The following is a 60,948-nucleotide window of genomic DNA, read 5'->3' as shown; positions in this document are numbered from 1 at the left end:
TGAGTAAGCAAGTTTGGGGTTGATCAACCCAAAGTTCACGGTTAACCCTGCTTTCTGGAATACACCCCAGGCTGGGAGACCAACTTGACCAGCTAAAACCAGCTATTTCCATCTTAAACCAGCTAAAACCAGCAGGGAACTTACGTGTTAAAAAAAAACACAGTCATTCACGCAAGAAGTTTTGTGACTCCTGATAGCATTTTAAAACAATGCACATTATGTCTAAAGTATGCAAATTTAGGTGAATTTTACCTCTGGAGTCTGATCATGCCTTAGTTTTTAAGAGAATTGTAAGATCTGTTGTTTGTTATAGTTTTTCTGACAGTTGTTGTGGTTTTATTTTATCCATACTTTTAAATTTGTTTACTTGATGTTCTGTATCTCTTAAAGAGTTATTTGGCAGTAGACCTTTTGATGTATTTATTACAATTAGCAAAACCATGGTTTTACTACAGTAACAGTTTTAATACAGTAACGTGCGCATCATCACAACACAAGTTATGGTTCAGCTCCTTACAACCAGAGATAACATGCATATAAACATGGTTTTACTACAGTAACCATGTTTTTTAACTGTATGGTAAAACCTTTTCAGAAAACATGTGTCAATGTTATAATTAGGAAGTATTTTGATGAGTTTCACAGTAATGTCCATCTGGCAAAAATTTACAGCTATAAGATAATACAATGTTTTTAGTTAACATTTTGTCTATATGTGCTTTTAAGCAGAGACAGTGAATGGGTTTTATAAAGGTGCGGACAAACAGCTGTGATGAGGCAGGTAATTAATCAATGAATGAATGTCCAGGTGACAACAATCAGAACAGACACAAACAGAACACGGATTACCCTGACACATCCATGTTGTTATTGTTTTTATTCTGTAATAACAGATATTATATCTAAATCAGGAATCTATTTGACTTTATTTTAATACAATTGTGGTGCGCACAAGCTTTGCTGGATTGTGTCATAAACAAAACGGTATTGGTTATTGTAAAAGGGGAAAAGTGACGTGGAAATGACGTCACTACATCAAATAATTCTGCATGTTCCAAGGCACTTCAGTGGGCCTTTAAAAATGTTTTTGTTAATATTGAAATGAACGTGAACAAAGACTAAAATGCTGTAGAAGTATTGTTAGTTTATGTTAACTGATGTAGTTTATGTTAACTGATGTAGTTAACTAATGTTAACAGATGGAACCATATTGTAAAGTGCTATCACAAAAAAAAAAAACAACATGCACATTAATTCAAAAGAAGAATATAAATGTTTTATTACAAAAAGTAAAAGTTTTTCATTCATGTGTAAAATAGCAATAAAGTCATTCATTAAATGTTTTTCTTTTTGTCTGTGTAGGCTATATAAGAATTTGGCGTATAAAATGTTTTGATGTTTCATTGACATTAATAATATTGATTACACTATGAAGCGTAGGTGTTCCCCCGTAAAACATTTAGGTGCATGACGGCCCCGAGCATAATTGCGCATTACATTTAAACTAATGGCTGCGTGTGTTTATGTGTTATTCATATTGATTCTTCAATGTTGGCAGCTGATTCTTTACTATCAAAAACTGCAAGAGGCTCGGGGAGATTATTATAGAATCTGCCGTCAAACCGTCCAATCACAGTCCTGGAATTTTTCTTAAAGAGCAAAAACCCAGCAAGGCCGGCGATAGCGATGATAACCAACACGACCCCTACAGCAATGCCAGTCGATCCATAAGACCTTTCATCTTTGTGATGATCTGCAATACAACATTAAAAAACATATTACTGATTAAAAACAGATAAAAAAACAAATAAATTAACCATATAAAACCATTTATACCCCCCACTTTAAAAATGACACATATTTAGCTGTCATGACAAAGTAGATACTTAATTCAGTTCATTTGCAACCTATTACAACAGTATGAAACAGAGTACATTTGATTTATAGTTAAATCAGCTGACGGGAGGTCTTTCTCTAAACATGATAAATGTGTTATCAGTAGAGATCTGTTGTTTTAGCACTGTTATCTCATGAACACTTTACATAGGTCATACCGCAATAAAATCTACTGTAGGGCCACATTTACACAACAACATTTTCTATGAAAAACAGGAAACTTTTTTCAAGCATAATAAAGCATTTGTAGTTGTTATTATTGATCTGTGTAAAGGCATATCGTTTTAATAACATTGTCATGTCTACTAGAAACACAAATGAAACATTTTACTACATCATTGTTGTATAAATGTGACTGACATTGAGTTCATCATACCTGGGACTGATAACTTCTGAGTTGTTGATGTAACTGGAAAATCAAAATAAATTTAGTGTTGTTTCAAGTAAATAAACTTCGACAGAAGATGATAAACATGTTAAATGTGTTAACAGTATAGATGTGTTGTTTCAGCACTGTTAACTCCTGAACACTTTTCACAGGTTATAATTAAACGCTGCAGATGTAGTTCATCATACCTGAGACTGATGGCTTCTCTGTTGGTGGTATAACTGTTAATAAAGACACATGTAGATATTAACATACAGTAAGGTGATGTGATATTAATGCAGATTATTTGTAAGACTTGTATTTGTAAAATTATTTGTTAGTTTATTTGTCAGACCTTTAGCAGTCTTGCAGATATAACCTCTGCGATTATCACAGCTGCTGGTGCTCCACATCCCAGTCTCTGACTGAACTTCGACACATTTTTCAGCATCACCCCGCATCTGCGGTTTCCAGTTTGTGTAATCCACAACCGTATTATCAATCCACATCCAATCACCTGTCACACACAAACATCACTTCAATATCTCTGTGATTTTAAATGTGTTGTATTGGTTTAGATGAAGGCTCGTTCTGACCCTTATGACTGCGGTGAAGTCCAATCCAGACTGACTTGACTTCATCCTGCAGGATCTCCAGGTTTTGTCGTATAAACTGTGATTCTATTGGATCCTCAATACTCAATAAAGATGCACCTGAAATGACAGATAACTCACTGTATCTGCTTTTAAAACCAATCGTTCAAACGTTAAACTAAAGTTCTGAATGTTAAAGATGAGAAACAACAAAACAACAACACAGTAACATTAAAACATTTGTCCATTTACTGCACTACACATTCAGATGTGCGGATACTACAGTGGTTCAGTCTGTAGGAACGCCAAAATGACTGAGAAATGTTAACAGCAGGATATTATAAAACTGTGTATTTCTGGTCAATTATTACCCTTCTGCAACCTATACCAACGGCGGAAATAAGTGCAGTTATAATAGCAAAATATCTGGGAGAGCATTGCTAGAATATAAATATATTGAATTGCAATATGTAGCGTTTAAGTATTAACACTAAATCAAAGCTAAACAACAGATTTCTAAATGAAAAGGTTTAATAACAGTACTGACTTAAAGTTACACTTGAAATGGTTACACTATAAATGGATGAAATGGTACTTAATACAAACAATTAATTGTTTCCAATGTATGTGGATATTACCTGATAGTATAGAGAACAGAGAAAGAAAGAAAGTTTAGAAGAAAGAGAATCACCATTAAGAACTGGAATCTTGGCCTAATGGCCTAAACCCAAGAACTCAGGTGAAGAAGAAAAGCAGAGGGCAGAAAGCAAAAGCCCAGATCTCATGAAAACTAAGACCTTTATTTTCTATCCCTTGATCATGTGACTAAACCTAACATGATACATTCAAACTGATCAATCAGAAGACCACACCTTTAACCCCCACTTGACTGGATAAACAGCTGTGATTATAGTCTGTGATCACTATAAGTAAAAACAGGAATGTAGATGGTACAAGATGGAAATTGTGGTTGTTACAAGTTGTAACAGTAATAAATACACAATACACAATTATAGACATAAAAAGCACATTATTAAACCTGTTTCTCTGAAGTTTTACGATAAAATAAAACAATTCACTCAGTTCACTCCACGACCATTTAAAGCATAAACAATGCACTGTCACTTTAATTGAGCGTGAGCAGCGCAGCAAAAATAGAGCCGATGCCGAAACTATCGCAGGACTGCTGCTTCAGCGACCCTCCTGCCACGCGAGCACACGCTGCTCACACGTGCAGTGTACATGCTTTAACTTCTTAACATGGGCGCCGAAAAAAACACGCGCCGTTTACGCGTAAATCAGGGTAATCAGCGTAACATCAATAGAAGAACTTTAGACTAAAGGCTAGCATATAGCATTAAAGCGGAAATCCACACTAAAACAACATTATGCTCAAACACTATATTTCATGACATATATGTAGTTGATTCTGCTGCCATCAAATGTACTAACTCCATATAAAAAAATTAAAGCATTTAACTGCTACAGTAACAGTGATTTGACGCGTCGTCAAATCACCGGACGAAAAATGCACGACTACATAATTCTGAACGTTCTAAATGGGGGCGGGTCTTGAGGCGAGATGATTGACAGTAGATGATAACGTTCTTTGATTGACAGCTGCACAGGATGAGCTAACGTTAGCTTGCAGCAGTTTCGCGCAGTGCATTCTGGTTAATTGAGTCCATTAAAAACCGTTTCGAAAATTCCGCTTCAACACACTATCAATCTTATAATCGAAATCGTGCAAATTTCTTTTTTTTTCTCATGTAAAATGCAAAATGGACATAAATTACCCGTGATAACAGCCTAAAATGTCTAGATTGGACTTCCCCTTTAAGTAACATATAGCATTGCTACCCAGACTCACAAAATTATGTATAGTCACGCAATTTTTTTATTATTTTCGTGATATTGTCACGAATTTCCGCGGTTTTTCATGATCGTATCACAAATTTCTGTTTATGTGTTATTGTCACGGATCGGTTACTCAACTTTTTTGTCCTATTTTTAAACCATTTTCGCTTTGGTTTTATGGAAGTTTTTTTTGGTCTTTTTTAAATTAATTAATTAAATTATAAAATAATTAATTAAATTATAAAATAATTAATTAAATTATAAAATAATTAATTAAATTATAAAATAATTAATTAAATTATAAAATAAAAAATAAAATCGCAAAATATGTCCCAAATTTGAAAATGAAATGCTAAAATAAAAATTAAAACATTATATTAAATTATTTCATTTTCATTTTTATCTTGATGAAGCATCATTCCGGCCAAATTTAAAAAATTAATTAAATTGATGATTTGACATTTCATTTTCAATATAATCTTGAGTCAAGACTGACAATATTAAAATAAAAAGGCAAGCTTGAAAAGGAATCTTTAAATAGATTTTTAAAAGGCTTTTTATTCATGCCCTAGCAATAATAGGGACAAAATTCAAATGTAAAGTTCAGTTTTAATTTCATGTTCTGTTTTTCTTTTTCATTTTCATTTTCGTTTTAATTTTTGTGTTCATTTTTATTTTCAACTTGTATGCAAATTCAATGTTAGTCAGTGGGTGGGGCTTACTTGCTTAAAAAAGGGTATTGGCTGAAGCAGTGTTCGGTGTTGCCGGCTCGGTGGCTGTGTTGCTTGCCGGCTTGGCGACCTTGTTGCTGCATCTGGCGACTTTTGGACTCATTTGGCCGGACTTGGCGATTGTTTGGATGAGTGTTTGCTTCACATCTGTACAGATAGTCTACTGTGTCGATTGTGCTGGCCGGCGAGTGCCGGGTGGCGCTGTCATGGTGGGGTGTGCCCTCTGTGCATGGGGCGGCATTTGGACTGTGCGAGCTGACGCGTGGATGAGATTCGAGTACATTGTTTGCATTTCAAGGGAGGAACAAACATTAAAAGAGGCTGGTCCGCTGTTATGTATATGCGTATTTTCACACATCTGATCCGATGAGGCGTCAGTTCAATGAATTGCAGACATACACAAACAGTCACTTACTTTTAAATGAACATTATCTGTGCTGTCTGTACCACCCCACAAGTATCACCCCAATGTGAGTCTTTCGGGGTCTACTCTGTACACTGCACTGGACACAACATAGGCTGCAGTTCTGACCATAGCTGAAGCGTAAAAGACGAGCCACGCACATAAATGCGGTGCGGTGATTTCACGGCATATAGAAATGCATATTATTTCATGTTGTTATTGCTAATATAATTTGTTGTTTTAATAATGTATAAGATTACTGCTTACTGGGTGGGTTGTTGTGCTGTAACACCCTACCGCGTGATTTTGTTGCTTCTTCACCGCGGTAAAACAAAATCCCGTACGGTCACAGCCAAGAAATCAGCGTTACAAATGAGGACCACTTACAAATATGCAGGGTTTAAAACTGGGCCGAAGCTGAACCTCGTCACAAAGGCTGAAGTCTGCTCCGGTGTGCCCGCTGCAAAGGTGGGTTACTGGTCGCTGTGTATGTCCATTCTCATGAAATGCATACAAATAACACGCAGTGTGATTATCGTGCTACACGGCAAATTTCAATTTTGAGAGCATATGATACACCAGTCCTTCCCGGATTTCGGCGCATGTATTGCACGATTATCACACCGCGTGATGTATGTGTATGCATATGAGAATGACTGACCCTTACGAAAATTAACCATGGTTTTACTACAGTTAAGACCAAAAAACCATGGTTACTGTAGTAAAACCATGGTTACCACAAAATAACCATGGCTTTGACAACCATGGTTTTCAAAAACCATAGTTAAACCATGGTTAGTGTAGTAAAACCATGGTTTTGCTCATAATCAATTGACCAAAAAACCATGGTTACTACACTTTTACCACAATAAAACCATGGTTAATTTTCGTAAGGGGACGCCACACCGGATCAGATGTGTAAACATATGCACATACATAACAGCGGACCAGCTTCTTTTAATGTTTGTTCCTCCTTTGAAATGTAAACAATCCACGCGTCAGCTCGTACAGTTTAAATGTTGCTCCATGCACAGAGGGTAGACGCACATTTCACCGTGAGAGCGCCACCCGGCACTCGTGGGCCAGTACAATCGACACAGTAGACTATCTGTACAGATGTGAAGCAAACACTCATCCAAACAATCGCCAAGTCCGGCCAAATGAGTCCAAAAGTCGCCAGACGCAGCAACAAGGTCGCCAAGCTGGCAAGCAACACAGCCACTGAGCTGGCAACACTGAACAACTGCTGCAGCCAATCCCCCTTTTTTAAGCAAGTAAGCCCCACCCACTGACTAACATTGAATTTGCATACAAGTTGAAAATAAAAATGAACACGAAAATTAAAACGAAAATGAAAAAGAAAAACAGAACATGAAATTAAAACTCAACTTTACATTTTAATTTTGTCCCTATTATTGCTTGGGCATGAATAAAAAGCCTTTTAAAAAATGTATTTAAAGATTTCTTTTCAAGCTTGCCTTTTTATTTTAATATTGTCAGTCTTGACTCAAGATTATATTGAAAATGAAATGTCAAATCATCAATTTAATTACATTTTTCAATTTGGCCGGAATGATGCTTCATCAAGTTAAAAATGAAAATGAAATAATTTATTATAATGTTTTAATTTTTATTTTAGCATTTCATTTTCAAATTTGGGACATATTTTGTGATTTTATTTTTTATTTTATAATTTAATTAATTATTTTATAATTTAATTAATTATTTTATAATTTAATTAATTATTTTATAATTTAATTAATTAATTTAAAAAAGACCAAAAAAACCTTCCATATGGTTTAGGGTTAGATTTGGTGTTTGCGTTAGGATGTCACTTTAAGTACTGGTTTATACTACTTTTTCTGCTTTTTTATATTTTCTAAATTTTAAAACATTGTCCGTTGGCGTTAGGGTTAGAGTTGGGTTTGGTAAGGATGTCATTTTATGTAAATCTAACCCTAAACCGAAGCGACAATAAAATTCGTGATCATGATCACAAAAAAACTCGGAAATTTGAGACAGTATCACAAAATAGAATAAAAAAATTACGTGACTATAGGTTCGTAATTTTGTGTGACTGGGCTGAGCATTAACTAGCATATAGCATTAACTGACATATTGTCAGGACTCTGCCTTGAAGTCTTGTTATATTTGTATTTTGTCATGGTGGCAGAGTTCTGGCAGTCCCTGGCCTTGTGGGGAGGTTCATGCCTTGTTTTTGTGTTTGGCATGTGCCTCCGGTGTCTTGTCCTGTGACCCCGCCCCCTCGTTCTCCTGCTTGTTAGTAATCATTGGTTTTCTCCCATCACCTGTTCCCGCTTGTTATCTTGTTTGCCTTCTTCTATTTAATGTCAGTGTATCTTTAGTTCTGTGCAGGTTCATTGTGTTCTGTATCTTGTTGACTATGTTCTAGTCAAGTCTGGCAATCTAGTAGAAGTTAAGTGTTTCATGTTTCATGTCGTGTACCCTCTCGTGGGTCTTTGTTTTGTTAGTGTTTAAAATAAAGTGTTTTCTGTTTTTCCCTGACATTGTTGCGTTTGGGTTCATCTGTCTAGCCTACCCTCACACATATACACAGCAAATTTAGCAGAGTTAAAATTACGGTGTTAATGGAAATATAAAGAGTTCGGAGTTAATTTAACACTGGATTGAGTTAAAACTATTTTATTTAACTCTATAAAAATAAAGAGTTGGTGTCAAAACAGAGTGTTACCACTTTTTAAAAAAAATTAACTCCTACAGTGTTTTGTTAGTGGAGTTTGTTAACTCCTAGGGTGTTAAATAGAGAAGTCCTCCCCCTTTTACAGCACACACGGAACCGTGTTTTTGGATGATGCCGTTCAAGCAGAAGGTCATCTCTTTCACTGTAAATGGTAAGCAAATGTTCAATAAATAAAATTTTGATCAATTACATTTGAGATTTGTGAGGTGATATATTTTATATTGCTGTTAGTATCAAGTTTAACATTCAAGAGTATCAAGAGTCATGTGTTATTGTCATTATATGAATGCAGCAGTTGAGTTTAGGTCTTCTCAGATGGAGCAATTCATACTCGTATAATGTTTTTTTGCTTTATATGCTGTTTAAGTTTAAAATATATATTTTTAAATCCATTAATGTGTGCAGGAGATTTGCTTTGGGAACTTTGGAGGAGCACAGAAATAGGCCTACATGAAAATTTCTTCAGACGAAGAGAAATTTTTTAACAAAGTGAGTATTTTTGTGCAAAACATAAATGTATAACCATGCCCGTAGCCAGGGTTTGAAAATTACAGAGGTCCAGGGTGGGGTGTTAAGAGTTAACAAATGCTATCCCATGTGAAAAAAGTGCACTTAAATAAAATACACTTTTTAAGTACACTTAGTAAATCTTTACTTTTAATAAGTATATTTGTAGCATAACTTTACATAACTTACAAATGTACTTGCTAGTATTTAAGTTGTTTAAGTACATTTAAGCATACTTTATTTTTACCTGGGATCTAAAATATTCTGTCTTAAAATACATCTTTTTATACTTTGGGTACACACTCTGTTTTGGAGGATGGACTGGGACTGCTGGATTATTTATTACTTCAGTTTCCATGTTGCCAGATATTAGTACAAAAAACAAGCAAAAATAATTGGCCTAAAAAAACAAAGTTCGTCCAACCTTGTATTTCAGAAATAAATCAGAGAAATTGCTAACACTACACCTTACAATCACTTTATAGATAATGTCAAAGTGTCACAATTAATTGCTAAAACACTACATCTAAAGAGGATTTTTAACAATAGGATCAGGCAACATTGCAAATTCTGTACCCGCGCCGTCACACCTTAAACCAATCTTCGTCATTTTACACTAAACTATACAGTAAACTGTCCAAACTTAATTATATATGCAGATTCTTTTTGAAAAACTAATTAGTCATTCAGAGAACTTCAAATTTTTTTTATATGAAAAAATTACAGAGGTCCGGACCTCTGTGACCTCATAGCTGGCTACGGCCATGTGTATAACTATTTTCAAAGTATTTTGTAATGTGTTCTGTATGTGAATTCTGTAATGCATTTTTTATGTTTTTTTTAATAATGAATGTTTCCCTTTTATTTTTGTTTTATTAACAGAAAAGTTCAATATCTAGTCTGAAGATCTGACAGAGTGTCACAGTTCTCTTAACTAAAAGATGACAAAGGCAGGGATTACAGAAACTTACAGGACTTTAATGACGATGGACAGCAAAACACGATGACAAGGGTACATACAGACGAGATCAGACAATGGACAGGCACATGAGGGCAAACTATAAAGGGTGAGTGTTAATGACAAGCAGCTGTAACTAATGATAATGATTAACAAACACAGGTGAGACTAATTAAAGGTAACAAACACAAGAAGCAATGATGAACATGAATTGAAACAAACTAAACAGAACTAAAACCCTGACAGTACGCCCCCTCCCGGTAGGCGCGACCTCGCGCCGTAGATGAAACAACAATATAGGCGAATGGGAGGGAGCAACAAACAAAAATGAAAGTGTCCAAAAAACTGTGATGAAAAGGTGAGGGAAGGTCTAGAGCAGGACCCAAAGACCAGACGAGACGAAGCCCCAGGGTGGAGACGCTGGCGGAGGGCGCCAGGGTGATGGAAGTCCTAGTCCCACCCTGGGGACAGACGACAGCGTGGACAACGGAGGGAGGATCCAGGGCAGGGCCACGCGAGCGGAGAACCCGGGGGAAGCCGAGGATCCGGAGGGACGGGGCGGAGCTGGTGGGTCTCCCGACCGAGACGCAGGAGGATTCCGGAGCCACGAGGCGGAGCCAGAGCTAGGGAGTCCCGTGGTGACGTCTTCGGGAAGGAGGAGCCCAGCGAGCCGGAAGGGTGGAGTGAGGGATACACAGGGGAACGAGGAAAACCCAGAGGTGAGGGCAGGACGACGACTGACCAGGGGCGGAACCAGAGGGGTGACCGAAGCCTGGTGACGTCGTAGTGGGGACGGGAGCTGACGGAGAGGAGGGAGGAGAGACCCGAAGTGAGGCCGCTGGTCCGACGAGCCGAGGCGACCTCTAGGTCTCAGGGAGCGGGGGAGGAGAACTGGAGAAACCCCCGAGACAGTGGGCAGAGAGGCACACCTCGGCTCCGACGAACCAGCGCCGGTGACGCGCTGAGGATGAGCTGAGGTGTGACGCTGTGTCCGCTGACGTAGCTTCGGATTGGCTGGTGTGGGAAATCCAAAAGGGAAACCGGACGGGACCGGCAGCGCTGACCAACAGCGACTTACGAGGGGCGGGCTGGACGGAACCAGTGGTGACGATGAGGGGTGGGAAATGTCCAAAGCACAATCCGAGCAGATGTAATAAACCCCAGGGACCGTTATTGGCTCACCCTCAGCGGCGGGGAGATGGACGTCCTCCCTGACGTCATTAGCAGCTCCCGCGGTGGCACCCCGGAAACTCTGGTCACGCAACCTGGTCAGGGGGAACATCCAGGGTTTCGGCGACGCTGGGCTCCGAGGGTAGCTCTGGCTCACAGGTCGCACTGCCGGGTTCTCCACCTGCGGTGGGCAGGAGTTCCGGGTAGGGTGAGTTCCGTCTGGTCTCTGGGGGTGGCGATGGTCCGTTGGACCGTCCGAAGCGCTCGGACGGTCTCCCTGCTCCAAACCGAGTGATGAGTTCAACGAAAAATCCATAAATAAACTAAAAACGAAACTGATTTTCCGGAAAACAAAAAACTCTAACTTGAAACACGGAGGGGAACACTAACACGCCACAAACGTTTGGTCTGATCTTCTGTCACAGTTCTCTTAACTTAAAGACGACAAAGGCAGGGATTACAGAAACTTACAGGACTTTAATGACGATGGACAGCAAAACACGATGACAAGGGTACATACAGACGAGATCAGACAATGGACAGGCACATGAGGGCAAACTATAAAGGGTGAGTGTTAATGACAAGCAGCTGTAACTAATGATAATGATTAACAAACACAGGTGAGACTAATTAAAGGTAACAAACACAAGAAGCAATGATGAACATGAATTGAAACAAACTAAACAGAACTAAAACCCTGACACAGAGGATCATATCACCTCCTTACAGCTACTGGTTCATCATATTCTGCTGTTATTATGTGAAGACCAACATGGATTTTGGATTGAAATGAAGTCAAACTTGTTTGTATGAACTGAAGGATCCCATAAACTGTGTTTAAAAATATCTGTACTTTTCTAATACATTGGGAATGTGCTTTTTAGTTGTCTCGGATGTTAATATATGTTAATTAATGAACACTTAAATGCATGATACATTGAGAACAATTTTTCTGTCATAAATAAATGTTGATCAGATGACATTTAAAAAAAAATCCTTAACAGTTTTATAATGATAATGATCGATTATACTGCTGTATTGTAACATTAAACTGTTTAAAAATAAAGTTTTTTGTCCCAAAAGTACCGTAATATGTTTCTGTCTTTACATTTACCATATTAACACCATAGTATTAAAAAATAACACTACATTGGAGTTAACAAATTACACCGAGGGAGTTAATTTTTAACAAACAAAAAATATTTAACATTTATCAGTGTAAATTTATAGTTGGATTTTTAACTCTGTATAGTGTCAATTGCTAACACTTTAAAAGAGTCAATGTGCCAACACTTTCAAAAGTGTTAAAATAACTCTATTGGGAGTGGACCCCATGAGACACTTTTAAAGTGTTGAAATTAAGTTATTCTGAGGTTCCAGATTTTGCTGTGTAGCGCTGACTCAGCAGTCACAACTTTCTTTTTAGTATTGTAACAACATAGTAATTAATTTAATGTGTAATTTAATATTGCGGGGCGGCCATCATGACTGTCCAGCAGTCTTTTGTATGCACAAGTTTTACACAAGGAGGAAACAAATGTGTTTAAGGCTTATGGTATTTCATTACATGTTCTGAACTCTTATTAATGATTTGTGTCTAGATAAATACAGTTTTATATTCTACAACACCTTTAATAATTTCATTTGGAGGAGGATGAAGCCTCTTACCCATTCTCATACATTCTACTGTGGCTTTAGCCCAGATGTCTCTCGTGGAGGTCATGAACGTATAGCAGTGTCCTCTAAATGGGATCCAACTTTTCGTCTGATCTGATTCGGGGCAGTTACCCGGCAGCTGAGGAGGATCTGTAGGGACAAAAACTGTAGACCGTGTGAGGGGTTAGTATATCAAATCTCTCTTAAAGTAAAACTGTCAATTAAAACTATGATAAACTGTCATAAACTTAAATATATCACTGCACAATAGTTATGACATAAGCTGCTTTAATATATGATTCAAATATTTCTAATTTAAATATAAATTGAGGCTCAATATTCAAAATATTTTAATCTAAAGATTTATGTTTAAATGTTTAAAACTTCTTCTGTAGACAAGAATATAGTTTGTCATTAAAGTATCTTTGATTTTAAAATCTTTCAAATGACCAAAAGAAGTTTATTTCTTTAAAGGACCGGATTATTATAAATTATTATTTGTAAAATACCTGCTGATCGTTTACAGAGGAAATAATATGTGTTGTTGCACGTTGCAGTTTTCCAGTCTCCATCCGTGTCAATATAAACACAAGCTAAATTGTTTTTGGGTTCTCCTGTAGCCCATTTACTGTATCTTAGAAGCCAGTTATCCACCCAGCGATAGCGTCCATCTGTCTGAAAAAGCACATTACCACACTCATATGTTAGTAAAATCATTTCTGCAGTGTGTATACAGTATATGATATTACATGAATGTGTTTATTGTGAAGAGAGATGAATTTATTACCAGGTTACTGTTGAGTCCGATCCACAAAGGTTCTTTGAGTTTGTCGACTTGTAGGCTGGTGTACGCCTGACTGATGGAGTCCAGTACACTCGCAAGATCAGCATCATCAGCTTTACACTGTCTTCTCGCTTCATCCCAGCTCATCTTCTCCAGCTGGACCTTATATGAATCATTGCCCAGACTGAAGTATTTCTGTGGTACTGCTGTGGTCACGGGAGCGGACAGCTGAGAGTCTAAAACACAATCAAAATACTTACAGATTATCTACAGTAATGACGCTTTTCCATTGCATAGTACCCCACGGTTTGGATCGGGTCAGCTCACCTCACTTTGGCTTGGTTAGCTTTTCCATTGAGTTTTGTAACACTTCGGAGTGGGGGGGATTATAGACGTGTCGTTATATTTGCGCTGCCTACTGCTGTGAAATCATACAAGTGAAAGCGTCGTTCTACACTCTCATTCATTTAACGCTATTTCTCAGTCCGCCAACAAATTAAAATTGGCCACCACAAATAGATGTTTACACATTGCATTTATCACTACTTCTGTATCACATGACAGTTTCTGTACAAACACTAATTTAAGTTGCATTTAAGCATATATGTGGACGTGCTCACCGCGAATGTGTCGCCACAACCGGCAATTCTGGAAAAGACTGGGATGGTGTTCCTGATTCTCAACCTGGATGTTTTTTGTCGCTAAAAGGGAGTTTGGGAACTTACAGCAAAGCACAGATGACAACAGGTTTACTTGAGACAGCCCAAGCTAGCATAAAGTTCAGGCTAATCTTTTATATTAGAGCGATGACGCTGGTAGTGAAGATTCTCTCAAACTAATCAGTGATCTACAGTGTTTTCATGTCACTTTTTGGTATCAGATTGGATCGCTTGGAACCCCAACCAAGGTGGTACTAAAAAAGTGTTGGGTACTACGTACTGCACCCAGTGGAAAAGCCCCCAAATGTAAGCTGACCTGACCCAGACCAAACCGTGGGGTACTATGCAATGGAATAGCGCCATAAGAGATCAACAAGTGACCCATATACTTATGTGTTTTCTTTAATCAATGTGATTGGATTGAGTTAAAGTTATAACATTTATGCAGTGATGTCTTTTCATCATCTAACCTGTGTTCCTCTTGCAGATGAAACCTCTCTCATCTTTACAGTCTTCAACTTTCCACTTACCAGTGGACTTCTCTGGGTGTTTTACCATCATAACACAGTCATAGTCCTACATGGAAAAGAGTTCAGATTATTTGTGACATGTGACCATAAGGGGGGTCATTGTTTACATCATCTGAAAGCTAAATAAATATGCTTTTTTGGAATATACCCGCTTGAATAAATAAACTTTGTTAGGATAGGATAATATTTGATGATAGGAGATACAACGATTTGAAATCTGGAATCCTTTAAAACTTTCCAGGTCAAGTCTTTAGCTGTCATGAACGAGGCGCCCGCCTCGTCCCCCGATCACCACCAGAGGGAGCCATCCCCCGAGTTTTAATGCTCATTTCGGACTACACTTCCCATGATTCCACATACCGGGACTGATTATGTTTCCACCTGCATCCAACATGAACTGCTTAAATCCTCCACTTGAACTTGAACTCACTGCGAAGTCTTGATTTGCCACGGCTATCATTTCTGAGTGTTATCCTGTTTGTTTATTTGTTTGTTGTTTGTTACTTTGATCTGTTTACTGATTATTACGATTGTTTGCTGCCTGTCCTGACTTCACTGCCTGTTATACGAATACGAGTTTGCCTGTCCCTTGCATTGTTATTGTTGGTTTTTAACCTGTTCTGTTTATATTGAGAGATAATAAAGACTGCAAATGGATCCTCCGCCTCACGGTACATCATTACAGACTTCGCCACAAAGTGATCCAGCGGCTGTCTCTCAACTTTCCACGGAGCTCTCTGCACAAGCTCAACAGTAAGCAGGCCATCAACAACAGCTGGCGCGACTCACCAATCTCACGGAGGAACTAGTCTCTGCTCTTCAGGGTTTGAGAGGTATTTCCCCCATGGCTGGTCCACCTTGAAAATTAGATGCTGCAGCTCAAGGGGTTTTCCATGAATAAAATTGAAATCCCACTACTGCCGTTCCAGCTTCGACTCCTCTCACTTCAGCCGGCATGACTGCCAATCCCCGCTTAGCTCTCCGGGACAAGTTCAATGGCGATCCCGGAAAATGTAAGGGTTTTCTGATACAATGCTCTCTCTTTGTAACACAACAACAATCTCTCTTTCCCAGCGATGCCAATCGGATAGCATTTGTTTGTTCGTTACTCACCGGTAAGGCTTTAGAATGGGCTACTGCGGTTTGGAAGGAAGATGGATCAGTATTTCCCTCATTTAACCATTTCCTTACTTAGTTTCGCAACGTATTTGAGCACGCCGCCGGAGGAGAGAGCGCAGAGGAGCGATTATTGAACATATCTCAGGAAAATCAATTGGCAGCTGACTACGCACTGGCTTTCCGTACTCTCGCGGCTCAAGCAGGTTGGGATGAGAAACCACTCAAGCTTATTTACCGCAAGGGACTAAACCGTGAGTTACAATCTGAGCTGGCTTGTCGCGATGAAGGAAGAAATTTATCTGAATTCATGGATCTGTCCATTCAAATTGACAATCTGCTAAGAACCCGTCGCACATCATTACACACCGCAACGACTGAAAGTACCGAACGCATGCAGCTTGGTTATACCCATCTCACCCCAGAAGAGAGAGAACGCCAACTTCACAGCCAACTCTGTTTGTACTGTGGTAAACCCGGACACCTTCTATCTACCTGTCCTACCATGGTGAGTGCCAACATCTTTACCTCTCGATCTCACAATACAGTTCAGATTTCAGTACAACGAATAATACAGGGGAGAACGATTGAGGCTCTGGCCCTTATTGACTCCGGTGCAGCTGGAAATTTCATGTCAGAGAAGTTCGCCAAGCTAAATGAGATTCCGTTAACTAAATGTCTCTCTCATTTGGCAGTGGAAGCGATAGACGACCGTCCCTTAGGGGAGGGGAGAATTAAATTCACCACCAATGATATCAGTTTACAGACAGGTTCAGACCATCAGGAACTAATCCGCTTCCACATCATCTCATCCCCTCATTCTGGGTTTACCCTGGCTTCAAATTCACAATCCCGTCATCTCTTGGAAGGATCATCAAATTATCCATTGGGATAGCTCTTGCTCTCTACACTGTCAACCCACTGAGGTACCACTCCAAATTAATTCCACCATTACTACTTCACAGCCCTCTGAAATACCTGGACTTCCTGAGGTATACCACGACCTAGCTGAAGCATTCAGTAAAGCTAAAGCCACCAGTTTACCACCACACCGCCCTAGCGACTGTACCATTGAACTTCTGCCTAACACTACACCACCTAAAGGTCGTATCTTTCCTTTGTCACAACCTGAATCCGAAGCCGTGGAGAAGTACATAGAAGAGGAGCTGGAAAAGGGATTTATTCGTCATTCTGTTTCACCTGCTTCATCTGGCTTCTTTTTCGTTAAAAATTACTGATTACTGTTAAGTTTCGTTATCCCTTACCTCTTGTACCATCTGCCCTAGAACAACTCAGGAAAGTGAAATACTTCACCAAGTTAGATCTAAGGAACGCCTACAACCTCTTTCGTATCAAAGAAGGGGATGAATGGAAGACCGCTTTCTCCACACAATCTGGACACTATGAATACTTAGTGATGCCCTTCGGCTATCTATCAAGTCCGTCTGTGTTCCAATCTTTCATAAATTATGTTTTCCGGGACATGCTAGATCGCTGGGTCATTGTGTACATCGACGATATCCTCATTCATTCGGAGACCATGGAAGAGAGCAGTCCACATGTTGAATGTAATATTACTAATCAAAAATACATTCACAGTAGGGAATTTACAACATATCTTCATGAAACATGATCTTTATTTAATATCCTAATGATTTTTGGCATGAAATAAACAATTGATAATTTTGACCCATACAATGCATTTTTGGCTATTTCTACAAATATACCTGTGCAAATGATGACTGGTTTTGTGGTCCATTTGTGAAATAATCAATATAGTTAATTCCACAGCGTTTCTAATGTAAATTGCTGACAAATGATGACTGTAAGAGTTAAATATCAGAACTATACTCAGGTTGTTTGGGAACGATAAAAAACACATGACAACCTACCTTATATTCTAATCTGTGGTAAAAAAATGGATGGTGCCGATGGATGAGATGTCTCTTCTGCCTCATCTGTCTCGTATGTCTCCTAACAAAGAATTCCTGTAAGAGAAAAAAAACTAAATTGCAAACACACATTTTGTACTATTAAACATTTAACTATTCATAGATACAGTTAAGATCAACATTAATAGTCCAATGTAGGATACATGTATTAAATCATTGAGAAATACTAGTAAGTGACAAAAAATGACAAAATGCTCATGAAGAACAGGAGTTAAAAAACAGGCACTTAGCAAGAGCATCAAGTCAGCTTAAAGGTGCATTGTGTAACTTTCAAAGGATCTCTTGACAGAAGTGCAATACTGTATAATCGTGTTTGTCCTTTGGTGGCTACGGTAGCTTTACGATGCATTGAGTTCATGAAATGGTAAAACCATAGATATGTATAAAGGCTAGATGTGTTACGGCGGACTCTCTAACGTCATCACCTGGCGGCCATCTTACCACAGGCAGCTCGCGCACTCGTAGCATTGAGTTTTGATGGTGCAGGTACTTTTAAATGACCATAACTTGCTCACTTTTCTACCAATTTTCAAATGGTTTGGTTTCTTACAAACGTTATTAACATGGCTATAGTTCTGGATGCTTTAACATGTTTTTTGTTAGTATAAGTTTGCAGTGTCATAGGTACATCTTTGACGTTTATAACAAACCAAACCGTTTGAAAATCAATAAAAAAAATTAAGCAAGTTATGGTCATTTAAAAGTACCTGCACCATTAAAACTCAATGCTACGAGTGAGCAAGCTGCCTGTGGTAAAGATGGCCACCAAATGAGAACGTTCCACTCAATTGTCCAGCAGCGCGGGTGAGACATCTAGTCTTTATACATATTTATGGGTAAAACATTAACAACTAAGATCAAAACCTCATAACAGAAGTTAAACTGAAACATGTTGCCATTGAGAAGAAAATATAATGAGATTCTTATATTAACTGCTGTGATCAAACACAAAGCTTTTAGTGTAAGATGACACAGAAAACTAACCGCTGAAACAAATACACAACAAACAAAAGAAAAGAGAAGCTTTGATGATTGTACTACATTATTATTATTTGCAAAAAACTCATGCACACTTACGTCTATGTCAATAATGTCTTCCTGAAACAGAGAAGATCAGAATTGTAGAAACACATTTGTAGTATTCAACATTTAAATATTCATAAATCCAGTTCAAATCCAAATGAATAATCCTCTTATAAAAATTGAACACATGTCTTAGATTAATCATTAGAAATAATCAGAACCAAAAGTGTTTATTTTAAATGACAAAAATAAAATCTGAATGAAGTCTCTTCTGAAGAAGATATGGATGCACTGAGTTTAAACAAGGACAAAATTACTAGTCTAGAAAGTTCATAAGCTGGTTTAACAACAATCATCTTGTTTAAGATGGGCATCCACTACTATATTTCTGAGGTCCTGACTTATTTTGTTGTATTTTGTGATGATAAATGTTCTTGTTATAAAGAAAGTAAAAGTGGTGTCTCTCAATCTGAGAGATGAATTGCACCAATAATCTTTCAGTATTCTCAATTCTTGTCGCATCGTTTGCAGTGGAGACACGGTTTAAGTGTGAGTTAATCAAAATTGTACCAAATGGGGGTCTTTTAAATGATACATACACGTTATGTACATATGCTGCTATATACATATACACCACCGGTGTGAAACATTTTGAAACACTTACTCGTTCTTTATTAAAGAATAATAATAAACTCATACAAATTATGGCATAACACAAACTGTGGGAACCATGTTGTGACTAACATCAATCAAAATAAATCAAAACTGTTATATTTTATCTTCTGAAGTGCAGTCTCATTTGCCTAGAAATTGCAAAACCATACTTGTGTCATTTTATCAAGAAGCCTCTTGAAGTTTCACCTTAGGATGAATTTTAAAGGATATCAAATGAGTTCACATTTAATATGGGCTTTTATTGGCTGCTTTTCCTTAAATACTCAGTCTAAGTAAACAATTTCAAAAATAACATTTTAAGATACAATTTTAGTTTTCTAATATCAGAAATTAATCTGGGGTGCGTTTCCCCAACAACGACGTAACTCGCTGCTGAACCACCATAGTACGATGCATAGTTGGAGAAACAAACTACCTTGTCACGACTGTTTCCTGAAAGCATTGTAACTTTGTTGCACATTCGTCATTTGAACCATGTTGGTTTAACAATATAGTTGTTGATGTCACGTGGGAGGTGAAGTACTAATTAATCTGTGCAAATAGATTTAATGTCAGATTACTGCTGTTAATAACATATATTGCATTAGAAGGTTTTGTTATCGTGATTTAGTTATCTGTTCTTTTTTTAATATATATAATACACGCGCATGTTCCCTCTTACATCACTCATCCCAGGGATTCCCCAGGGTCTTAAAGCTCGTAGGACTGCGCACATGCGCAGTTTTCAAATGCAGCGCTTTAACTCTGTTTACAAACTTAAAGACGTAAAATAACATTTTAATATATTTAGAATTATGGATATAGACTGTACTACATGTTTTTTGCTTATTTTGTTCAAAAGCATGATCAACGTAAGCCTACATATTATAATAACAAGGAACGATGCTTCTACCGACAGGTAAAGAGCTGTCGTTCAAACCACACAAGTTTACGATGCAACTTGCGAATGTTCTTTTAAACTATGGTTTCGGGAACACCAAATCGTTGAACTTTGTTTTAGTTTTTAACATTTAGTTTTTAACATTCATATCTAACAAAGTTTTACATAAAATATAAAGTTTTTACTTTTATTTACCGTATTTTCGGTCTATAAGCCGTGTTTTTTTTTTCATAACTTGGCTGGTGCTGCGTCTTATAGTCGGTGCACCTTATAAATGTCAAAATGAATTCATACTGACTTACGAGGCAAGAGACAACATTACGGTCTACAGCTGTGAGAGTCCGCCATATGCTGCTTCTGTATTTGTGTAATTCAATGGGTTCAGTAATGTGGAATGACAAGTATGCAAACTTCATGCTAGTTGGCTTGTTTGGTTAATTTAGACTATTCAACCTTCCAGGTCAGTTCTGTATGCTATGGCTTATTGTTTAAATAACTGATAATATTACTTTAACGTACAGACATCTATTCAGCCTGCTGTTCTGTCTGTTATTGTTCAGTTGAATAACTTGTCTTTCCAGATAAAATGTCTGTTCTTCGGCTTGGATTTTGTAATAACGAAATAAACGCGACGTCCACTGTGACTTATGTTATTTTGTCTTAATGACGCATTTTTTAATGATGCGGCTTATATTCCGGTGCAGTTTATAGTCTGGAAAGTATGGTAATAACTTTTTAAGCCAAAAATAAAAAGTTGCCAGTTTACAAACATTACAGGGTGCGCGTGCATCCATGAGGCAGAAAGCCCGATTGGTGAGCTGGTCCGCTACTGCAACAACCTTATTGAAGTGTTCTTTATTGTTTGTACTGTATATAAATAAAACTTGATTTTAGTTGGATCTGTTTTTCTGTCTTTATTTTTGCAGTGTTACTGTGACACAAGTATGAATTATAATGTTAGGCTAGTAACGTAATAGTCGCATCTACTGGTATATTAACATCAGGCACCCAGCACTGGCTCTGTTGGTACTATTATACACGCAACAACTCCTTGGCATTTTGACTTATACAGACACCGCTACTAGCCTACAACCAAGGCACGTCTCTTCTTTCTGCCTCTCGGTTGCGCGCGCAAGCAGTGATGATGTCGCCGAGCAACCCATCTATAGAAGATGTGGCTATTTGATTTTTGGGTTTTCTGTGATTTTTGTCCCTCTAGTGTTGTAGTTATGAACAGTGTGACAACTTACCCCACTCCCTTCCCCTACTAAAACTGAACAGGGTTTTATGATAATGATCTATAAAGGGCTAATACTTTTAATATCAACTGTATGCAGGTCAACTGTATGTTTTTCATGCATAAACAAGAATCCTGATCAGACGCTTTAACTGTGCAAGATTCAATTCTTGCTACTCTGATGATCCATTGAGTTAATAAAATGATACAACATTAAAATGAACAACTAAGATCAGAACCTCATAATGGAAGTTAAATTGAAACTGCTCCCAGTGAGAAGAAAATCTATGCGAATATGTGTAACGTCACTTCTTGTTGACGTTCAAAGTGTTTTCAAACAAAACGGAGCGTAGCTAACTCCTCCCCTCCCCCTCCCTTCCGTGCTTTCTGAACGAGTCATGAACGCGCCCAACCCCCACTCCCAAATCCTTCTTGTCGTTTATTGGCTGGAACACTTTCTTATGTTTCGTGGTGGTAGGTTTGACCACTTTGTTTTGTTTCAGTTTGTAAAGCCTGGGCTGTCTACAGAGGCCGCGTTTTTTACAGTGTGTTTAGGGGACAGGCAGCTAGAAGATTGTGAGGAGATGTTTACTGTATGAAACAAAAAATGTTTTATGGCCAAAAACGTGTGATTTTGCTAAGAGCACCTACTGTGATCAAACCCAAAGCTTTAGTGTAAGATTACACAGAAAACTAACTGTGAAACAAATACACAACACACAAAAGAGCAGCTTTAATGTTTGTGCTACTACATTATTATTATTTGCAATAAACTCATGCACACTTACGTCTATGTCAAAAAAGTGTCTTGACTGAAAACTTGATGAAGGTTGACCTTTAAGCCAGTTTGTGTATTTGACAGCTCGATTGTCAGTCCACATAAATTTTTCCTCTGAGACAATGTCATTTAAACCGATCCACACGTCATCAACAGCACTTAGCATTAAAGTTGTGAGAAAAACTAAGAAAGCAAACAAAGGGATTTTTTTAATGCAAGGCATAGATATATTTTTTAAATATCAGTAAAACTTTTTGTATTTTATTTACAAACCACTCACACTCCAGTTAAAGTACAGCCACTATCTGTGCTGGTTTAACACTAGGTCAATGATTTATATAAAGTCAATGTAAATAAAGTCTTTTAATTGCAAACATGTTAACTAGTTTTACTAGAGAATACATGTTGAATTCTTAAACACCACAATGATATCAGCAGTTTTCATTTTTTTTATAAATAAATAAATTCAGGTGTGAAGGATGAACAGATAACAGTATTAGTGTCATACTCACATTGCTCTGTGTGACTCTGAACGGACACCAGATTGCCTCCATTTGAAATGCAGTGATCTCGTGATTTTTGCCATGACATCTTATTATCGAAAAACTTGTAACACTATTTGGAAACACAAACAATCAGAACAATAAAGTGCGCAGCTGTGATTAACAAAGTTTCTTTGTCAGGGAATAAGCAGAAAAAACTTTAAATGCATTACATTTTTGTTGACTTATGATTTCATCTAAAATATTTTCACATTTTTTGTGCTGATTTCCAGAAGGGATGGAGGACAGATTAAATATTGAGAAAAATGGAGACGTGTTTTCTCATAATTTTGTTGGCATTATTGCAATAAAGCAATCGATCATGCACAGTAAATTATTTAATTAAATTCATCTGATAACTTTTTTATTTAGACAAGATAATAAGCCGTAAGGTGTCTGCAGCCTAAAAAACGTCTTACACATCACACTTGCATTTTATTTGTCAGATTTTTGTCCGTTTGTTTAAATTAAAATCCTGCTATATTTATAGGTCTTGCTGATGAAAACCTTTATCAGCAAAAATTGTCATCAGTTATATTAACTTAATGAATGAGTACAGTAGGTTACTAAATAACGTTGTTTTATTTAGAATGTGTTGTGAACTACATTATTTTTCCTCAGAATTAAATTAGATGGCTAATGACAACAGTCTGATAGTGAGCTAACATCATATAAGATAAAGAAAAACTACTTGTATATCAACTTGTAAAAGCTCAGTTTAGTATCAAGCTGAGAATCAAACAAATAAAATCGTATTGATGGCTAAATCAATCAATTGAAAAGCCTTCATGTAAACACCTTCTTCAATACGATTGAGGTCAATGATATTTAGGCTCTGAATAGTGTTGGTATGCTTTTCGGCTGGTTTTGAATGTCCATTGGCATGATTTTGATACACAGATCTGGCAACCCTAGCTGTGCGCTTGCGCAGAAGTTTGGTTGGGATTATATAGATGTAAAACAAATATTTTTATTAGATGTTTATATATTTTCATGCAATGTTTAGGGTGCATTTAAACTGTACCGTCGTAACCTGCAGTCAGATTAAATTCAGTTGTATTGACAAAATTGTGTGCATGTAAACATAGCTAATGTGTTGCTTTCTGTCAGTGCAAGAATTTGATGTCCTGGTTGTAGTGGAAACCCTGTTGAAAAACCCAGCATCAAACCAGCATGGACCAGCATGGGAATTATGCTGGTCTATGCTGGTTTGATGCTGGTTTAGCTGGTGGTCATAGGCATACCAGCACCAAAACACAACATATGCTGTGTCTTGCTGGTATGACCAGCATGGGATGCTGGGGCTAATGCTGGTTTGGTGCTGGTTTAGCTCGTGCTAATGCTGGTGCTGATGCTGGTTTAGCTGGTGTTTACTAGCAAACCAGCATCAATGCTGGTCTTGCTGGTATGCTGGTTTTTTCAGCAGGAAAACCAAGGGACCCCTATAGGTTATTTTTTTTTTTTAGGAATTTATGGCATCTCTTAATGCTTATGGGGGGTCCTTAAATTCAAACATTGGTTTTAAGCAAATGCTTTGCACAGTAATGGTTCTTACTTTTCCTCTAAACAGAGTCCATTCAGAAGCGCAGCCGCCCGGTGCTACAGTGGTTGGAGACATGGTGGTGTTGACAAAATCATCACTTCTTTTACAGATCGAGGGTAACGAATAACCACAATTAATATCATTCCAGAATCCTACAGAAACATAAACATGTTATCCAAAAGATCATGTGTACCTATAACAAGCTTCTGAAATATCAAACCTAATGGTAAAAATGAATTCCTTAATGCAAATGAGAAAACTTCCTTCAAGGCCAGCTCCAACACTAATTTATTCTGAATTAACATCTTATAATCTAGATGTGATGTCTCTGGAGCAAGTTTGAATAGCTGCCTCAGCATTAGTGGATGTTGTTCTTCATCTATTTGCTATATCATATACAGCTGTGATGAGAAGTTCTTACCTGAGCTTTTGAAAACGGTCACACAGTTCTCATCATTGTTGGAGAAATTTGGTTCATTTCGTTCCCATGCAGTGTATACAACAGGTGAACCGTCCACCCAACTACAAACACACACACACACACACACACACACACACACACACACACACACACACACACACACACACACACACACACACACACACACAGGTTTCCATGTTTTGTGGGGAAATTCCATAGACGTAATGCATTTTATACTGTACAAACTGTATATTCTATTCCCCTTAACTACCCCATTCCCTAACCCCAACCATCACAGAAACCCTTCTCCTACTTCACATTTTAAAGAAACATCATTCTGTTTGATTTATAAGCTTGTTTCCTCATGGGGACGTCAAAATGTCCCCATAAGGTCACAAAAACACTGGTATTCCTATCTTTGTGGGGACAATTGGTCCCCACAAAGTGATAATTACCAGGTACACACACACACGCGCACGCACACACACACACACACACACACACACACACACACACACACACACACACATATTCTGGTTTCCATGTTTTGTGGGGACATTCCATAGACGTAATTTTATACTGTACAAACTATATATTCTATTCCCTTCCCCTAACCCAAAGTAGCCATCAGAGGATGGGTACATGGTGGTCATAAAGGGATGGACATGGTCAGAACCAATGCTCAGGTAGGCAGTGGCATTTAAACGATGCCCAATTGGCACTAAGGGGCCTAAAGTGTGCCAAGAAAACATCCCACACACAATTACACCACCACTACCAGCCTGCACAGTGGTAACAAGGCATGATGGATCCATGTTCTCATTCTGTTTACGCCAAATTTTGACTCTACCATCTGAATGTCTCAACAGAAATCGAGACTCATCAGACCAGGCAACATTTTTCCAGTCTTCAACTGTCCAATTTTGGTGAGCTCTTGCAAATTGTAGCCACTTTTTTCCTATTTGTAGTGGAGATGAGTGGTACCCGGTGGGGTCTTCTGCTGTTGTAGGCCATCCACCTCAAGGTTGTGTGTGTTGTGGCTTCACAAATGCTTTGCTGCATACCTTGGTTGTAACGAGTTGTTATTTCAGTCAAAGTTGCTCTTCTATCAGCTTGAATCAGTCGGACCATTCTTCTCTGACCTCTAGCATCAACAAGACATTTTCGCCCACAGGACTGCCACGTACTGGATGTTTTTCCCTTTTCGCACCATTCTTTGTAAACCCTAGAAATGGTTGTGCGTGAAAATCCCAGTAACTGAGCAGTTACTCAAATACTCAGACCGGCCCGTCTGGCACCAACAACCATGCCACGCTCAACATTGCTTAAATCACCTTTCTTTCTCATTCTGACATTCAGTTTGGAGTTCAGGAGATTGTCTTGACCAGGATCACACCTCCAAATGCATTGAAGCAACTGCCATGTGATTGGTTAATTAGATTGGATTAGATTAGATTGGTAAATTGCATTAATAATAATTAACTAATAATCCTTTAGGTGAGTGTCCAGATGATTATCGTTGCAAATAAATCCCTTAAATATGATGAACCTGTTGTGTTTTTTCCTGTGATAACAACTGGTTTTGCTGTAAATTATCTTTTACTTATTATAAAGTTCAAATGGTTTACTTATTTGGTTTTAGTTTAGCATCCACCCTGTGTTGTAGTCTTTCATACTCACCTAAATGATTTGTCCAACTCTACAGTCATCCCAATGTAATACTGATTTTCTGATCCTTCATTTCTAGATATCTATAAAACAGCATCAGTTTAGTCCTACTTAAATGCTTGTGAATAAAACACTTCAGTGTTTATCTCTCCTCTGAACTATAGACTGTGTCTTCAGTCTACTGAGTAATGAGCCCAGACTGACAAAAGAATCACAAACCTTTTTTTACATAAGGAGCAATTTCTGTTTTTGTAAAAGAATCAGGTCTTATCAGCACTTCCATATCAAAAACATATACTGACCGCAGGAATAAATAGTCTGGTGGACGTGGGGTCATAAGAAGGACATCATGCAAATCCATTCATTCATAATCAAGCATGTTAAAGGTTTGGAATTAATTTTAAGTGTGGCGTTGCGTTTGGAAGCTTTGGCTATGAACCCACATCTTTCGGTTCAGAGAGATCTCCATGCAAGTGATTCAGACCATATTTAGGTTATAAAGACACAACCAAATCTGTCAATTAGACAAGAGAAAAATTACTACTGTAGATGCCAGATCAACAATTTGGTACATTCTGAGAAAACAAAACGCACTGGTGAGCTCAGCAACAACAACAACAAAAAACCCTGAACTTCCATATACTGTAAGATAACAGTGGTGGGTGATGATCACATTATCCTCTCCATGATAAATAAAACCCCCTTTGGGTTTTTGAAACCTAAATATGGTCTGAATCACTTGCATGGAGATCTCCCTGAACCGCATGATGTGGGTTCACAGCCACAGCTTCCAAATGCAAATGCAACACTTTAAAATCAACTGCAGACCTTTAACATCCTTCATTCATTAGGAAATTACCCTTACTGTACCCTTACTGTTGGACTCTTTAAAAATAGGGTCCATATTAAACAACTGTAATTCCTAAACCCTTCACTCAATTTGGATGTGGACTCTGAGAGTGTGCATATTTATTAGACTGTACAAAATGTACTTTTGTTTTATATTTGCAGATATGTCTGCCTTGTACTTGCATTACACTATGATGTCATCAACCAGAATACATTTTAATTAAAAGCATTTAGCAGCAGAGTGTCAGTAAAACTGGAAAGCATTGTCAGTATTTTATGTTACCTGTTTAAATAAAAACCTCCTCTCAGTCTGACCATTAATGACAGCAAGATCAGCATGATTCTTCTTACAGAAGGCACGAGCTTCTTCCATAGTGTGAAGATCAAGATTAATGAAATACTGACTGCCATTGTACTGAATCCAGCCATCAGACGTCTTGTTATATTCTTGAATGAGAGGTAAAAAGACAGACATCTTCATTTGTGTGATCTATAGCTGCAAAACATTTCTGAAATGTTTATTATGAAAGCCAGGAAGATCGGCATCATTTGTGCAGTTAGGGGTTGCCATAATAGCTGATACAACACAGTAAATCTCTACAAAATATTAGTTTTAACCATAATCTCGGCACAAGAGCTGAATGTGTATGTGGCGCACGTGCACCCATAATCTGTATCCACACATCCATCCAGTAAAACCTCTCATAGAAACTGACGAGTTTGTGTTTGATTTCAGTATTAGTTTATATCCAAGTCTAGTCGATAATGTTATGTCAGTGTTTTTTTATATCATGTTTAATGTTGTGTTGCTCCCACATGGGCTTTTGTTTTCTGTGGTTTTGTTAATAAATGTTCATCGTTCACTTACCCGACATCGTCTGCGCATGGGTTCTCTGTCTCAATTCCTTACATAAACAATAAAACATTTCCCTCTCTCTTATATTGTCTTTCAAAACCCTGGTGGCAGTCGTAATGAAGTTACAGTTTGATAAAAATCTTGATTTCTCACGTCATGACCCCTTTAACAACTCGACCGTAAAGACAAATACGATTCTTCTGTGTTTATTTTTAAGAGTGCTGCTTAAAGTTTGTGCACTGATGATTTAAAAAGCATAATCTTTAAAAGATTCAATTAGTTTTAACATGTTTGATCATGAAATTGCAAGCTTGAACTGCTTGGATGATTTTTTTTGTTCTTTAGTAAATTGTTAGATTAGGTAATATGAACAAAAGTTAGATTGAAGATGTATCACTCCATATCACAGAAACTACCATTAAAACTCGCATATGAATGTACCAGAGCTACATGTAGATCTAAAGCCAAGCAACACGAGAAACAGATGAATGCTGTTGTATAATATATACACTAGTGAATCCTTACCTTGAATGACTGATGTCGGTGGGGATTTTGGAGTTATGCCTGCAAAAAAGTACAATTAAAATAGTTTTCCTGCAGTGGTGTTTCAAAGTCCTTCACTGCATCTGAAAGAGGTGTGTTATGTAAGGGATAATGTAAATGGATGCTTTTATTCAAAGCGACTGAAAATATTATCACAAAAGAAAGACAGGGTAATCAAGACTTGCACTCTGAATGTGTTTGTCTTGAAATAACAACACATCATCCCACTTATTATACAGCTACTAGCCAAATTAATATATAAATGAACGTAAATATTTTACAATCACATTGTTATGTTAAAAAAATAAGGTACTTGAGGCTGAGCTGTATTGTGAATAAGTCACAGCTGAAGGACATTGTTAGGCACGACGTGAGTCAGAGTCAATGCAACACTTAAACTTATTTACCATACAGCACAGCCTCGAGTACCTTATTGCTTTTATAAAACCGCACAATAAAATATTGAAGCAAAAAATATGTATCAATGCAACTTTTATTAAGTAAAATAACTAAAAGTCTTCCTTTTGTTGAAAAAGTTAGTGACAAGTAGTACCAGAGCGATGTGATCTCATTCATATTAATTTTAGCTTGGCAACTTTCACAAGCGAAAGTGACCGATGCCAACCATATGGGTGTGTCCAGCAACAGGGGAAAGTTAAGCGAAAAGTTTAACTTTATGCAAATGATGACCGATTTTCGAGAGCAACTACCAGTGCTAGTGAGCAAAAGAGTTAACGTCATCCTTCTATCATCAGTTACTGGAGTAGATGGTACTCATTTGTTTATGACAAACAGATTTAGAAATGCCTTATTGAAAGAGACTGGCAACACACAGCGAGAAGTCGCTGGTGGTCTGAATGAGGCTTAACAGAGTGTTTCAAATAATGTTTACATCGTGTGCTGTGTACACAAAATCAATGGGAGCAGCGGTCACAGCTGTGTTTTATCATAAATAAATCAGAATTAAGGACTTAAACTAACCGTTTTATAATAGAAGATTAGCCTACACTGTAAAATTTTGCTGCCTTAAAATTTTATTTTAGTTTTAGATTTACTAGTCATTTATTATTTATCACACTATTATTTATCTTGACTAGAGATTAGTTGCTATAAATGATAAAATGTAGTTGAAAGAAGACTTGTAAATCTGAGTTGATTCAACTAAAACATTTAAGGCAGCAAAGCATTTTTTTAAATCACAAATTCCAGAAAGACATATAATAAATCTACTGTATATATCAAAACATTCATTCACTAACACATTTTTGTTTACTCTGTACTGTATAGACGTGCTTATATCTGCATGTGTACCTATTGCAGTGTTTCTCAAACTTTTTCAGCCCAAGGACCACTTTATCTTCCAATTTTTTTCTGAGGACCACCTAACAGAATCTCACTCTAAAGGGGATCGCACACCGGCCGCCCAGCTCAGCACCGCGTCGCGTCGCGCCTAGGAGAACTCGGAGGTATTGTAAACCGGAAGTGCACATTAGTTAGCGCGAGCTTCGTAAGATAGCGTCTACTTCAAAATGTAAAATATACGTTAGCAGCCAATGTTACTTGTTAATGATTTGGGACATATATGATGTTATGTAATGTTAAACTATGTGAGTGGCGCTGTGTGGCGCGACAGGGATTTGAACAACTTCCTGAGTCACAGCTGGGCGGTGCGGACAGGCGCCACCTGTCGGCGCCGGTGTGCGTACTCTCATAGAATACAATGTGTTACATTTTTTTAGAACGGCGCGGCGCTGCGCGGCGCTGAGCTGCGCGGCCGGTGTGCGATCCCCTTAACACTCCCAAAAAAAAAAACAAAATAGGAAGGATAAGCTAAGTTTAAGTTTAATATGCAACTGTTTCAAGTCAAAAACTAATTTTTTAAAAACAAATGCAATGCTATGTTCAGAAATTATTATATGAATTTTATTTCATTTGAAAAAGTAAATGTGAAATGAGTTGCAGCTTAATATGAACAACAAACTGCACATGTGTAGAAAAAAATGCAATTAAACATACTAAAACTGAGGTGGTGGGTATATGAAGTCTATGGTTGTAACTATGGTAACAATAAAATACTGGAAAAAAATGTTCCCCTTAATGTCCAAAATCACTGAAATTACAGGGATTTTACACATGAACAAAAACTAGTATATTACAAAACTAATAGATCCGTGGATCTGTGGATTTTAGCTGCTTTCAGTTGATGCTTGATCTTTTATTTTGACTCCTCTTTGGTTTAGCCAACCGATCCATTTTTATGTTATTAAAACAGAAAGGCAAGAACTGATATCACAGTTCGCAAGTGCATTAAAAATCTACTTAAATAAGTGATAATTGTATAAACCAGGGGTTCTCAAAGTTTACATTCAAAGTTCCAAATCTGAATTCTCATCATTTACATAGGTCCGAAAAACTTTATGTAAATCATTTGTTTATATAACAAATCAACACAAATAGTTTGGGAAAAACATAAGTGTATTTTGCATTTAAACTAAAAATAATTTTTTAAACATAAACACAAGAAATAATGCTTACTATGCTTCTCAATGTCTCAATGAATTACGGTGAAATGACGCTACATCCATAAGCCAGGGGGCGCTCTCGTGCAGAAACTCAATATGCGCTGCAAACGAAGAACCAGACACACGCAGCTCCAGGAAATGTCTTAAGGATATATTTATATTGCTGTTTTTCAAACGTTTTAAGGTATTTTCATGATAATAAAGAATATGTATAGTGATTATGTTTGACGAGTGTTGCTTTTTCAAATGCATGTTTTAAACGACTCAAACTAACAGTGATTTCAGATTGATATGGACTTACTGATCAAAAGCCGTAGTGCATTAAGTAGCTATGCATAATATCTGGGTGTGATGGCTACAGCGTCACACAGGAAATTTTTAAATAACTCGTTTTATTTTCGGACCAGGAAAACTCTTACAGTAGCATATGCAAACATTTAGCAATCACATAGAAATTAATGCACTTGTAATATGAAGTGGACACGGGTCCGGATCCGGACCGCAGTTCGGACTTTGAGAACCCCTGGTATAAACACTTGCCTAGTTTAGGTCATCTTTTGGCGGACCACTGGGGGGGTTTGGCCAGACTTTGAGAATTACTGACCTATTGGAATCTGACAGACCCAGTTTAAATAAGCATCACAATCTTGATCATTCCACTTGCGGCTAGAATAATAGCCATATTCAGCACAGTTCTCATTATTGTTGTAGTTGTTTGGTTCACCAGAGGCCCAGTTCTGATAATCGGACTAAAACAGAAATAAACACACATTCACTGACAGAAGCACATGATACAAAATGTAAAATAATGTTAGAAGAAAAAGCCTCAATGAATCAACATCAATAGACAGAAAATAATGAGAAATCACTTACAGGAGTTTGATCTGACCACACAAAACCAGAATTACTGTCCAATGAAGTTAAGCCGATCCACGCTGGGTCCCTGCTTAAATACCTAGAAAAAATGTGACAAAAGTAAAATTCTTTTCTCTTTGCTAATGGTCTGCAGTATGTGTTTCCCGTCTTGCGACCAGGGTGGTTTCAAAGTCCCTTTATTAAGAAAATTCTCTTCACTCGGAGGACATATTTCATATTTTTAATGTTTCTATGCAGCTATTTTAGTCACATAAGACTAAAGTCACATTCACTTAAATGTTTTTATCTCAAAAATTTTCCATGACCACTTGACTGTATTGCACTTTTCATTCATAACGCTGCCATTGAAATGTCTTATTTATGTCTGTAATTATTTTCTTGTTTGCCACATAGGCGCTGATTTTTTTCGGCACAACGTCACACAACCCTAAGGTTGCTTAGCAACGGCAGACGCTACTGGAACGCCCACCAGGCTCTTGAAAGGAGCAAAGTGGCATGATCGCATTTTCCGCAGTGTTTTCTTTCGACAGAACTTAACGCTGCATAATGAAACAACCCTTTAGGGAGAACAGCGTGAAGCGTTTGTGCATCTAAATAAACTTGTAAAACTAGTCTATCTTATAGGCGGTGAGGGATGATGTCACGAGCACAACAGACCCCGGAATGCATAAAAGGAAGACGCAAACAGCACACTACAGCTTCTGTTATTCAACGAATTGTCCTGTTTGTGATATTGTCTCTCAAATTGACTCTATCAGTCTGTGTTTTATTCAGAAAGCTAGTTTAAAATTGTTTAATGGCTAGTGAGCAGTTCAAGTGGTGTGTTGTTCCCTGTCCTCGTTTCATTATGGAGCGGGACAAACAGCGGCTTCTTCCGCCACGACCGGGAGCCCTATGCAACACTCTAGTTCTGAGGAGTTGGATGTTGTAAGTGTACACGAATCACACACAAAATGACATGCACACATGAGGAATTAATGGAGGTAGTCACCCGGGCTGTTGAGAAATTAAATATTGAATGGCCGACTGAGAAAATAGTCTAAATCATCCACCAAATTAGATTAAACTAAATAAAAATGGGTGCAGCCTTAGCGCCGGGGACTTGCCTTTTTCCCTGATCTCCACCATGAAATCACTAAATCTTGGAAGAGACCATTCTCTACCCATGTTACCAAAAGCACATCATCTGGCTTCTTTAAAATTCAGGGATACAAAGAGAATGGGTATGGAGTAATGCCTCGGGTAGAAAATACACTGGCCTACCCATTTTATTCCCGAAATGGCATCATCTTATAAACCGCTGACATTACACACTAAACCACGTCATACTACATTAAGTTTTGCAACGCAAATGGTTTGTAATACTTTTATACGGTTTTATGCAATAAATACCTGACTGTACTTTTACTTGCGTGTTGTGTTTTATATGGTTGAGAAGTGGTTGGGTTTAGGGTAAGGGTGAGGGTGGATTTAGATGGTCCCTAATATCTTTAAAACCATAAATGTTTATGAAACCGTTTCTACATTTACAAATTCATAAAATTAAATGTGTCTCACAGAAGGGTGGATGTCTAAAAAGGGCAAAATCTACGCCCGCCGCCCGGTGAGATGTCAACGGTGCTGAAAAATGCGGACCCCATTGTTATTTATAAGTTTGGTTCAGTGTCAGTCAGACACTTTTTTCTTTTTGTTTTGTTAAATAATTCAAGTTGAGGGGATGTTTGAGCTGTTTTTTTTTTTAAGTCAGCCCAGACAGCTGAAAATATACTGCGCAAATCAATTAAGCAGAGAAGTTAGCGTCCATGAAAAGGTGAGGCTTATTCCAAATATAACTGTATATAGTTTTAATTAATTAAAAAAGGATGGATCATTTCTGTTGAGCTGCCTGTTTGTGAAGCTGAAAGTGCACATAATAAAATAACATAGCATTGATGCAAACCAACAGGAATGTTTGCCTTTTTTGCTTTATTATGTGGGTAGGGCCCCTTATTAGATATTAGATGCTCAAGGCCACCCCTGTAAGAGGCAACAAATACATTTCTAATTTTACAACCCAATATGGCAAAAAATATATTTTTTTCCTGGCCAAAATATTGAGTTTGTATAAAATGTATAGAGTATAACTATAAAATGTATAAATATGTATAAATTATAAAATTATAGATATATTTTTGCTGTTATGTTTACAGGTTTGTAACATACAAGGTTTTTCTTCCAATGTGACATTAATATACTGTAAATGCTTTAAATATATTTATTTTTATAGAGCACCTATTGTCCGATTCACATTTTTACATTTTCTTTGGTGTGTAAGTGTGTACTAGTTCATGGTAACGATATGCAAAAGGTACAAACCCCAAAGTAAACGATGACATGAGTTTTTGTCTCTAATGTAAATCTCTTTTCTTAGACTACAACAAACACATGGATTGAAAGCAACAGTTTACTTCCTGGGTGTCATGGTTCTGCCATTTTGTCCTTTGTTTAATCTAGTCTTGTGGCAGAACCATGACAGACCCATGTTTTGTGTGAGAGCACTGGCTTTGTTTATTCCTAGCCATGTGCTCTCAGTCTCGTCTCTTGATCCCGCCCCCTTGTTTCCTCATTAATTATCCCATTATTGTTTGATTCCTGTCACCTGTTGCCCTCATTAGTTCTCCTCTATTTAAGATCCTTGTGTTTGTTGTCCTGTGCTTGTGCATTGTTTCTGTGATCCTGTAAGTACTCTGTCTCAGTTAGTCTAGTCATAGTCAAGTGTTAGTTATATAGTGTTTTGTCAAGTTTAGTGTTTATTGTCATAGTCTAGTCTTGTCCAGTTTAGTGTTTATTTAGTATCTTGTTATGTTGTTTTGCCCCCTCGTGGGTTTTATTTTCTGTTTTGTACACAAATAAAGGTCCTATTTGAGTTATCTGTCTGCATTTGGGTTCGTCCTTCACCAAACCATAACAGAATGCACAAGCCAACAAGGAACCCAGCAGACAGCATGTCTCTTCCCGCTAGGCGGCAGTCGGCTGACCTTGAACAGTGGTGGCAGTCGACTGCCGTCGACATGAAGATGGGCAAGGCTCCGTTTCCTCCCCAGGGAGATAAGGCCCTGAGGGAGTATGCCAAAGACTTGGAAGCGAGGAGGTGTTTTCTGCCTGAAACCCTCCTCAATTCTTACCTCATCGCGGGCCTTAATGTCCCTCCGCCTTTACAAGAACGGGAGAGGTTGATCCGCCGCCCATTTGGTGAAGTTGTGGACCGTTTGTGTCAGGAGGAGTTTCCAGGTTCCACCAGGGCATCAACATCTGCCACACTGCCAGTGATCCCGGAGGGTCGCATCCTAGCCATAGCTATGCTTGGGGACAATGCTCTCCCCACCTCAACTCCTGCCGCAGCTGTCAGCCTCCGTGGCAAACGAGAGAGATGGCAGTCGTGGGAGTCTGCTTCTGAGAACTCCTCCTCTGAGTCTGCCTTGCCTGTGGCAATTTCCCCAGTCCCAGCTACGGTCACTATTCCTGCTACGGCCACAGCGCCACGACCAAGGAAGAAGAAGAGGAGGAAGGGGGTTTCCTGTTCTTCATCTCAGTCTTCTCCTGGGTCGCTCTCAGCAGTGCAATCACCGCTGCAGCCCCTGCCGTCTGCGCAGCCACCGCTGCAGCCCCTGCCGTCTGCGCAGCCACCGCTGCAGCCCCTGCCGTCTGCGCAGCCACCGCTGCAGCCCCTGCCGTCTGCGCAGCCACCGCTGCAGCCCCTGCCGTCTGCGCAGCCACCGCTGCAGCCCCTGCCGTCTGCGCAGCCACCGCTGCAGCCCCTGCCGTCTGCGCAGCCACCGCTGCAGCCCCTGCCGTCTGCGCAGCCACCGCTGCAGCCCCTGCCGTCTGCGCAGCCACCGCTGCAGCCCCTGCCGTCTGCGCAGCCACCGCTGCAGCCCCTGCCATCTGCGCAGCCACCGCTGCAGCCCCTGCCGTCTGCGCAGCCACCGCTGCAGCCCCTGCCGTCTGCGCAGCCACCGCTGCAGCCCCTGCCGTCTGCGCAGCCACCGCTGCAGCCCCTGCCGTCTGCGCAGCCCGTCGCAGCGCCCCCTGTCACGGACCCTGTCTCGTCTCCGCTGCCGGTCGCAGCGCCCCCTGTCACGGACCCTGTCTCGTCTCCGCTGCCGGTCGCAGCGCCCCCTGTCACGGACCCTGTCTCGTCTCCGCTGCCGGAAGCAGCGCCCCCTGTCACGGACCCTGTCTCGTCTCCGCTGCCGGACGCAGCGCCCCCTGTCACGGACTCTGTCTCGTCTCCGCTGCTGGACGCAGCGCCCCCTGTCACGGACCCTGTCTCGTCTCCGCTGCCGGTCGCAGCGCCCCCTGTCACGGACCCTGTCTCGTCTCCGCTGCCGGACGCAGCGTCCCCTGTCACTGTCTCGTCTCCGCTGCCGGACGCAGCGCCCCCTGTGTCTGTTCCTGTCTCGTCTCCGCTGCCGGACGCAGCGCCCCCTGTCTCCCCAGCTCCTTCAGTTGCTTCCTCCCGTGCTCCATCGTCCTGTTTGTCTGCCTGGTCCCCTGCTACTGTCTCCATGTCTTCCCTGAACTCTCTCCCCTACCCAGTGAGTCCTGGCTCACCCCCGTCGGCTCCCTTGTCTACCCCTACCATGCCCTGGAACCCTGCCTTGCCTCCTTTTGTTCCCCTTTCCCAGCCTGCATCCCCATCCAAGCCTGTTGCTTCCAAGCTCCCTACCAAGCCTGCCCGGACTCCTCGTCCCAAGCCCTCCACTACCCCTGAACCCAAGACCCCTTGCCCACCCAGCTCCACCCTACCTGGACTTCCTCACGTTAACTCTGTTTTGTCTCCGCCCCCCCTCCCTTGTTTGTTGTTTTTATTGTGTCACCCCAACCCTCTTGTAATGTTATCTTGTCTGCCCCTGTGTATATTTGTCATGTTTTCTTGGTGTCTGTCTATCTGTCAGTCTGTCATGTCTCGTGTTTAGTGTTCCCCTGGGGAGCGTCTGGAAGCCGCTCCTTAAGGGGGGGATTCTGTCATGGTTCTGCCATTTTGTCCTTTGTTTAATCTAGTCTTGTGGCAGAACCATGACAGACCCATGTTTTGTGTGAGAGCACTGGCTTTGTTTATTCCTAGCCATGTGCTCTCAGTCTCGTCTCTTGATCCCGCCCCCTTGTTTCCTCATTAATTATCCCATTATTGTTTGATTCCTGTCACCTGTTGCCCTCATTAGTTCTCCTCTATTTAAGATCCTTGTGTTTGTTGTCCTGTGCTTGTGCATTGTTTCTGTGATCCTGTAAGTACTCTGTCTCAGTTAGTCTAGTCATAGTCAAGTGTTAGTTATATAGTGTTTTGTCAAGTTTAGTGTTTATTGTCATAGTCTAGTCTTGTCCAGTTTAGTGTTTATTTAGTATCTTGTTATGTTGTTTTGCCCCCTCGTGGGTTTTATTTTCTGTTTTGTACACAAATAAAGGTCCTATTTGAGTTATCTGTCTGCATTTGGGTTCGTCCTTCACCAAACCATAACACTGGGATTGGTGATGTAGACATAACCGACATTATCATAATTCCTCCCGCTTCAGACTCACAGCCTGTAAGTTAACTCTTGTTAGCATTGCATTGTGAGCGACTCTTTTAAACATGGTAAGGAGAGTCACATTTCCATCTGACGTCAGAGGTATTCAGGCCAATCACAACGTACAGATTAGCTGGCCAATCTGGGACATAGAGCTTTTTAAATCTGTGCGTTTCACGAAGAGATTAAAATCTCGAGCTATAAAAATGTACGATATGTGGAAAATAATGTTTTTTTCACCATAAACCACGCAAACACACTGTATTATACCAAATACACAAAATAACATTTTTTTTACCAATGAAATAGGTGCACTTTAAAATATATTTCAGAATATACAAAAAATTGTCAAAAATAAATTTTTGTAAACACATTGCAAAATTTATTTCAGCACATATATTATTTGTATAATCGGAAATATATTTGAAATTATATTTGAAAATGTATTTTTTGCCGTATGGGTTAGATGTGAAATGTCAACCGCCCTTTATTCAGCATATTCATCAAATCATTCTAGATATTACAACTCGCGAGATCCACCAATCAGACGAGATCCCTGGCTGACGCAGTTTAATGTATAACTCATGAAATGATAAAAAACTTTTGCATAACATTACACACTAATAATAATGAAAATAAAGAATATATTCGGTGTGTTACAACATATGAGTACTTACGGTAACACATTCATTTCATCTTCTGAATGAAAGCTCGCTAAATCACCACCAATAGCTCGACAGAAGTCACGTGCTTCAAACCAATTCTTTTTCTCATCCTTCTGCTTTCTGTAGACCTAAGAAATACATACAGTATGAAAACTGTGATTATCCTAAACAAAATTTAGCTACACAGCTCAGTGTTTCAGGAGAATCGTGTGTCTTCACATTTACCTGAATACAATTTCCTGGATCTTTTTTAATCCAATTATCCGGGCAGCTGAGAGGTCGTGTGGTCGGAGGCTCTCGGGTTGTAGTGACTCCTTCTGCCATTTTCTTACAGATGTATTTCTGTTTAGTGTTGCAGGCCAATACATCCCATAATCCTGCTGAAGTTCCTGTTAACATTGCTACACAACCTCGGTGCTTATCTGAGTGTGAAAATACAAAGACGTGAGAAGTTAAACTCTTGTAGATTTGACTTTGATTAATGTCACACAGACCGAACACAATGAAACTCATCAACATACCTGGCATGCCTACATTAAAGTGTGTATACTTGACTTCATCACCATTGCTCCACTGGAATTGCTCAGTCTGATGAGTATTAGACAAACCAATCCAGAAATATTTCTCAGATCGAAGACCAACCAGACTGATGAGAAACGCATTCTCATATCTAATAGCAAAGATATGACATTGTATTATTAATTTCACTGTAATTTAGTAAAGTGTTACTTAATATCATCTACTCACCTGCTGCCAACATCAACCAGGTTAGCTGCGGTCTGCTCACACGTCAGTTTGGCATCATCAAAAGTTTTGGTTTCCATGGCAACATTATAACAGTAATAGCCAAACCTGAACCAACCCTGTGAAAAGACATTCCCAATATCAACAAATGTCCCTTATATATAATTTCATCTGTATATTTACACAACTCTTACAGTAATACACAACAACACAACTCTGTCAACTTCTCATGACCACATAACATACAGAAAAAAACACAGAGACTGTTAAAATATATTAACAAATAGACTGAAGAAACATGTATGATACATGTCATATAATAAACACAACGAAGTCACACAATAAATGCAGTGACAAATTACAAATCAAAGCCAAGCAAAATCAGATTTTAAGTAAAAAGTAAAATAGAGAGTATGAGGTGATGCAGACTTACAGCTGGACATCCAGGACTGATGACCTCTGGAGATCCTTCAGGTTTAGTGGAAGCTTTCTTCTTACAGATGTAACCATGAGCTCTTTCACACAGATGATCTGACCACTTTCCCTCCTATTACACAAATGTAAAACATCACTAATGAAGAATTATGAACATAAAACAAACAGATAAAACTATAGTGAGAACGAGGAGCAAAAAGTATATAAAAACTACCCACCTCTCCTCTGATGAGAACACAATCCTCCATTCGATTTGTGATGTGTGAAGGTTCTCCAACAAACCATTTAGTGAAGGTGACGTGTGATCTATCTGACCACTCAAACAGATTCTGAATCCTTTGATCATTAAGACCAATCCAGAGCTCATCAGTTGACACTACACAACAACAACAACACTTAATTTTATACCACCAACTGATATTAAATTATTAGAGTAGCAACACTAACAAAGATTTTGATAATCAAATAAACAGTCAATGATTGCTTTATTTGTATGTTGCCAAACAGGCGCCATTTAAGCCTATGTGTTTTATCGTCAAGGTCACCACCATATTGGACCTTGCAAGAATGATCTACAAACAAACCAAAGTAAACAGGAGAGCTGTGGCATTTCTAAAAAGCACACTAATATTCATATTTTATGTTATATCAAGCACTGGGTAGAAATATTAATGTTATAGTGCTTTTTAACCCAAAAAAACACCTCAGTTCCACCGTTGTGTTTAAGGACAGTCCTGTCATGTCCAATATGGTGCCAAAAGTGGCTTATGGGACAGGTAATTGTGTCAGATTTACTTTCTATGCTCAGCTGTTCACATTTATACAAGAACGTGTATGTTTTTGTGTGTGTTACCAATGCAATTTAGTTAAACAGACATACTGTATCCAGTCTGTGATATGATGAAACTGTGTTCTTCTATGTTGTGAATGCTGGCCAGATCTGATCCTTCTCTGTGACACGCGGCCAAAGCATCACTCCACGTCTTATTTGTGCGCTGCAGATAATAACATTGACCAGCGTACGGCACCCACGGCACTGGACAGAAGTTAGGCTGATCTACACCTGAGAGAGAGAGAGAGAGAGAGAGAGAGAGAGACAAACATATAACATTAATTGAATATGAGCTCTGTGTGTGTGTTCCCACAAAACTAAAGAGGTATTATATGGTGTACCACATGGATCAGTTCTAGGCCCTAACCTCTTCACGTTATTACATCTACATTTAGTTATTAAGCAGACATTTATTTCCAAAGTGACTTACAAATGAGGTAACAATAGAAGCAATTAGAGCAACACAAAACAGCAATACATCAAGGCTAAGACATTATACATAGCCAAGGTTTTTTTTTTTGACAGAGAATGTAGAGATAAGGCTAGAAAAAAAGCACGATAATAGCAAGTGAGGTGTTGGCAGAATTTTTTTTGTAGTATTTTTGTCTTGTTTTCATTAAAAATATCTAAAAATTCTTAAATTAAGATGCCTTTTCTTGATGAGCAAAACAACCCAAGAAAATAGTTTTTAGACCAAAAATATCAAATTTAAGTGATTTTGTGTATAAAACAAGCAAAAAAATCTGCCAATGGGGTTTTGCTTGTTTTATGCACAAAATCACTTAAATTTGATATTTTTGGTCTAAAACTAGACTAATTTTCCTGGGTCGTTTTTCTCATCAGGAAAAGGCATCTTAATTTAAGAATTTTTAGATATTTTTAATGAAAAGAAGACAAAAATACTAAGAAAGTAATGTTTTGCAGTGTAAGCAATTGAATGTAAGGGGGCGCTGACCCAATGGTGATTTTAAAGGCCAGGAGCAGAGGTTTGAATTTGATGCGAACTGCTATAGGAAGCCAATGTAACCTGACAAAGAGAGGAGTGACATGCGCCCTCTTTGGTTATACATGCTATCTCAAGGAGACATTATTAGGAAACATAATATCAGCTTTCATTGTTATGCTGACAATGTCCAGCTTTAAATTTCCTCTGAACCTGTCGAAACCAACTCCTTTTCTAGGCCAGGGGTTCTCAAAGTGGGTCCGGGGACCCCTGGTTGTCCGTGATCCATACCCTGGGTGTACGCAAGATAAATTGCTATAAATTATAAAATTGTGCTGTATTATTAAATAGGGCAAGATAATACACTCTTTAAAAAGTGCTAAATTAAAAGTTCTTCACAACAATGTCATACAGAGGTATTCAACAGATTTTTTGAGTTTGAAATGAGTAGCATGCCAACACAAGGGTCAACCGCGCGTTCAGCAATTATCTTTTGATTTAATATATTTTTATATAGTCCCAAACGAGCTTCATTTAGGAAACCTGAAATTGTGTGTGCCCGTTGTTTCTCTCTTGTTAAAGATGCCCTACATTAAGAGCTGCAGATGACGTGCTTATTTTATCAACAGTTAAAATAATATTAATTAGCATGTGCAAGTGCACTTCATAATGTACAATGTTATATTAGGGAAAAATATTTAGACATACAATCAGTAACCTGCATCGGCCCATGGGCGGGCCCTAGGGGCATAGCTATGGGTTTCTGTACTTTTACATCAAATATTCAATCAACAATCATAAACTTTGCATCATTTATACACTCAAGATTCACGTTCTGAGCTTGTTTTTGCAATAAATGCATTGGAGTGAAAAGGATTCAATGAAATGCAGACGGACCGCATATTATTATGAATCTCCGTACTTACATATCTTGTCATGTGGTTCTAATCATTTTGGACAAATCCAGGAAACTTTAGCGTACATTGCAGCTCAAGGGTCCACTCTTCAAAATGCATCTCACATTTGAATCCAAAACAATGAAAAAATGGGGAACAATCCTGCAAGATCCTAATTTATTGTATATGCGCAATTCCGATTAGTATGATCGATCATGTTTATTTTCTATCAAATATTGATTCTTATTGGGAGAAAATGTTGGTCATTTTTGTGATCTCTATTAATTCATCTATTTATTGACCATACACTCAAAATGACACCTTTAAATATAAGCCTACCTTAAAACAACATCAGACTTTGAAGAAAATTTTAAACTTAAAGCCTAGTTGATTACCATTTTGTTGGGTGTGGTTGGAGACAGGTGGGGCTCGTAACCCTTCCCTACCTCCAAAGTGGGGAATGGCAGAAAAAGTTTGAGAAACACTGAGCTAACGTTACACACTGAAAAAAATGATTTTCAAGAAAATGTTTTCAGTAAAATTATCTAAAAATTCTTAAATTAAGATGTTTTTTCATGATGAGCAAAACGACCCAAGAAAATAAGTCTTGTTTTTAGACCAAAAATATCAAATTTAAGTGATTTTGTGCATAAAAAAATCTGCCAATGGGGTATAAATTTAATATTTTTGGACTAAAAACTAGACTTATTTTCTTGGGTCGCTCTGCTCATCAAGAAAATACATCTTAATTTAAGAATTTTTAGATATTTTTACTAAAAACAAGACAAAAATACTGAGTAAATTTTTTCTTGAAAGTAATTTTTTGCAGTGTTGTATAATTGTTTGTATGGCTCTCTTGCAGCAGCAAGTGACTTGTTATGCAGATAAGTTGCAGAAGTTGTATTCCTTGGTTGTTTTCCTTAACACCTTCTGAGTGAAACAAACAGCCGTGTGTCAGGTTTGTGTACGCTGCCGGGCGGACTTGCGTTTGTATTTTTGCCTGCAGCTCTTAATCTTCAACCCATTCCCAGGAAGCTTTTTTCTTCTTGTTACATTGGCAGGTGTCATTTGAGTGAAATGTTACAGATATACTGCCGTCTGCTATACCGGAGGTGAATGTAGCAAACATCAAATACACTAATGTGGGATTTATTATAGAAAGACTAAAAATACAGGAGAAATACAGGAAATCGTTTAGACGGGAAGATGGCGGGAATTAATGGTAAAATACGTGAGAAATCCCGGGAAAAACGGGAGGGTTGACAGGTATGAATATTTATGGTTATGAGAATGTGATGAATAGAATTAAAAAACTCAAAACAAGAAAATAAGATATGTGGGGAAAATATGAGTATTACCAGCAATGCTGAGCATTATAAGTTATTTTATAAGTTATTTGGCGAGCATAAAGCAGTTGTAATTATAAATATAATTCATGTGATGTGTGTGTGTGTGTGTGTGTATGTGTGTGTGTGTGTGTGTACCTGGTAATTATCACGTTGTGGGGACCAATTGTCCCCACAAAGATAGGAATACCAGTGTTTTTGTGACCTTGTGGGGATATTTTGATGTCCCCATGAGAAAACAAACTTATAAATCAAACAATATGATGTTTCTTGAAAATGTGAAGTAGCAGAAAGTTTTCTGTGATGGTTGGGGTTAGGGAATGTGTAGATCATTCTTGTGAATGATTGCGTTTGTGCACTGTATGGACACTGAGAGACACCGTACTAGGGAAAGTGCGCATGCGCAGGAGTCCGGTTGGCGCTGTTATATATTCGCCTGCCGGGTTGAAGGGTTTTAGTTTCGGTTTTGTTGTCTGTGGCTGTGTATGCTGTAAACTGAATATACGCTACATGTTTACATAATAAATACAGCTGGTTTGAATTTACCATGGGCTCATCACTCATTTCTACATGGTGTCAGAAGATGAAACGAATCTATCGCCTGTGAGTTTTGTTAAACACAAGTTAAAGTTACGATTAAAGACGTGATGGCGGATGGATTTCGTAGACCAGACCCCCTCGTTTTCGACGGGAACCTCGCAGAGAATTGGCGAGTTTCTGAACAGGAGTACGACATCTTTATAGCAGCGGCGCACTCTGACAAGTCTGACAAAACAAAGGCATATATCCTCCTCAATCTCGCAGGAGCGGAGGCCATCAAACGGGAGCGTTCGTTTGTTTATGCAGCGGAGGTGAGAGCGCAAGGTGAAGGGGGAGCCATTATCGTCCAAGCTGAGTCTAGAGAAGACCCTGAGTGTCTGAAACGAAAATTTCGGGAGGTATGTAACCCTCAACATAACAAAACTATGGAGAGACACAAGTTTCATTCACGAAATCAAAAGCAAGGTGAAACTATCGAATCCTACATTAATGACTTGAGGATCAAAGCTAACGGTTGTCACTTTGGAAACCTTACCGATGAACTGATATGTGACAGAATAGTATGTGGCATCAGAAATGACAGCATAAGAAAGGCTTTGCTACGTGACAGCGAATTAACTCTCACAAAAGCTATCACAATCTGCCGCATATGTGAGATGACTGAAGAAAGTAATAGAACGCTAGCCATGCCCCAAACAGCAACCACTGTCGACGCAATTCAGCCAAATTCCAGTGGGTGGCACCAAAGGTCAAGATATAAACCTCAAGCAGGCAAACAAGAGGCAAAATGCATTACAAATTGCAGCAATTGTGGAGGTAGCCATACTGCACAGAGAGACAAGTGTCCTGCTTTTGGCCAGCAATGCCATAACTGTAAAAAATTCAATCATTACAAAAAATGCTGTAAGTCCATATCATACCGCCAAGGCTATGAAAAGAAAAGCTATGCAAGGCACAAAGACTATAGAAAATCTGTTCACCAGTTGGAACTGGAAAAGACAGACAACAGCGTCTGTGATGACACTTTTTATGTGGACGGTGTTGAACTCAATGACAAGTGTGTGAACACCATCACTCCTCAAACAGAAAGAACAAATGAAGGATTTGTTACACTGCACATACATAACAAGCCCTTTTAAATGAAAGTAGATACAGGTGCTAAGTGCAACGTGATGTCAAAAGATGCCTTCCAAGAACTTGCTGATGGCGAGCGACCAGTAAAATGCAGCAAAGACACCAACTTAGTGGCTTATGGAGGCAGCAAAATAGAAACTACTGGTATAGTCACACTGCCTTGCTGTTTAGATGGAGAGCAACACACAATACCTTTTTTTCTCGTGGACCGAGATGTAGTGCCACTTCTGGGATTTCGTGCATGTGTGCGCATGGGTATTGTCACAATGAGCCCCCACGTTCATCATGTTAGCACTGAGAACGATGACGATTTCACCCAACAGATACTCGCACAATACAAAGATGTGTTCAGTGACGAGCTAGGGAAACTTCCTATCATATACTCTATGACACTGGATCCAACTGTACAACCAGTAGTTCGTCCTGCACATCGTATTCCAGTGGCAATGCAGACACGTGTCAAAGCCGAGCTCGACAACATGCAGAATAACGGTGTCATAACTACAGTTTCAGAACCTACAGACTGGGTCTCGTCTATGGTAGCAACACACAAGAAAGACAAACAAGAAATCAGACTGTGTATTAATCCAAAGGACCTCAACACTGCTCTGAAGAGACCCCACTATCCAATGCGTAGCGTTGAGGAAGTTGCCACCCAGATGTCAGGTGCAACGGTGTTCTCTGTATTAGACGCAAAGAGCTCATTCTGGCAGATACCTCTCGATGATAAGTCATCAATGCTCACCACTTTCAGCACACCGTTCGGGCGCTACAGATTCCTCCGTATGCCATTCGGCATAAGTTCAGCAAGCGAAGTTTTCCAGCGCTCAATGGAGCAGCTATTTGCAGGATATCCGTGTGCTATTATAGTGGACGACATCATTGTAGGAGGTTGTGATGCTACTGAACATGACACCAACCTAAAACGAGTGCTTGACCCAGCCCGGGAGATAAACCTCAGGCTGAATCGTCTCAAATGCAAGTTCCGCCTGGACCAGGTCTGCTATGTAGGCCACATATTTACAAATGAGGGCCTTAAAGCCGACCCTGCCAAGACCATGGCGATCACAAACATGCCAGTCCCTCAGGATGTCCCAGCAATGCAGCGATTTCTTGGCATGGTAAATTATCTTGGGAAGTTCATCCCGAACCTAAGCGAGATGGCAGCGCCTCTGAGACAGCTCACACACAAAGACACTGCGTGGTGCTGGCTTCCACAGCATCAGCAGGCGCTCGATCGTCTCAAATCGTGCCTATCCAGCCCTCCAGTCTTATCTTACTATGATGTAAGGAAACCAGTTACACTGACCTGTGATGCGTCATGTTATGGACTTGGTGCTGCATGTCTACAGGAGGAGAGACCAGTCGCTTACGCATCTCGCACGCTCACCGACACGGAAACCTGTTACGCCCAAATCGAAAAGGAGCTATTGGCAGTGGTGTTTGCGTGCACCAAATTCAGGGATTACGTGTATGGGAAGCCCACAGTCATTGAAACTGACCACCAACCCCTCGTAACGATCCTAAAAAAGCCCATTCACACTGCTCCTGCCCGACTGCAAAGGATGTTACTACAGTTACAAGCTTATGACATCACGCTGGTCTACAAGAATGGTAAGCACATGTACTTAGCCGACACCCTATCACGAGCTCCAAACAAACCTGTTTCACAAAGCCCAGCTGCAAACAGTACATTTGACATGATGTCCATCAGCTACATCTCAACTAACAGACTAGAAGAACTCCGGACACACACAGCACAGGATCAGGTGCTACAAACTCTCAGCACAGTTATTCAACGTGGATGGCCTGACAAAGAACGCAGCGTCCACCCATCCATTCGTTCATTCTTCCCTTACAGAGATGATCTGGTGGTGGAAGATGGAATAGTAATCAAGGGCCACAAAGCAGTAATTCCGCACTCTCTGCACCGGGAATACATCAATATTGTACACAGAGGTCACCCAGGCTTAGAGGCAACCAGACGCAGGGCCAGGAGCACTGTCTTTTGGCCATCAATGAACAAGGACATTGCAGAAGAACTGATATCATGCTCCATCTGCAATAGCACCAGACCACACCAGCAAAAGGAACCTTTACAGCCACATCCAGTTCCAGCCTTGCCATGGTCTACGGTGGCTACTGATATGTTTGAGTGGCACGGACAACAGTACCACGTGCTGGTGGACTCATACTCAGGGTGGTATGAAATTGACCTTCTCCGCGACACAACTTCAGCAGCTGTGATCACAAAGCTGAAAAGGCATTTTTCTGTCCATGGAACACCTCACATCCTCATCAGTGATAATGCCAGGCAATACACAAGCCAACGCTTCAAGGATTTCGCCAAGCAGTGGGACTTCATTCACGTCACCAGCAGCCCGGGATATCCACAGTCAAACGGATTGGCAGAAAGAGCAGTCCGTAGTGCCAAACTACTGATGGAAAAATCTCACAGAGATGGGACTGATGTGTATCTTAACCTGCTGAACATCAGGAACATTCCCCGCGACCAAGCATTGGGCTCGCCTGCAGAACGTCTGATGTCACGACAGACACGCTCGACTTTTCCTATCAGCACCAAACTGCTAGAGCCAGCCCCGAAAAACACAAAGCGGGTCACTGCCCAACTTCAAAATAAAAGACTCATTCAAAAGCGGTACTATGATGCATCAAGCCGCCCACTACAGCCACTTGAAGAAGGACAAGTCGTAAGGATGCAGACCATCAAGGGACACGACCACTTGGGCACTGTGAAGGAAGTGTGTGAGGAACCACGCTCATACATCATCGAGTCTAACGGAGGGACCTACAGGAGAAATCACCGCCACATCCTCCCAGTCGCCGAGCCACCACCACTACAGGTCAACCCAGCAGACTTTGATTGTCAATACGCCAATCCGGCTACACCAGTCAGTCCCCCACACACACCACAAACACCACACATACCTCGAGAGACCCAGGTAACACCTCAGCCTACCAGCAATCAGCAGAGGCCTGCTGTTCAGTCTCCAACGAAGGTAACACCAGGTAACACACTGTACGTGACACGCTCGGGTCGCGTCTGTAGGCCTAATCCAAAGTATAAGCTATGAGCATCTCACTGTTATGGACTGCGAACCAAGGACATTTAAAAAACAAAAAGAAATATTTTTTTGTTATTTTGCAATAGACTCTATGGGACTCTATAGCTCTGATTATAGTGCATAGCATAAAGCTCTATGTTATAAAAAGAAAAAAAATAATAATTTTGTTCCAGTGAAAATGTCTTCATATGCCACTTAATGCACTTATTTCACAAAAGAATGTTAAAATGTTTTGAATGTTACAAGTACAATTTCCCAATATGGAAAATTTAACTGTTATAGTGTTGTAAGTCAATACCTAACCTTTTATTCAGTTTCGCCGTAGGAAGCACAATCTAAAGAAGGAGGATGTAGATCATTCTTGTGAATGATTGCGTTTGCGTACTGTATGGACACTGAGAGACACCGTACTAGTGAAAGTGCGCATGCGCATGAGTCCGGTTGGCGCTGTTTTATATTCGCCTGCCGGGTTGAAGTGTTTTAGTTTCGGTTTGTTGCCTGTGGCTGTGTATGCTGTAAACTGAATATACGCTACATGTTTACATAATAAATACAGCTGGTTTGAATTTACCATGGGCTCATCACTCATTTCTACAGAATGGGGTAGGTAAGGGGAATAGAATATACAGTTTGTATGGTATAAAATGCATTACGTCTATGGAATGTCCCCACAAAACATGGAAACCAGAATGTGTGTGTGTGTGTGTGTGTTCATGTTTATTAAATCATACTGTAAAAAATACTTTGCTGCCTTAAAATTTTTTGTTGAATCAACTCGGATTTACAAGTCATTTCAACTTGCTATTATTCATCTTGACTAGAGATGAGTTGTTATAACTACAGGTGAGTTGTTATAACTTATAAAATATAGTTGAGAAAAGTCAACTTAATTTTATAAGTTATGACAACTCATCTTTGTTGACATGACTTGTAAATCTTAGTTGATTTAACAACAAATTTTAATGCAGCAAAGTTTTTTTTACAGTGAATACATAGCAAAGAGTTGTATGTCTTATGACTCAAACTTTGTGTGTGTGTCTCCTTGTGATCAGCTGACACGGATGAGGACTGGAATCTGGGGTTTATTCATTAGCGACCACATTCAAAATAACAAGTATTTTGTTATAGACCTTAGGGTTTAAGAGCTGCAAACATTTTAGTTTGGGGTTGTCATTTTTCAGAAAATGCTCAAAAATAGGGATGCCAGCATAACAGGCTAATCACACCTATACATATATAATATAATACCATGCAGCAAAAAAGGTTCAAAAGCTATTATTGGGATGGTGTCTTTATGGAACCATGCAACCACAAAAGGTCAATCTATATACCTGTTGAAGGTGTGATATCTGTTGAATTTCCCTTGCGGCAAATGTAACCTAACTTCTTACTGCAGGCCAGACTTTCCCACTTGGATGCTTTACCAGCGTTTAATGCAGCACAGTTAAGGCCGGGCTCCAGAGAGGGATGACCTACAGAAATATAAAGATGACATTCAAACAATAAAAAATACTGCTCTTAATTACCTTTCAGATCTATTACAGCCATATGCTCCATCCAGATCACTTAGGTCTGCTGGGCAACTGCTTGTAGTCTCCCCCAATGCAAGATTAAAGAGCAGAGGTGACCGTGCCTTTGCAGTAGTGGCCCCAAAACTCTGGAAAAATTTACCTTTGTACATTAGGCAGGCACCTTCACTTGCTGTTTTTTAATCTCATTTAAAAACATATTTGTATAGTGCAGCATATAACGCAGTATTAGAGTTACCTGTTAGGAGTTCTTTTAAACCTCTTAAACCCTCTGTCCCGGATCAAAAATTATTTAATATTACTTAATATAAAATATTCCTTTAATTTTTAATGGTCTGTCATAGATCCCAGTACCACATATGAGATATTGTTTGAAAGCTTAAAATCTCTACTTTCTGCAGATATTCATCACTTTGACATATATTTTACTGTAAGAAAGTTATTTACACTTAATTTACACTATCACCCCCACCCATATTTTTTTATATCATTTAATATTCACATATTTCATATTTTCAATCGTCGAATGAATAATGAGGTAAAAAATCGTCTTTTGTAAACGTATGTGAAACTTGAGTGTGAACTGCCTCAGATAGCCACAAATGCTACACCATCTTTTCTCTTAGGTCCTACTATAAAAAAAATTGTCCCTTCACAGCATTTTCTTTGGTTGTGTGCATGAATAATCCCTTGCTATTTATTATGTGCAAAACAAAAAATTAATATTTATATGAAAAGTGTATTTTCACACCCTTTAGTAAAATAAGAATAACTTTTGAATTCGACATTTAAAGACATCTTTCTTTTTAGTGTGTTTACTGTCTGCTGCTGGTAACAACCAGAATTATCTGCAGTCTGCTAGAGCACACAGAACCAGAGTTATTCACTTTCAAAAACAAGAAAATTTGGTGTTTCATCATATGAAAAACAACATAAATAACAATATTAGTCACAAACAGCAGCTTTTTATGTTACTTAAAAGGGTTTCCTGTAAAATGATATAAAGATATTGCATTTATTCCAATGTATGTGGTTATGGGGACACTTCAAATATGTTTAGGCGGAAAATGTATACAAAAAGGATATTATTCCTCCTTTCAGTTGGAGTAAAATAACTTCTGCATAGATTATGATAGAGAATTTTTTTCCTCTGTAGGCTGACATTAACAAAACTGTCTGCAGGTTGTTGGAGCACCCAAGGCCACTTTTAAATAAAGACTTAAAAAAAACATCAAAAAGCGCCTGTTTATTTTTGTGTTTATTAGAGGACTGACAACACATACAACCATGTTTAGCACTTTCAACAGTGTTTTATGTAATTTCAAAGGCTTTCGTGTAAAATGATACCAAACTTTTGTATGTACACCTCTGCATGTGGGTATGGGAAGCTTTTGAAATTGGGTAGGCCAAATCCAGGCGGAAATCCCCAAAATAGCCTCAGGGTGTGTGTTACTGATCATTATCGTTTTTATTGCATATTTTATTGTGTTTTTATTTTATTTTTATTTGATTCTTTTTATGCTTTTTATTTCTACTGTTTATTTTATACTGTATGTACAACACTTTGGTGAACACCTGCTGTTTTAAAAAGGTTCCCTATAAATTAACTTTGATTTAATTTGAAAACATTTACATCTGAAGAGTTTCGTTGCAAAACGAGATAACCACTATTTTTTTAATTGTTCAGAAATCTCGTTTTTTGGTTGTGCATTCCAATTAATTTCAATTCAACTGCAGTAGGTTTGTTTTGATTTAAACCTTCATAACTTAAAAAATACAGCTAAGTAGCACCATAAAACAAAATAATAACATGAAAACATAATAATAAACATGTTTTGACAAAAATGTAAAAAAATGGATTTATCTAGTTTTGCAACGAAACTCTTCATCTAAACCATTGATCTGCTTTTCAACTGGATCATGTATAAAGTTCACTGTGTTTCCTTACAGCAAAATCCCAAGTATTAAATTAACAATGCTCGGTGTTTATATGGGTCCACAGAGTGTTAAAAAGTAACACTGAAGCAGAGTTAAAAGGACATTTTCCAGCTCTCCTAGAGTTAAACATTTGAATATTATGCAACGCCTGAAAATAGTCCTCTACTTTTGAAAGTTACCAAGGGAACTATTTTCGGGCAGTGTGTAATATCACTACACCTGCTGTTATAGACGCAAATTGCATTTTTATTAATCCAGAATGGGAGTATAGTTCCTAGCAATATCGACCTAGAAAATCACAACTTTTAATTTTCTGTTGGTCTTAGTACACGAACTACAGAAGAGTCAAGTTTTAAATAGGAAAAATATCTAAAGTCTTTATGTTTAGCGTGATGCTTATGGTCTAATTACAGATTCAATGGATTATGCTAAGCTATGCTAAAAGTGGTACCGCTAGACCCGGAGATCCAAAACGGTACAAATCAAATGTTTAACTGTAGGGGTGCTGGAAAATGAGCATTTTTTCAAAATAAGTGGAATGTCCCTCTAAAAGCTGCAATTTGTGACTTTATCCTCTCTATCAAAATATCTGCTTGAAACCTAAAAATTGCATGTTACATCTTACATCTTACTTGTAGAGATATTTATTAACTTAGGTTTAGATGTTGGCTTTGTTTTATTTAAAGTCGTCATTGTGGTGATCAATGTTTGTGTTAGGTGGACTCTTGATTTTAGCTTATTTGTTTTTTTTTCTGGCTGCTATAACTTTGTGTGTTTAAAGCATCTTTGTTGTGACGAAGAAGAGACCATGTTGCAATTCTATTATGGTGGTTGATACATAATGTCAAACATCATCATCTATAAAGTGTTTGCTTACTCATCAGAACTATCTTTCTCTCTCAGTAATGTGAAACTACAGTATGAGATCCAGCACTCTCATAGCAGTTTGTCATTCTAAAAATTTTGAAAGAATGTATATTTAAATATTAACCATTGTGTAATTTAAACACACAAACAGCAAGACAAGTATGAAACACAACAATGGTAACAAAGAAAATTGTCAAAATGTTCATTATTTACGTATTTATGCTGCAGTGCATTCTGGGAGTTCTGGATGAGATTTGTCATTTGTTGATATCCAGCATGCATTGCAGCATGAAGCTTTTCATTTTATTGTCACCATTCTTAAGATCCATACTCTTAATGTGTGTGTCTAAATTAGACAACATTTAATTTTTTTTTTGTCACAACAAACATGTTTTAAACACACAAAGTTATAGCAGCCCGAAAAAAATAAACAAGCTAATAATAAAGAGTCCAACTAACACAAACACTGATCACCATAATGGCTACTTGAAATAAAACAAAGCCAACATCTAAACCTAAGTTAATAAATAACTCTTATTGTAAAATTCAATTTTAGGTTTCAAACAGAGATGGCAATAGAGACGATAACGTCACAGATTGCTTTATAACACTCTGTAGTGTGGACCTATATAAACACTGAGCATTGTTAATTTAACACTGGGGATTTTGCCGTGTCATGAATGTTAGTTACCAGGAGCCCAGTTGAGATATCTGAAGGGGTTTCCATTACTCCACTGCCATCCACTCTCAAAGTCAAGACTGTTGAGTCCAATCCATATTGCTGAACCCAAGAGATCTGTCAAGCCTGATATATAAAGTTCATGAAATGCTACTTTGTTTAGTGGATGAAATCATTTTAGTTTAGAATAATAGTGAGATCTGTGTACCTGATATATAAGACTGTTCATGTAGTTCTGATATACTGAGAAGATCTGCATCTTGTTGTTGGCAGCTGGCTCGAGCTTGATGCCAGGTCAGTGCCGATTGTGTGTTTCTCTGATATAATACACCAGTTACTGGATCACTGTCCCACCCTGAGACGTCTTGAGTCAAACAATAATTAAAATTACAATCAGTTTTAAAAGCTTCAAGTGCTTTTGCATGCATTTTATCATTATATTTGCTGTATTTTATTTATGGTCTTACGTTTGGTTGGACAGATGCCCCATTTCTTGTCAGTATCATAATCTGTCTCAGTTGAACACCACAGTTTGCTGTCTGATCTTCCCTCCGTGATGCACTCAGCGAACCACTTGTCATTAAACTTAAAGGGAAACTGACATGGCTTTCCAAATGAATTCCCACCCAGAGTATAAATCGCTACAGGACACAAAATTAGAGGAAAGAAAGAGAAATATCAATGTAGTGAACGAGTGAATCTCCACTGATGGGTTGTAACTCAAAATAATGAACAGCAGGGTGAAAAGCAAAGAGAAATGATATCAACATCATGAAGTGCACCCCAGTTCCACACATCTACAAAATTAAAACAGTGACGTCTTAAAGATTGTAGAAGGACTATTACAATAAAAGCTATAAACAGAATTACAAAACACTAAGCTGAGCTAAACCAATGTCAGCGTATCCCTGTAAAAATATCACATAAATGTAATGATAACATTTACTAAATTTTCAGTTGCTATCCAAAGTTTGTATTCATTACTTAATATTGTAGATGTACCTTGATATCCATGAGAACACAGATTGTCTGTAGTCCCATAAATCTGCCAGCGACTCCAAGATCCATTTCCCTTAAACAGCATCATATTTATCTCTTCATTATTGCCGTAGTTCAGATGTAACGGTTGTCCCTTTAAGCCAAACAAGGTCTCCTTTTTACATTCCCAGGTCTGTAGAGGACTGAGCTCTTTACAGGGCAGAAGGATAATTTTCACCCAGTCTTTAACGCTTTGAGCTCCCAAACAGAGTTTAAGAGAGACGCTGATAATTCTTGAAGATGAAACCCATCGGAAACGCTGAGCATCAGAAGATACATCACACGGTGCCGTCTGTATAACACTGGCATTAATGACATTCACACATCTGTTGTGAACCTTATTGTAGATGAGAAAAGAGCTGCTGTCTAAAGAAAAATAGATATCAATGTCAATGATATTTAATTACACTGACCAAGTTTTTTTAAGTCATTCACTAAACCTGAAGTGCCACTGACATGCAGAACTCATGAAGCATCTATATTATTTATATCTACTGTATTTGGTTTAGAATGATGCTCAACCTTTAACACCACATCTAGATAGACAGATACATTTGTATGTTATATTTATATGTTACTGTAATGAAAAGTGAAAAAAGATATTAAATATTTAAGTGTCCATTATACAATAATAATATCTTACATTCAAAATAAATGTTGAAAATAAACCAATGTACCTGTTTGACTGGACGGCTGTACTGCAGAATACAAACAAATCAAAACAAACAGTTGAACACAAAACATCTTCATATCTGAACTTGTGATCCACACATGAAGAAATCCAGCGTGTGTTTGGGAAGTTAGAGACTTATATACACTCTTGTTAAAGTTTCTATACGGTCATGTGGTTAACGTGGTTCTGGTTTAAAAGTAAGTCGAAAGTTTCTTCCTCATTTGAACTTCTTAGGGAGTTTTCCATTTTTCCTTGTAAGCAATGTAGACGCATTTTAAGGCCTTTATTTGTTTCTCCAAACATGAGATTTAAGTAGATGATTCAGTGGCACAAAAGTTATTTCAGGAAATTAACAGAATTACCAGTAAATTCAATGATGTGCTCTTCACACACTTAACAACGTGTCATTTTTACCAGTAAGATATAATTTGCACACACTGTAAAGAATACACAGCATTTTTGTCAAATCAACATTTATTTTATATTACTTTCACTAAGTTAAAATATTTCAATATTATTATTATTTTTTTAATTATGTTAACTTTTTACAAGCCAAAACTTAAAATAATAACTTAAATTGACTCGCAAAACAAATTTTACTAAATGCTAATTTTTTTAACCTGCCTCAGTACCTTTTGGAACCAATAAACCCTTTCAGAAAGCGTTGTAAGGTTAGGGGGTATGGTGATTGAGCAATCTTATTATTTAAGACAAAATATCTGCTAGGTGAATTTGGTTACTTACTTATACCAGTAGTACAAGCTCTCTTCGGCAGTATTTTGCTCAAAGGAATACAAGTACTAATCTACAAGTACAATAAAGTTACAAAGGTAACTTTAAATAACACATCTTTAGAATATAAATCAGAACATGTACGGCAACACTAAAACATAAACATATAAAACAATTATACGTTAATCAATGATTGATAAAAATATCCACAAAACATCCATCAAATCCTTTAATAGATTCACCTCATTATTTATTTAAATACAACAGCCAATAACAAGTCTTAAAGGAATAGTCTACTCATTTTCAATATTAAAATATGTTATTACCGTAACTAAGAATTGTTGATACATCCCTCTATCATCTGTGTGCGTGCATGTAAGCGCTGGAGCGCGCTGCGACGCTACGATAGCATTTGGCTTAGCCCCATTCGTTCAATGGTGCCATTTGGAGATGAAGTTGGGAGTGACCTAACACATCAACGTTTTTCATATTTAAGACGAGTAGTTATACGAGCAAGTTTGGTGGTACAAAATAAAACGTAGCGCTTTTCTAAGTGGATTTAAAAGAGGAACTATATTTTATGGCGTAATAGCACTTTTGGGAGTACTTCGACTCGCCTGAAAAGTCCGCTCCCCTTCTCCCTCTCATAATGGGAGAGGGAGGGTGTTACTGCGCCGAGTCGAGGTACTCCCAAAAGTGTTATTACGCCATAAAATATAGTTACTCTTTTAAATCCGCTTAGAAAAGCGCTACGTTTTATTTTGTACCACCAAACTTGCTCGTATAACTACTCGTCTTAAATAGGAAAAACGTTGATGTGTTTGGTCACTTCTAACTTTATCTCTAAATGGTAGCATTGAATGAATGGGGCTAAGCTAAATGCTATCGAAGCGTCGCAGCGCGCTCCAGCGCTTACGTGCACGCACACAGATGATAGAGGGATGTATCAACAATTCTTAGTTAAGGTAATAACATATTTTAATATTGAAAATGAGTAGACTATTCCTTTAAGCAGCATACCTTTCAGTATTTTTAGTTTTAGACGTAGTTCTGTGTATTTAAATTAGATTATTTATTTTGATTAATTATGAATATGCAATTTAGCTGTAGTATGATATTTTTGAAAATAACAAATATTTGAAAATAATGCACACTTCAAGGAGTTATGCGGCCACGAGTCAGTTATTCCGCTTATAGGCCTACCACAATTACCACACCATAAGACATTGTTCAGATGTTTATTTTAAGACATTTGACAGGTTTTCCATTTAAAATGCTATTGTGAGTCAGATTTTTTTTTTAAGCATCTCATCTAAAGCCTGGTTTTCAGTAATGAACTGTAATGCGGTCGACCGAGCTGGAATAATAATTGAATAATAATGCACAGTGAATGTTTCTCAGCCAATGAGAATGAAGCATTAAAAGGACTGTAAGTAGGGTTTTAAGTGTTTTATTTATCAAAACCAATGTCTTTATTCATAAATATGTCCTCATTGGTGTCAAATGACCTCTGCCAGTGATCTGATTTTTCTTTGTAAGCTTAGAATTTTTTCTCTTTACTTACATTGAAGGGGTAAGTCCAAGGAGGCATCCATATCGTTCCACCGTACACTCTAAAAACAAACGGTGCTATATAGCACCAAAAGTGGTTCTTTGCTCGTAATCATAGAAGAACCGTTTTTAGTGCCATATAGCACCGGTGAAGCACCTGTGTAGAACCATATAGTGCTATGTAGAACCAAATGTGGTGCTATAATGGTGCTATATGGCACCTATATGGTTCTACACAGGTGCTTCACCGGTGCTTCACCGGTTCTATATGGCACTAAAAACGGTTCTTCTATGGTTACGATTCAAATCAATAGTTTTGGTGCTATATAGCACCGTTTGTTTTTTTAGTGATAAACTATAATAGCAGAGAGGGACAAAAAGCACTTGCCTACCAACGTGTTTCCACAACGCGTTTTCATTCAGAACACGTCAACCAGCTGCAACGGACAAGGAGATCAGTAATTACATAACGACTACCATAGTTGCAACACGCATTTGGAAAGGGGAGGCGCTAGAGAACACTGTTCGTTTGAATGCAAAATACAATTCCACCACTAGATGGTGGTAAATCCTACTTATTGCGCCTTTAAACCGTGCCAATGTATAAAGTGTGTGTGTGTGGGGGTAACAATTAATCATGACACACACTAAAAATACCTATCCTATATTGATTCAAAGGCGATATTATGCACAGCTCTTTCATGTACTATGATTCTTAAAAGTCATGCAGTGTGTGTGACGACTGGGAACAGGAGTAAGGACGCAAGTGCAGAATTCGTGATGAATAAATAACATTTCATAAATAAACAAGAAACAAAACACGAGAATCAAACAACGGGCAGGTAAGTAAACACAGGAACACTAAAACTGAGAACAGATACAAACATGGAATCAGCGACAATGATCCGGCAGTGAGTATAGCAGAGACAAGGGTATACCCACACACTAATTGACAACAGGTGAAACAAGACAGGCAATCAATGAGTAAGTGTCCAGGTAATAAGAATCAGAACAGAGACAAGACATGACACGGACTAACCGTGACAGTGTGGAAGCCCCTGTCGCACCAGTCGCGTAGCTATGGCCCACCCACCTGCCTATCCAGTAAAGCCTATTAGTTATCCTAATGAGTAAATTATGTTGCAATTATCACTATACTTGACCTATAAAATAAATATATATTTTTTAAATTCTTGTTTGCTATTATAATAAGGAATAAGTTAATTTTGTAAATAGTAGTGCAATAAATAGCGCATTTCGAACAGCCTCCTCGCCCCTCCTACACCCCACATCATACACCCGGTTTAAGGCTGACACATAAGGAATAATGAGAACTGCGCTGCTTCATTGTCTTAGAATAAAGGTCACGAAGACCTTCGGTGAGAAGACTTTACAGCTTGATGGTGCACACTTAAACATCACCGTTGAGGATTCTGAACATGAGGTGATGGTTCAACAGCTAAAACAGAAAAGTTTTTGCCCACTTTTGCGCCCATGAGCCTTCTGGTCTGAAAAGGAGGTGTGTTCAGACGCATTGTTGGTGCATTGCTATTTTGAGGCAAATAAAATAGACTACGCCACTGACTAACAAAAACCTGCTCTAAAGTCAATGGAGCAATATTGCTTTTGTTATTTAATGAGCGCATTAGTAATATGCGCATATAAGGACGAAAACGCGCATTTGCTTATCGCATGGATGCGCAGCAGCACACAAACGTTTAAAACATGAAAAATCTAAAAATTTAAATGTTTAAAAAGATTATTATTGAGTGTCTAGGACTGGACATAAATGAGGACCGATTATGAGACGTTAGAAGGCGTAAAAAGCTGCTTCACCTGTAGCCTGGTAAGTAATTAAATGTTTTGCTTTAAACAAATGCAAATATGATGTTTATTAAATTTAGAATTTTTAATGCTACCCCACAGATTTATTATATATGATGACTTTGTACCTGTGGATATGATGAGATGAGAAACGTTTTTAATGTTATGCTTAAATTTCAAAACACCCGGCGCTGTTCTAGTGCTGAAACGGCACGTTTATAAATGATTTATCTCATGTTTGTTACAAATAAACTATTTTTAAAGTACAAACCTTTTCTTGCATATTTGTAAATTATTCTTTGAGATTACACAGGTCATGTAGGCTATCCATACATTTACAAGAATTAAAAGCCTGCTGTTTTTACTTCCATGATTGAAAGAAATCAACTTTTAAAGGTTTAAATGAAGAATTTCATTGCAAAACGAGATAACTCTGTTTTTAACATTTTTGTCAAATTATTATTATGTTATCATGTTATTATTTTGTTTTATAGTGCTACTTAGCTGTATTTTTTTAAGTTATGAAGGTTTAAATCAAAACAAACCAACTGCAGTTGAATTGATATTAATTGGAATGCACAACCAAAAAACAAGATTTCTGGGAAAAAAAATGGAGTTAGCTCGTTTTGCAACAAAACTCTTCAAATACCAACAAATGAGGCTACTATTTAAGTATTTTTAAAGTACAAAGCTTTTCTTGCATATTTGTAAAATATTCTTTAAGATAACACAGATCATCTGAGCTATCAATACATTTACAGCAATTAAAAGCCTGCTATTTTTACTTCCATGACTGAAAGAAATTTTTTTTTTTTAATATCAATCTTAAAGTCGCCATGAAACGGAAGTAGCGATTGCCTTATTTTCCCCGTGGTGACGTATATCCGAATGAAACGGCTTTTGAGATGAAATAAGGCAGGGCTGGATTCGAATTTATCCATCGAGATCTGATTGGATCGTTTGAAGTTGGGTCGTGTTGACAATTGCTAATCGCTGCGACCTTCTCCCGGACCCCGCCCACCTGCCATACTTTTGACCGGAAGTGAAGAGAGATCGTTTTGAGGACAGGAGGAGATTTGCATTTTTTATTAAAGATTATGAGCACACACAAATTTTTTAAAAATAATGAAGCTCACAGATAAGTCATTTGTTAATAATACCACAATATTAAATACATATATAAAGTTTTTCATTTCAATTTCATTGCGACTTTAAACTGGTGGTCTTCTTCCTCCGCTTAGTTTTTTAGTTTACTAATTCTGCCAAAATATGGAATCGGGATGGCGCCAGTGCAACTGGCTTTTAAAGGGGATGAGAGATGAGACTCTTATGGGTTTATTGCACATTGCGCTTAGATTGTTAAAATAGGGCCCATACAGGCTTTTGTTCTTATTAAACTGTGATATATTACAGCTGGTGTAGTTGTGTGTTTGTATATTTTGATAACAGATGCATTTTCGGTTAAGGCCCACCTGATTTTCTCACTCAGTTAACTTACGGACCTACGACATTTTTCAGTTTGATTCCCCTTCAAGGCAATATATTTTTTTAAACTAGGTTGCATTAAGGGTATTATCCTGTAAAATGGAACTGCAGTAAAGGCATCATACTGTAAAAAACATGTACAGTTATGATA

The 60,948-nt window shown here is 38.4% G+C and overlaps 1 protein-coding gene across 2 annotated transcripts; it reads right to left on the bottom strand.

Annotated features, from left to right (window-relative positions):
• Positions 1 to 1,262: 1,262 nt before the first annotated feature.
• LOC129453357 (macrophage mannose receptor 1) lies at positions 1,263 to 55,361 on the bottom strand. 2 transcript variants are annotated; one of them, XM_073859574.1, is made up of 33 exons: positions 55,210 to 55,361; positions 54,497 to 54,898; positions 53,962 to 54,135; positions 53,703 to 53,858; positions 53,507 to 53,620; positions 49,813 to 49,953; positions 40,585 to 40,767; positions 39,923 to 40,080; positions 39,703 to 39,816; positions 39,273 to 39,388; positions 39,047 to 39,195; positions 38,751 to 38,947; positions 38,538 to 38,653; positions 32,312 to 32,393; positions 32,043 to 32,187; positions 28,899 to 28,937; positions 27,801 to 27,964; positions 26,681 to 26,751; positions 25,001 to 25,101; positions 24,592 to 24,731; positions 23,007 to 23,109; positions 22,505 to 22,677; positions 18,979 to 18,999; positions 17,842 to 17,937; positions 14,774 to 14,879; positions 13,648 to 13,880; positions 13,370 to 13,535; positions 12,873 to 13,025; positions 2,860 to 2,976; positions 2,619 to 2,780; positions 2,473 to 2,505; positions 2,273 to 2,305; positions 1,263 to 1,753 (listed from the first exon to the last, which is right to left on the bottom strand). In XM_073859574.1, the coding sequence occupies exons 1-33, from the start codon at positions 55,280 to 55,282 to the stop codon at positions 1,533 to 1,535; spliced, it is 4,452 nt and encodes a 1,483-aa protein (XP_073715675.1). In that variant the 5' UTR covers positions 55,283 to 55,361; the 3' UTR covers positions 1,263 to 1,532. The 2 variants fall into 2 exon arrangements, with proteins under 2 accessions (XP_073715675.1, XP_073715676.1); XM_073859575.1 differs by lacking the exons at positions 53,962 to 54,135; positions 54,497 to 54,898 and having other exon boundaries at positions 55,210 to 55,359.
• Between the last annotated feature and the right edge of the window lie 5,587 nt (positions 55,362 to 60,948).

The sequence above is a fragment of the Misgurnus anguillicaudatus genome, chromosome 21 (genome assembly GCF_027580225.2).
Source record: "Misgurnus anguillicaudatus chromosome 21, ASM2758022v2, whole genome shotgun sequence".
NCBI lineage: Eukaryota > Metazoa > Chordata > Actinopteri > Cypriniformes > Cobitidae > Misgurnus > Misgurnus anguillicaudatus.
This window is presented reverse-complemented; position numbering and strand designations above follow the sequence as displayed.

Coding starts and splice junctions, on each gene's coding strand:
- LOC129453357 (XM_073859574.1), bottom strand. CDS start 55,282: ATGAAGATGTTTTGTGTTCAACTGTTTGTTTTGATTTGTTTGTATTCT. Junction 27,965..28,898: donor ACCGACATCAGTCATTCAAG/GTAAGGATTCAC, acceptor CTCTCATTCAAG/AATATAACAAGACGTCTGAT. Junction 17,938..18,978: donor AAGACATTATTGACATAGAC/GTAAGTGTGCAT, acceptor TTTCTCTTACAG/GAATTCTTTGTTAGGAGACA.